The following is a 72,089-nucleotide window of genomic DNA, read 5'->3' as shown; positions in this document are numbered from 1 at the left end:
GATCACCTCTGCAGTTTTTATTTTTTGCGCTATAACCAAAACAGTGACAATTTAAAAAAAAACACAATGGGGGTTATTTACTAAAGGAAAATCCACTTTGCACTGCTGTAAAGTCATTGTAGATCCGAGGGGGACATGTAAGGAAAATAAAAAACAGCATTTTAGGTTGCACATGATTGGATGATAAAATCAGCAGAGCTTGCACTCATTTTAGATCTGTCCCTTAGATTTAGAGCGACTGCACTTCCACTTTTACTTTTTGCTATATATCCCACATAAAAAAAAAAAAAGACAATAATATATATATATATATATATATATATATATATATATATATATATACTGTATATATTACTACATATTTTTGGTAAAAAAAATCTAAATAAGCACCCGGAAGCGACAGGCAGCGTTACTAAGCCGGCCGGCGAATTTGTTTGTTTTACAAAGCAAAGTTTTTTCTACTTGATGTAAGTGCAATCTTTTTTATTATATTAAATTTCGTGATTATATCACACTATGGCGATTCCTTTCGTTATTATATGTGCTGGGCAATGAGCGGTGTGGCCGTAGGATTTTTCTAACCATTGGAATAAGCGGTGTGGCCGTAGGATTCTTCTAACCACTTGAACCAAGCGCTTAAAGAGGATACACCCTCCATGCAGTCCTGACTCAGAGGAAGCGGTTTTGATTTGGCGATATCTGGTCTCTGAGATGGGATCAGTGTAGCTGGTAAGCGGCAGTAGTGTTGGTGGTGGAAGTCCTCTTTTTTCCTGCAAACTCTGATGACACTTTTCCTATATCGGTGTGGTGTGTTTAAAACACGTTGGAGATTACAAGCAAAACATTTTTTGTTGATGGGATGATGGACTAATATTTGAACATTAGTATATGCATTTCCCTGTCTGCACTTTGTTAATATTTTTGATTTCATGCTTTATTTATTCACTCATTTGCTTCACATAGCATTTATCGGATCAGTATAGCGCAGCTTATTTGGGAATAATATATTGATTGGTTTGCGCAAAAGTTATAGCGTCTACAAAATAGGGGATAGTTTTATAGCATTTTTATTATTATTTTTTTTTTTTTACTAGTAATGGTGGTGATCTGCAATTTTTATCGGGACTGAGATATTGACGCGGACAAATTGGACACTTTTGATACATTTTTGGGACCACTGACAATTATACAGCGATCGGTGCTATAAAAATTCACTGATTACTGTATAAATCTCACTGGCAGGGAAGGGTTTAACACTAGGGGGCGATCAAAGGGTTAACTGTGTTCCCTAGGTGTGTTATAACTGTAGGGGGGATGGGAGTGATTAGGGGAAGAGAGAGATCGGTGTTCATACTTAGTATGTACACACAATCTGTCTCCTCTTCCGTAAGAGAACTGGGATCTGTGTGTTTATGTTCACATACAGATCCCAGATCCCAGTTCTTGGTCCCGATTGCTGATGCCCGGCGGTCGTCGTGCTCGCTGGGCACTCTCATCGGCTCTGGGCACACGCTGAGGGCGCACACGCACCTCTAGTGGCCAAAAGCTGAAGCGACGTAAGGTAACGTTGATTTGCCCAGCCGAGCCAACCTGCCAAAACTGCGGGGGCTGGTCCGGAAGTGGTTTAGGACCGTATTGATAAAACACATATACAAAACACCAACTAGGGAATTCAATAAACCTGTAATGACACTTTTCTGGCAGTAGGTCCATTTAAATCTGCCTACACCTAATGTATTTATTTATTTATTACAGGTACCTATATAGAGCTGTCTCTGCCCTAACTCACATTCATACATACACACACACTAGGGCCAATTTAGACAGGAGTCAATTAACCCACCAGTGTGTCGTTGGTAATGCAAGCTTTTTGCACAGTTTTGATACCAGTACCATCACATATCAGTACTAGTACCAACACTGTGACAGATTCAGGTTGTCCAACCTGCCACTATGGCTGCAACAGATTCTTAACCATTTCAGCTCTTTGGATGTACGTAGTGAAGAGTTAAGCACAAACTTATGACTGTGCTTCTTTGCTTCTGCAAAGTAAGTGATTGGGGCGGCTGTATAGCCACCCGATCACTTTTACAGTGCGAGCGGTGTAGTCACCCCCCACCCCATGTGGTTCCATGGTCACCAGGCTCTCCTGCTGTTCCCAGGAGCCCAGGACTACATTGGAGGGCTTCAGGATGGCGAGCAGAAGGAGATTGAGGAATGTCCATTCCTCAATCCCCTCTGAAGTAAATAAAACCATAAGCAACAATGATTTTGTCATTTCTGATTTCACAGCTGTCATTTCCTGGCTGATACAGTATTTCAACTTTAGCTTTAAAGTCCTAAGATATCCCAAAATATGGGCACTTTGATATTGCTGATTCCCATCCAGCACTGGGGCACAAACTCTTTTACGCACCTTACAAACTCCATATTTGTGTCAGCAAATAGAATTAACATAAACATGTGTAGCGGCGGGCTCCTGAAGAGCACGCGCTATATGTTTTTCAAAGTAAAACTTTACCCAAACTACAGTTTGGTTTGGGTCTATTTGCCTAAATTTGATTTCTGTGTCGGTCTGACCGGACTGTGAGATGTTCAGCCTGGCCACAGGGGGGCACTGTCTCTGGTGGCATGCGTGGAATTACGGTCTGGTTAGGCGCTTGAATTATTCCCTCTCTGAGTCAGGTCAGTGGGAGTGGCCTCTCGCTGTGCCCTCTGGGAGAGGGTAATTAAGACATGGACGGCACATGGTTCGGGGTTCCGGTCCAGTATGAAGTGTTGATTACATGGTCCTGGTCCTCCTGACCAGCACCCAGGAAGGCTATGGCCTGGGGTGTGGTTCCATTTGAATTTAATGCCTCGGGGCTGGCTAGCCCAAGGCATGGAAACTAGAGGAGGATTCTGAGGTGCATGGATGCCGTCTCCGGTCCGGGAGAGACCCAGTGTACTTCGAGCATTCCAGGGGAGGACTATTTAGAAGAACACCACGTATGGGTTGGTTTTCTTAACAAGAGCCTGGAAGGGCTGAAGTAACCGAGAGAATCCAGTCTTGTGGATATCGCCAAGTAGGCTGAAAGATCCAGGTATCCTACAAGCGTTCTACAGCTTAGTTTCCTATGTGTTATGCAACAACGTCAGTGATAAAGACTTTGTTCATCAGTAAGCACCTTGTTGGCTGCTAGGCCTTGTGAGAGAAGGACTGTCCAACCTGAGTGTTCATCCAGCTGCAAATGGCTATTCTCTGGATGCCGTCAAAGTAAGCAAGCTCCTTAATGTTTATAGATTTTGACATTGAGAGTACCTGAACTCCTTCCCAACCCTCTGATCCCAAGTTAAAAGACTGTTCAATGGTTGAAGTTCGCAAATAAAATCCATTCAATTGGACCTATTGTCAGTCTCAAGTTACTGGGTCACCTACCATAGGACATCCCCTAGACGTGCAACAAGGTGAAGCGGAAGGTGACGGTAAGCCCAAAAATAACCAGCAGCTCCTTCAGGGGTTAGTGCTACACACGTATAGCAATATGGAATACGATTGCAATGAACAGTTATTCCCTGCCCTATCTGTATATTATAATGTCGCTCTAGTGCCCAGGGACCAGTATGAAAGAGTGAGAGCAATAACACCAAACACACCTGCTCACCATTTACACCTGAGACCTTGTAACACTAATGAGTCACGTGACTCCAGGGAGGGAAAATGGCTAATTGGACCCAATTTGGACATTTTAACTTTCGGTGTCATGTGACTCATTAGTGTTACAAGGTCTCAGCTGTGAATGGGGAGCAGGTGTGATACATTTGGTGTTATCGCTCTCACTCTCTCATACTGGTCACTGGGAGTTCAACATGGCATCTTATGGCAAAGAACTCTCAGAGGATCTGAAAAAAAGAATTGTTTCTCTACATAAAGATGACCTAGGCTATAAAAAGATTGCCAAGACCCTGAAAATGAGCTTAAGCACGATGGCCAAGACCATGCAGTGGTTTAACAGGACAGTTTTCACTCAGAACAGGCCTCGCCATGGTTGACCAAAGAAGTTGAGTGCACTTGCTTAGCATCATATCCAGAGGTTGTTTTTGGGAATTAGACATATGAGTGCTGCTAGCATTTCTGCAGAGGTTGACATTTTGGGGCAGGTCAGCCTGTCCGTGCTCAGACCATATGCCGCACACTGCATCAAATTGGTCTACCCAGAAGGAAGCCTCTTCTAAAGATGATGCACAAGAAAGCCGGCAAACAGTTTGCTGAAGACAAGCAGACTAAGGACATGGATCACTGGAACCATGTCTGATGAGACCAAGATAAACTTATTTGGTTCAGATAGTGTCAAGTGTGTGTGGTGGCAACCAGGTGAGGAGTACAAAGACAAGTGTGTCTTGCCTAGAGTCAAGCATGGTGGTGGGAGTGTCATGGTCTGGGGCTGCATGCATGCTGCTGGCACTGGGGAGCTATAGTTCATTGAAGGAACCATGAATTCCAACATGTACTGTGACATACTGAAGCAGAGCATGATCCCCTCCCTTTGGAGCCTGGGCCGCAAGGCAGTATTCCAACATGATAACGACCCAAAACACACTTCCGAGATGACCACTGCCTTGCTAAAGAAGCTGAGGATAAAGCTGATGGACTGGCCAAGCATGTCTCCAGACCTAAATCCTATTGAGCATCTGGGGGCATCCTCAAATGGAAGGTGGAGGAGCGCAAGGTCTCTAACATCCACCAGCTCTATGATGTTCTCATGGAGGAGAGGAAGAGGACCCCAGTGGCAACCTGTGAAGCTCTGGTGAACTCCACGTCCAAGAGGGTTAAGACAGTGTTGGAAAATAATGGTGGTAGCACAAAATATTGACACTTTGGGCCCAATTTGGACATTTTCACTTAGTGGTGTACTCACTTTTTTTGCCAGCGGTTTATACATTAATGGCTGTGTGTTGAGTTATTTTGAGGGGACAGGAAATTTACACTGTTATACAAGCTGTTCACTCCCTACTTTACATTGTAGCAAAGTGTAATTTCTTCAGTGTTTTCACATGAAAAGATATAATAAAATATTTACGATAATGTGAGGGATGTGCTCACTTTTGTGAGATACTGTATACAGTATCCTGCTTTTGCCAACTATCTTAACTTTTTTACTGGGGGAGTCAATCTATTGAGTTTGTGCTGTTAACCTAGGCTCAGTTGAACCATTAACCTTATTGTACAACTATATCTTATCTGAAACATTCCAATAAATGTTAACAGAATATAAACATATTGAGTGTTTTCTTATTACTGGTGTTGCTAGGATGTCTGAACCCAGAGTGTCAGTTGTGTTGGAATGTTCACAGGGTCATGGCAATGCAGATGAGCAGGTAAAACCAAGCAGTCCTCAAGGGGGCCGTGCTACACATGGACTGTAAAAAAAGAGACATTGGGCGATGTGCTATATACTGCCCGTATATCATAGTGATATACTTTCTCAATAGTACAGAGGTTGCCCACGATCACAAGCACCAGTCTATGAACTCCAGCTCCAATAAATCTAAGGGATGTCTTTTTGAAATATATTATTTGCAGAACTTTAAACAGAAGAAGAGTTAGGGCATTGGATACTCCAAAACGCTGCACAGTAAAGAGGAGGACAATTTTCACCAAGCTCGCACTCCAGGACACTGCTGAGGACAGGGGAATGGCCAGGACTCTGAGACCCTATGAGAGCCGTCCCAGTCCATAGTTACCTCTGGCACGTATATCCCAAAAGCACAGCGTCACCAGGAATAAACTCAGAGTCATTACTCACAAGTCCCCAATTCTGCTGCACACCTTCCAGTTTCCTCTGGACATCGTCCAATGAGGGAGAAAATTCTCCTCTAGACCCAAACCCTGTGGTCAAATTCCAAATCCCCTGGAAGATCATTTCAGGCCCTTAACCGACACTGCTGAGGCCCCAAGAACAGCTACACAGGAGCAGGAGCAGCAGCGTCCCCCTAAGAGCTTGAAACCCTCCTTGGGAGAGATTACAATCTCTCTAGGTCTTCAGACTATTTATCACCACCCAAGGCACCTTCTGGACACTCCTCTCCAGGGATTGACCAGACCATAATAAATATTCAGGCTGCTCATTTGAATCTCCCTTCCTATGTTCAGGAAGCTTATTCCAGAGGCAGGAGGAAGCAATCAAACTCCCTGCCTGTGAAACCCTGAACAGTTAAGAACAATCACTGTTCCCTTGACTACAGAAGGAGCCAAAACAAAATTTGCCTAGCATCCTATGATAAGAGGCAGCTACATTGGAAATTGACAATATATTTATTAGCATGGATAAGTCATAAATATATAATGTACAGATGCAGAAAGAAAATGGCATCCAGCCCATCACTAAAAATAGTGGGAGAAATCAGTGGAACACATTTCAACCACTACTGGAAAAGAACAGATTTCATCACTCCTATTCCTGTGTACTGAGGTCTGTGAAATCATCATAGAGGAACATCTGATATTGTGACTTATTAGAATGAACTAGACCTTGGGAAATAACTGAGCACGCAGAGTCATTGTACAAACAGCCCAGTAACTCATCTGACACCATGAACTGCTTTTAGGGGAAAATGTAGACTTTTTACAGTTGATTTTAGGAATACTTGCATCAATTTAAATGATTTCAATCATCTTATTAATGGTTTATTGTTTTTTGTTTTTTTTTGTTATATACTTTGTTTTGTTATATACTTTGGAGATGCCCGTTTGAAGGGCTTTGCAGGTATCATTCCCTACCAGTGGCAGCTGGTGCTCAAAATTTTTTGGGGGGCCACTGAGCCATCAAATGCAGCCCCTGTGCCATCAAACACTGCCACTGTGCCATCTGATGCAGACACTGTGCCCCCATCAAATGCAGCCACTGTGCCATCAAACGCAGCTACTGTGCTAAGTGCTGCCAGTGTGTGCATCAAATGGTGCCAGTGTGCCCATAATTTGCTGCCAGTTTGACCATCATATGCTGACAGTGTGCCCATTAAATGCTGCCAATATGGCCATCAAATACTGCCAGTGTTCCCAACTGCCCATCACATGCTGCAAGTATGCCCATCAAATGCTGCCAGTGTGCCCAACTGCCCATCATATGCTGCCAGTATGCCCATCAAATGCTGCCAGTGAATTGGCAGAAGTCCCCCCATTGCGGCCAACCTGCGGTCGGCATACGATCATACGGAAGTGGTTTCTGGTAAACTACGGAAGGAAGTAGCATTGGGCAGGATGGCAGGCCCATTTGGGGCACCGCCATTGAGGGACTTAGTGGTTGGGGGTGGTACCCAAGCGTGAACCGAATCAGTTCCTACTCATTCACCACCTCTCCTACCTGAAAGGAGGGTCAGTGAATGATGCAATCGATCCAGAGCTGTGCTCAGTGTCCTATGCCTCCTTTGATGAGGCGGTACGGTTGGTGCAGCGGTTTGGTAGGGGATCGCTGATGGCAAAGACTGACATTGAGTCGGCCTTTCATTTGTTGCCGATTCATCAAGATAGTGTTAGGCTGCTGGGTTGTTGCTGGGAGGGAGAATTTTTTGTGAATAGATGCCTCCCTATGGAGTACTCCATATCCTGTTCTTACTTTGAAGTTTTTAGTTCTTTTCTGGAATCTTTCGGGCCTTCATTAAATTTTACACTATTTGGATGATTTTTTAGTAATTGGCCCTTCGGATAATCGATCTTATTTGACATTGCTGGCCACCATCCAGCATGTTTTTCAGATTTTTGGGGTACTGTTGGTGCAGGACAAGACGGAAGGTCCAGCCCCAGTGTTGAAGTTCCTGGGTATCATGATCAATGCCGAATGTATGGAGTGCCGTCTTCCGGGAGATAAGCTGCAGAACCTGAAGGAGTTGGTGGCAGGGGTAGCGTGCCGCTCAAAGGTACAATTGCGGGAATTGCAGTCCCTACTGGGAAAACATAATTTTGCATGCCGCATTATGCCAATGGGCAGGGTGTTCTGCCGGTGGCTGGCAGCTGCCACGGTAGGGGTAAAAGCACTGCATCATTTTGTTTGTTTGAGTTGAGATCACAGGGTGGATCTGGAGGTTTGGAGAAGTTTTTTGGAGCAGTATAATAGGAGGTCATTTTGGCTTGCACCAACGGTACAGGCGCAAGAATTGGAACTGTTCACAGATGCTGCGGGGTACGTGGGATTTTCAGCATTCTTTAAGGGGAGGTGGTGTGCGGAGCGGTGGCCAGAGGCATTGGTGGGGTCCCCGTTAATACGGAATTTGATGTTGCTGGAATTGTTCCCTATTGTGCTGGCAGTAGAACTTTAGGGGGCAGAGTTTAGGGACCGGAAAGTTTGTTTTCATTGTGATAACCTGGGGGTGATTCAGGCAATCAACTCACCGACGGCATCCTCTTTGCCGGTGGTGCAGTTGTTGTGCCATTTGGTGTTATGATGTCTTTGTTTGAACATTGTTGTAAGTGAAGTGCATATACCGGGGGCTGAGAATGAAGTGGCTGATGCACTCTCTCCTTTGCAGTTGGACATTTTCCGGCAGTTAGCTCCGGAGGCAGAGCAGATCGGGGGGTTCAGAGTCCGGGTTGGTTATGGGACCTTGTGATGGTACCGTGATGGCGTTGATTCGGTGGTCAGTAGTAGAATCCACTTGGAAGTCATACGAGCGGGTGTGGCGTGAGTGGCACGAGTTGGTGAGTAGCATTGGCTGGTTGGTGAGTAGCGTTGTCCTGGCTCTGACAACGTTACTTTATTTTCTAGGATAAAATTGTGAGGAGGGAGTGTCAGTGGTATCTTTGAATAGCAAGATGGCTGGGTTGGCTTTTATGTTCAAATTGGGCGGTGTGGAAGACATTACTAAGAATTTCATTGTGCAGAAGGCACTACGGGGTTATAGGAAGGGTCGGGCAAAACCTGATTCTAGGAGGTCGGTGTAAATTGGGATGTTAGAAGTTTTAACAGCGGTATTACTACAGGTGTGTTTTTTTTCTTTTGAAGTCCACTTATTTAGGACGGCGTTTGTGATGGGCTTTTTTGGGGCATTGAGGGTGGGTGAAATGGTCAGCCCATCTAAGTCGGTGGCTGGAGGGTTAGGCGTCTTGGACATGGAAATGGGGGTTGATTCAGTTACGTTGCTCATCCGCAAGTCAAAGACGGATCCATTGGGAAAAGGGACCAGGGTAATACTGGGGAGGGTTCCTGGCCTGGAGTTATGCGTTGTTAAGATTATCCGGGAGTGGTCGGTTTTATGGCCTCCCAGGTTGGGTCCTTTCTTGGTTCATGAAGAAGGGCTGCCACTGTCCAGTTACCAATTTGTGGCAGTGTTTATAAAATGTTTGGAAGTGGGGGAGTTTGCGGTGATGGATTATTCGTCCCATTCATTTCGCATTGGGGCGGCGACAGAAACATCGTACTAGAGTTTGAACGATCAAATCCTGCAGGGTATAGAGTGCTGGGAGTCTAATCAGTTCAGGTTATATGTTCACCCTCACCTTCTGTAAAAGGGGGAGAGGAGCTTGTCCCTTTGTGCTGTGTTTTATGTTGTTGTGCGTGGGATGTCTTTCCGGGGTATGTGCATGAAAGGTATGTCCCCTGGGTATATGTCTCCTTTCTTTCTTTTACAGACCCGTGGTCCATTCCTATGTGCAGAAGCTATGATTCGGTGGATAGGGATCCCAGGGATGCTGTGGTCCAGGGTATTGCTAAAAATCCAGCATTATGCTCATCTGGATAGACCGCTGCATGTGCTCCTGCTTCATGTTGGAGGTAATTACCTGTGCCTGAGGGCCTCTAGGGAGCTCATCAGAGATATAAAATGGGATGAGAATCTTGTCAATGATCTCAAGGCAGCTGGGACCAGAGTCACCAAGAAAATAATTGTTAACACACTATGCCGTGAAGGACTGAAATACTGCAGCTCCCGAAAGGTCCCCCCTGCTCAAGAAAACACATGTACAGGCCACTCTGAAGTTTGCTAATGATCATCTGAATGATTCAGAGGAGAACTGGGTGAAAGTGTTGTGGTCAGATGAGACCAAAATCAAGCTCCTTGGTATCAACTCAACTCGCCGTGTTTGGAGGAGGAGGAATGCTGCCTATGACCCCAAGAACACCATCTGCACCATCAAACATGGAAGTGGAAACATTATGCTTTGGGGTGTTTTTCTCCGAAGGGGACAGGACAACTTCACCGCATCAAAGGGACGATAGACAGGGCCATCAAAGTACCTGTCACAGTCCATCAAAGTACCTGTCATCACCCATCAAAGTACTTGTCACCAGCCATCAATGTACCCGAGTACCTGTCATAGTCCATCTGAGTGCCTGAGTACCCCAGTACCTAACAGTCTTTCTGATTACTCGAGTACCTGAGTACCTGTCACAATCCATCTGAGTACCGAGTACCTGTCACAGCCCATCTGAGTACCCAAGTACCTGAGTACCTATCACAGCCCATCTGAGTACCCAAGTACCTGTCACAGTTCATTCCAGTACCTGAGTACCTGTCACAGTCCATCTGAGTACCTGAGTACCTGTCACAGTTCATCTGAGTACCTGTCACTGTTCATCTGAGTACCCAAGTACCTGAGTACCTGTCACAGCCCATCTGAGTACCCAAGTACCTGTCATAGTTCATCCCAGTACCTGAGTACCTGTCACAGTCCATCTGAGTACCTGCCACAGTTCATCTGAGTACCTGTCACAGTCCATCTGAGTACCTGTCACAGTTCATCTGAGTACCTGTCACAGTTCATCTGAGTACCTGTCACAGTCCATCTGAGTACCTGTCACAGTTCATCTGAGTACCTGTCACCGTTCATCTGAGTACCCAAGTACCTGAGTACCTGTCACAGTCCATTTGAGCACCTGAGTACCTGTCAAAGTTCACAGTTCACCTGATTACCCAAGTACCTGAGTATCTTTTACAGTTCATCTGAGTACCCGAGTACCTGTCACAGCTTATATGAGTACCTGAGCACCTGTCACAGCCCATCTGAGTATTTGTCACAGTTCATCTGAGTACCTGTCACATTATATCTGAGTACCTGTCACAGCCCATCTGAATACCTGTCACCACAAATCAGAGTACCCGAGTACCTATCTGTAGCCCATCAGAGTACCCGAGTACCTGTCACCAGCCCATCGGAGTACCCGAGTACCTGTCACCAGCCCATCAGAGTCACTGAGTACCTGTCTCCAGCCCATCAGAGTACCCGAGTACCCATTTGTAGCCCATCAGAGTACCCAAGTACCTATCTACAGCCCATGCCTCATAGAATATACGTTGGGGTGTTTGCTTTCCAAAATGGGGTAATTTTGTGGGTAATTCCACTGTCCTGGTGCTCAAGGACCTTGAAAAGTGTGATAGGTAGGAATGAAATGAGATGTGTAATTTATGATCCTAGAACGCCTGAAGGTACTACTTCAGCTGTACTGTATGTGGCCAGGCTGTGTAAAAGTCTCACGCACGTGGTATTGTCAAACTCAGGAGGAGTAGAAGAATGTGTTTTGGGGTGTAATTTTTGCTATATACATGCTATGTGTTAGAAATATCTTAATTAAATAAATTGACAACTTTGTGTAAAAAATAAATAAATAAGGATTTTAATTTTCTTTCCACGTTTTCTGAAGACTTGTGTAAAAAAAAAAATAACCATTCAAAAGACTCATAATGCTTCATAGAATATACTGTACGTTTGGGTGTTTGTTTTACAACATGGGGTCATTTTGTGGGTAATTCCACTGTCCTGGTGCTCCAGGGCCTTCCAAAGTGTAATAGGTCGTTAGGAAATTAGAGGTGTAATTTATGTTCCTAGAATGCCTGACGGTGCTCCCTGCATGTTGGGCCTTTGTATGTGGCCAGGCTGTGCAAAAGTCACACACTTGTGGTATTGCCATACTCGGGAGGAGTTGCAGAATGTGTTTTGGGGTGTAATTTTTGTATGTACATGCTTTCAGTTAGAAAAATCTTATGAACTGACCACTTTGTGTAAAAAAAAAAAATATATAGGATTTAATTTTCTTTCCACGTTTTCCGAAGACTTATGGAAAAATATTAACCATTCAAAAGACTCATTATAACTCACAGAATTGACGTTGGGATGTTTACTTTCCAAAATGGGGTCATTTTGTGGGTAATTCCACTATCCTGGTACTCCAGGGCCTTCATGTAATAGGTGTAGGAAAGTTAGAGGTGTCATTTATGCTCCTAGAACCCCTGACGGTGCTCCCTGCATGTTGAACCTCTCTGTGTGACCAGGCTATGTAAAAGTCACACACATGTGTTATCGCCATACTTGGGAGGAGTAGCAGAATGTATTTTGGGGTGTAATTGGAAGTATGCATATGCTGTGTATGAGAAATAACTTATGACAATTTTGTGAAAAAATAAATCTTAATTTTCCCAAGAATTGTGAGAAAAAATTACAACTTCAAAAAACTCACCATGCCTCTTACTAAATACCTTTGACTGTCTACTTTTCAAAAAGGGGTCATTCTGGGGTATTTGTACTTTCCTGACATTTCAGAACCTCAAGAAATGAGACAGGCCATCAGTACATTAGGTGTGATCAGATGTGATCAATTTTCAATGATTTGCATCATAGCTTTTAGACTCTAACTTTCACAGAGACCAAATAATATCCACTAATTTGGGTTATTTTTACCAAAGAGATGTAGCAGTATAAAGTTTGGCCCAAATTTATGAACATAAATTACTTATTTTCTAAATTTTATCATAGAAACTAAAAAAAAGTGTTTTTTTTTTCCAAATTTTTGCTCTTTTATTACTTAGGTCGCAAAAAACAACAACAACCCAGTGGTGATTAAATACCATCAAAAGAAAGCTCTATTTGTATGAAAAAATGATAAACATTTTTGGGTACAGTGTTGCATGACTCAGTAATTGGTATTTAAAGTGTGAGAGCACTGAAAACTAAAAGTTGGTCTGGGGAGGAAGGGTGTATCTTTTTTTCTAATATTATACAATTTTGGCATTTTTTTAGATACTTCTTAACTATGCATCTGCTCCTGATGAGTGGTAATGTAACCACGAAACGCGTAGAGCTTCTTTTATGATGCAACGTCACAGTTCCTTTATCTACCGGTTGTACTATACTACATTTTTATTATAATGAACCAATCTCTCATTGTTACTATGTCTATATGATACCATTGCAATTTGGTCTACATGCTCAAGATCTATTATTATTTACTATGTTGAGACAATTGTTTTATATTATGAACTATTTTTATACATTGAGACTTAATAATATGTCGAGATATTTTGTATACATTATGAATTGTTCAGACTCTATCTCAACAATGTATTGTATCACTTTGACATTTCCTTTTTTATGTGTATGTATACCACTTGCAATAAATAACCGTTTATTTATTGATTGGTCCATTCTGATTCAGTAATGTGCTTCATATAAAGTCCCACTAATTGCTCCCTCTTGTTCTGTTTCTCTGGTACCAGTAAAGTCCAAAACAAAGGTTTTTTTTTTTTTATTTTTTTTTTTTAGATGTCAGTTAAGATGGATGAGGTACCTTCTAAAAAAGCGGATTGTTCTTAATCTTTATATATCATTTATACCAGATTTAAACACTCTCAGTCCTAACAAGGGTTAAAAGTTTAAGTCAACTTTTATAGTATAAAAACCCAATTTTTTTTTTTTTTTTACAATAGTCTAGTAATGTACTCTTTGTACTTACAAGTTCAGTTCGAAAACCTGGGGAATATTTTCTTGTGACAGTTAAATCACCGACATGCTGTGCTAGAAACAAGATTACAAGAATATATGACCCGGCGCAGAATGACTCACCAACCCGGTGAAGATGGACGCACACTTGTCAATTTTTTATCATCAGAACAAGTACTTATAATTCTTCCTAACTGTACACTTACATTTTGAAAAGCTTTCTTTTTATTATTTTCTGTTCCCTGTATATCTTACATTAATAATTTAGTTGTTTTATGTTGCTGTTTTCCAATATTGCAATTTATATTTTTACAAAATATATTTCAGGTTATTTCAAATATTGTTGAATCATCTAATATATACACAGCTCATGCTAAGCAAAGACAAACTGTATTTCTGGGTTTTTTAAACAAATATTTTGATATCTTTGTCATAATTGTAAATTTACTCCATGTCTGTAACTCTGTAAGGCTCGGTTCACACAGGGGCGACTTCGCCGCCTGACAAGTCGCCCCCGTTCTGTACTACGGAACCGTTCTAATAGGAGCGACCCGAGTCGCTCCGACTTAGAAAAAAGGTTCCTGTACTACTTTGGCGGCGACTTCGGGCGACTTGCATTGACTTCTATACAGAAGTCGTTTTGCAAGTCGCCGCTGAGGTCGCGGCGCTACAAGTCGTGCCGCGTCCTGTGTGAACCGAGCCTAAGACTACAGTGTGACTCTATTGTAGCTTTGTATAACTATAGCTATGAGACTGTATTCATTTAATTCTAGATGCGCCAAGAGACCTCCTGAAGAAGCGACTTTTGTCGCGAAACTAGTAAAGGACACTACCAGCGTGGGCACAAGTTGTTTTCTTCTCCTTGTCTCCTTTTAATGGGGGGCAGGCAATTCTTAAATGTTACATTGTCTATGTTATGATGGTATAAACCTGCATACTGGTTGTTCATCAATAATTCTTTTAACAAACCAATTTCTCTAAATAAAATTTATGTAATTATTTTTAACCAATATTGTTTAATTACTGGGTATCAAGACAGTCCTTAATCACCACTGGTGTTACATGGTAACCTATTTGGAGTAGCCCATGTCAACGCGCCCCTCTTTTTTCGCTTCAATTTAATGAGGATGAGGATACCAACCTATAGATTTTAATTTCAACTTTTATGAGGCATTACACGGTTTACCTAAGTGTACACTTACATTTTGAAAAGCTTTCTTTTTATTATTTTCTGTTCCCTGTATATCTTATATGAATAATTTAGTTGTTTTATGTTGCTGTTTTCCAATATTGCAATTTATATTTTTACAAAATATATTTCAGGTTATTTCAAATATTGTTGAATCATCTAATATATACACAGCTCATGCTAAGCAAAGACAAACTATATTTCATGTTTTTTTAAACAAATATTTTGATATCTTTGGATTTCATTGGTGTAATTATCAAAGTATGACCTTATTCACATGGGCTATGACACCTGTAATGCAGGTGCTGTGTGCAGGCAGCCCATTCAAGTCTATGGAGACACAGTGGCTGCATGGACCCAGCCGTTTGACTCAATCTGGTTGCGGGTGCAGTCCAGAATGCACACTTTTTGCATTTGGGGCACTCATCCACATTTGCATGGCTGTCCAATTTGAGTCCAGCGGCTGTGTCCATGCAGCCACTGCATCCCATCCCATAGACAAGAATGGGCTGCATGCACACAGCATCTGGCGGCTCAAGCCACAAAAACACACAGCCCATCACAGATTATAGGTGTGTGAATAAGACTTATGAGCTATTGTGGCTGACATTGCACATGCACCTTTAGTGCACCCTCTAGAGAGTCACTGGTAGTTTTTGCCTATTTCCTCCCCTCTGCGCACACAGCGCTAGGCATTCAGCATTTTCGTCAGTCTTTCTCTATCTCAACAATCAGTATAGGGGTTTCTTTTTGTGCTTTTTATTGGGGAACAATGAACTCGGATGGGGATAGGGAGCATGGGATACCCCGGAACTGTACAACTTGAGGGCTACTAATTTTCACGCTTTGCTTGTCTGGCTCTTGACAGAAGTCTTGTACACCTTCAGGTGCACCTGTACAACACCCAACAGTATTGCACCCCTGCTTGGCTGCACTGTCACACTCCTGGCTGTACTACTCCCAACAACTGTCCCTGTGATCTGTCTTCTTACCAAAGACTAAAGCACTATGCAGCACTGGGGTCTTATGCCACGTACACACGACTGGACTTTTTCAGTTGAAATGAACTCTGATGGACTTTTCGATGGAACTCCGACGGAGTTCCGCTGAAACGGACTTGCCTACACACGATCACACCAAAGTCTGATCGTTTAGCGATGACGCAATGACGTATGTCGGGACTAGAAAAAGGAAGTTCAATAGCCAGTAGCCAATAGCTGCTCTTGTGTCGTGGGACCGTCGGACCTGCATACAGATGATCGGTTTTCTCGATAGGAACTGGTTCCAGCGGAAAGATTTGAATCGTGTTCTATTTCTAAGGTCCATCAGATTTTTCAACAGAAAAGGTCAGATGAAGCCCACACACGATCAAATTGTCTGACGGATTCGTTCCGTCTGAACTTTGCCGTCAATGTCTGGTCTTGTGTACACGGCATTATACTCACTCCGACACAATCATTATTTGCCTCCTGCCAATATCATAGTTACATAGTAGGTGGGGTTGAAAAAAGACACACGTCCATCAAGTCCAACCCATGTGTGTGATTGTGTGTCAATATTACATTGTATATCCCTGTATGTTGCAATCATTCAGGTGCTAATAGTTTCTTGAAACTATCGATGTTCCCTGCTGAGACCACTGCCTGTGGAAGGGAATTCCATATCCTTTCCGCTCTTACAGTAAAGAGCCCTATAGGTAGTTTAAGGTTAAACCTCTTTTCTTATAATTTTAATGAGTGACCACGAGTCTTGTTAAACTCCCTTCTACGAAAAAGTTGTATCCCTATTGTGGGGCCACCAGTATGGTATTTGTATATTAAAATCATATCCCCTCTCAAGCGTCTCTTCTCCAGAGAGAATAAGTTCAATGCTTGCAACCTTGCCTTATAACTAATATCCTCCAGACCCTTTATCAGCTTTGTTGCCCTTCTTTGTACTCGCTCTATTTCCAGTACATCCTTCCTTACGATCTGTGCCCAGAACTGGACAGCATACTCAAGGTGTGGCTGGACCAGAGTCTTGTAGAGTGGGAGAAATATAGTTTTATCTCTGGAGTTGATCCCCTTTTTAATGCATGCCAATATTATGTTTGCTTTGTTAGCACCAGCTTGGCATTGCATGCCATTGCTGAGCCCATCATCTACTAGGACCCCCAGGTCCTTTTCCATCCTAGATTCCCCCAGAGGTTCTCCCCCCAGTGTATAGATTCCATTCATATTTTTGCCACCCAAATGCATTATTTTACATTTTTCTACATTGAACCTCATTTGTCATGTAGTAGTCCACCCCATTACTTTGTTCAGATCTTTTTGCAAGGTTTCCAAATCCTGCGGATAAGTTTTTGCCCTGCTTAGCTCAGTATCGTCCGCAAATACAAAGATTGAACTGTTTACCCCATACTCCAGGTCATTTATGAATAAATTTAATACGATTGGTCCCAGCACAGAACCCTGGGAGACCCCACTACCCACCCCTGTGAATTCTGAGTACTCCCCATTTATCACCACCCTCTGAACTCGCCCTTGTAGCCAGTTTTCAATCCATGTACTCACCCTATGGTCCATGTCAACGGACCTTATTTTGTACAGTAAACGTTTATGGGGAACTGTGTCAAATGCTTTTGCAAAATCCAGATACACCACGTCCACGGGCCTTCCTTTATCTAGATGACAACTCACCTCCTCATAGAAGATTGGTTTGGCAAGAACAATTCTTCATGCATCCATGCTGATTACTGCTAATGATACCACTCTCATTACTAAAATCTTGTATATAGTCCCTTATACCCTCCAAGAGTTTACATACTATTGATGTTAGGCTAACTGGTCTGTAATTCCTAGGGATATATTTTGGGCCTTTTTTAAATTTTTAAATATTGGTGCTACATTGGTTTTTCTCCAATCAGCTGGTACCATTCCAGTCAGTTGACTGTCAGTAAAAATTAGGAACAATGGTCTGGCAAGTACTTGACTGAGTTCCCTAAGTATCCTTGGGTGCAAGCCATCTGGTCCCGGTGATTTTTTAATGTTAAGTTTCCCAAGTCTAATTTTAATTCTGTCCTCTGTTAACCATGGAGGTGCTTCCTGTGATGTGTCATGAGGATAAACACTGCAGTTTTGGTTACTGAAGCACCCCGATTCCCTCATGAAAACTGAGGAGAAGAATAAATTCAATACCTTCGCCATCTCCCCATCCTTTGTAACCAGATGTCCTTCCTCATTCTTTATGGGGTCAATATGGTCTGTCCTCCCTTTTTTACTGTTTACATACTTAAAGAATTTCCTGGGATTTTTTTTTTGCTCTCCTCCAATATGTGTCTTTCATGCTCTATCTTAGCCGTCCTTATTGCACCCTTACATTTCTTGTTGCATTCTTTATAAAGTCTGAATGCTGATGATGATCCTTCAACCTTGTATTTTTACCAAATGGGATGCATTGGCTAATGCCCTTTTTTTAATATACTCTTAAAGCAAACCCATCTCTCCTTCGTGTTCTTTGTTCCTAAGATTTTATCTCAATGTATGCCTTCTAGCAAGACTAATAGTTTAGGGAAGTTGGTTCTTTTGAAATTCAGTGTCTTTGTATTCCCCTGATGCTTCCCATTTGTGTAAGGCCGCGTACACACGCGCGGACTGTTTGCCCAACCTTGTTCGTCAAACAGTTTCGGCAAACAGTCCGCTCAAAATTTGCATGAGCGGACTTGCCCACACACGAGCGGACTGTTTGACGAACAAGGTTGGGCAAACAGTTCGCTCAACTTTTGAAATGAACGGACTCGCCCACGTAAGGAGGAGGCAAATCCGCCCATTTCGAGCGCGTGTACAGGTAGGCGGGGCCCGCGAAGGAGACGTCGCGGGCTCCGCCGCCTGGAATGGGCTTAAAGGGGAACCCCAACGCCGAAAAAAATCGGCGTGGGGGTTCCCCCAAAGTCCACACTAGACCCTTGTCCGAGCACGCTACCCGGCCGGCCAGGAAAGGGGGGCGAGCGAGCGCGCCCCCCCTCCTGAGCCGTACCAGGCCACGTGCCCTCAACATGGGGGGGTGCCTTGGGGAAGGGGGGGGCCGCGCGGCCCCCCCACCCCAAAGCACCTTGTCCCCATGTTGATGAGGACAAGGGCCTCTTCCCGACAACCCTGGCCGTTGGTTGTCGGGGTCTGCGGGCGGGGGGCTTATCGGAATCCGGGAGCCCCCTTTAAGAAGGGGGCCCCCGGATACCGGCCCCCCACCCTATGTGAATGAGTATGGGGTACAATGTACCCCTACCCATTCACCTGTGAAATAAAGTACAAAAAAAAACACAACACAGGGGAAAAAATATTTTATTGCACAGCTCCGGGGGTCTTCCGTCTTCGGGGGTCTTCTCGCCGGACTCCTCCGCTATGTGTGTGTAGCTCTTTTACTAGCGGAGGAGTCCGGCTTTCTTCCTCCCCGCCGCCGGCCTCTTCTCCCGACTTCGGGGGTCTTGTCCCCCTCTTCGGTTCTTCTGCCGGGCCACCGCGCCTTCTTGTAGCTCTTTTACAGGCGGTGGCCCGGTCTTCTGTCGCCGCTGCCTTCCGTTCTTCTGTCGCCGCCTTCGGTTCTTCTGCCGGGCCACCGCGCCTTCTTGTAGCTCTTTTACAGGCGGTGGCCCGGGCTTCTGTCGCCGCTGTCGTCGTCGCCGCCGCCGCCTTCCGTTCTTGTTCTTCTTCTTGTTCTTCTTCTTCTTCTCCTGGAGATGTTGACTCGACGAGCTCTCCGGCCGGAATGCCAGAGCCGCGCTGTGCGGTCACTTATATAGTGACAATGGGGCGGTGTCACATGGTATATGTCACATGGGTTGGTCACATGGGTTGATGTCACATGGGGACTATGACATCGTAAGGGGGCGGGGTCACCATGTGACCAACCCATGTGACATATACCATGTGACACCGCCCCATTGTCACTATATAAGTGGCAGCGGAGCGTTCCCTGGCATTCCGGCCGGAGAGCTCGTCGAGTCAACATCTCCAGGAGAAGAAGAAGAAGAACAAGAAGAAGAACAAGAACGGAAGGCGGCGGCGGCGACGACGACAGCGGCGACAGAAGACCGGGCCACCGCCTGTAAAAGAGCTACAAGAAGGCGCGGTGGCCCGGCAGAAGAACCGAAGGCGGCGACAGAAGAACGGAAGGCAGCGGCGACAGAAGACCGGGCCACCGCCTGTAAAAGAGCTACAAGAAGGCGCGGTGGCCCGGCAGAAGAACCGAAGAGGGGGACAAGACCCCCGAAGTCGGGAGAAGAGGTCGGCGGCGGGGAGGAAGAAAGCCGGACTCCTCCGCTAGTAAAAGAGCTACACACACATAGCGGAGGAGTCCGGCGAGAAGACCCCCGAAGACGGAAGACCCCCGGAGCTGTGCAATAAAATATTTTTTCCCCTGTGTTGTGTTTTTTTTTGTACTTTATTTCACAGGTGAATGGGTAGGGGTACATTGTACCCCATACTCATTCACATAGGGTGGGGGGCCGGTATCCGGGGGCCCCCTTCTTAAAGGGGGCTCCCGGATTCCGATAAGCCCTCCGCCCGCAGACCCCGACAACCAACGGCCAGGGTTGTCGGGAAGAGGCCCTTGTCCTCATCAACATGGGGACAAGGTGCTTTGGGGTGGGGGGGCCGCGCGGCCCCCCCTTCCCCAAGGCACCCCCCATGTTGAGGGCACGCGGCCTGGTACGGCTCAGGAGGGGGGGCGCGCTCGCTCGCCCCCCTTTCCTGGCCGGCCGGGTAGCGTGCTCGGACAAGGGTCTGGTGTGGACTTTGGGGGAACCCCCACGCCGATTTTTTTCGGCGTTGGGGTTCCCCTTTAAGCCCATTCCAGGCGGCGGAGCCCGCGACGTCTCCTTCGCGGGCCCCGCCTACCTGTACACGCGCTCGAAATGGGCGGACTTTCCGAGCGGGAACAGTCCGCTCATTTCGAAAGTACAGCGGACAGGCCCACACACGGGCGGACTGTTCGCTCAAACACAGTTTCAGCGGACAGTTTTTCGGAATTTCCGAAAGACTTTGTCCGTCCAACTGTCCGCTGAAACTGTCCGCTGAAAGCCCACACACGGGCGGACTGTCCGCCCAAACACTGTTCAGCGGACAAGGTTGGGCGAACAGTCCGCCCGTGTGTACGCGGCCTCATTTATACTGAAGCCAATTGACCTGTGATCACTGTTACCTAAATTGCCCTGTATTTCCACATCTGTGATCAGGTCTTTATTGTTGTTAATCAGTAGATCCAGAAAAGTTTTATTTCTAGTTGGGGCGTCTACCATCTGACCCATAAAATTGTCCTGCAAGACGTTTAGGAACTGGCGAGCCTTAGATGAATGCGTGGTTCCCTCCGCCCAGTCTATGTCTGGATAGTTAAAATCCCCCATTATAATAAGACTTCCCATCCTTGCTGCTAATCCAAATTGTGATAGGAGATCTGTCTCCCCTTCAGGTTAGGGGGCTTATAGCATACTCCCAGTATTATTTACCCCCTTAGATTCATCCCTTTGGAGTTCTACCCATAAGGATTCCCTCTCCTCCCTAGCTCCCTTAGTGATGTCATCTCTCACATTCACTTGTACATTATTCTTGATATATACAGTAGGTGACCGCGATATTGTGTCAATCTTGTCGCTTTTATCGGCGAGATTGACACACTGTGAGCCCCGTTATGGGAGCCAGTGCCAAGTCGGCTCGCATCGGGAAAGGAAAAATGTTTTTTCCTTTCCCAATGAGCGAAAAGGATAGCTGAAATTGAGGCCGGGTTCACACTGGTGCGGGGATCCGACTTGGATTCCCACCAATACCAGGCACTGTGTTTGGTATGAATCTTGAGGGAGAACTCCACACCAAATTTTTAATAAAAAAACGGGATGGGTTCCCCTCCAGGAGCATACCATGCCCTTAGGTCGTGTATGGATTTTAAGGGGAAGCCCCTATGCCGAAAAAACTACGTGGGGATCCCCCCAAAATCCATACTAGACCCTTATCCAAGCCCGCAGCCCGGCCAGCCAGGAAAGGGGGAGGGGACGAGCGAGCGCCCCCCCCCCTCCTGAACCGTACCAGGCCACATGCCCTCAACATGGGGGGTGGGTGCTTTGGGCAAGGGAGACGCCCTACGCCCCCCCCCCCCACTGCAAAGCACCTTGTCCCCACCTTGGCCATTGGTTGACAGGGTCTGCAGGTGGGAGGCTTATTGGAATCCGGAGCCTCCTTTAATAAGCGGGCCCCCAGATCCCGGCCCCCCACCCTATGTGAATAAGTATGGTGTACATCGTATGACGTCACAGTCCCAGCATGCCCCTGGACTTGACGTCATAAGGGGCGGGGGCACCGCGTGACATCATCCAGTGACCGCGCCCCATGCCTATATAAGTGGTCGTGCACCTGGAGAGAGCGTTGTGCCAACATCGGAAGAAGAGAAGAGAGAAGAAGGACGCAGAAGACCGGGCCACCGCTAGAAAAAAAGAGCTGGAAGAAGATAGCAGAGGAGCCGGTGTCATGTCAAATAGTGCCCCCCGTCGGATAGTGTCCGCCGTGTACTGCACTTTGCAAAGTGTAACTGCACTTTGCAAAGTGCACAGTCTATTTGCCTTTAGTATATTAACCCCTGTATCTCTACAAATCAGGGGCATGGATTCATGTCTTCCCCTAGTAAAAGCACCTCCCACACTGTAATAAAACACTGGCTAGGCACACAGTTAACCCTTTATATGCCCCTGGTGTTAACCCCTTCCCTGCCAGTGTCATTAGCACAGTGACAGTGCATATTTTTAGCACCGATCACTGTATTAGTGTCGCTGGTCACCAAAAAATGTCAAAAGTGTCAGTTAAGTGTCCCCCCGCAATATCAAAGTACCACTATAAGTCAATGATCGCTGCCATTAGTAGTAAAAAAATATATATATTCCTTAGTTTGTAGACAGTAAAGGGTTGATTTACGAAAGGCAAAAGCACTTTGCACTACAAGTGCACTTGGAAGTGCAGTCGCTGTAAATCTGAGGGGTAGATCTGAAATGAGGGGAAGCTCTGCTGATTTTGTTATCCAGTCATGTGCAAGCTAAAATGCTGCACTTCCAAGTGTTCTCATAGTGCAAAGTAGATTTGCCTTTCGTAAATAACTCCCTATAACTTTTGCGCAAAACCAATCTTTATAGCAGAAAGAAAGAAATATTGTTTTTTCTATTTATAGTGCAAGAAATAAAAAAACGCAGATGTGATCAAATACCACCAAAAGAAAGCTCTATTTGTGGGAAAAAAGGACAACAATTTTATTTGGATACAGTGTTGCAATTTTCAGGTAAAGTAAGGTGGTGCCGTATCGCAAAAAATGGCCTGGTCATGAGGGGGAGGGGGTAAATCTTTCCAAAGTCAAGTAGCTAAAGTAATCCAGGTAAAGCTTCACTTTGCAAAGAATACCCAATCACATGCAAGGAAAATAACAAAAACAGCTTTTTTGCTTGCACATGATTGGATGATAAAAGTCAGCAGAGCTTCTGCTCATTTACTAAGCTAGCTCTGGTGCAATTGCTCTTACAGAGTGCAAATGCACTTTGCAAAGTGCACAGTCTATTTGCCTTCAGTAAATCAACCCCACAGGATCCATTCCTTCCCTCCTGTCAGACCACCATTCTGCCTCTCTGCTGGATCATTGGCGGGTGCCGGCGGACATCGAGTCCTCTGTACCCACCACTGGGCTCCTGCTGTGTGTGATCACAGTGGGAGCAAGCTGCCGGTGGCGCACATGCGCAGCCCCTACCTGGAAAAGCTAGATCACAGATATATATCCGTGAACCGGTGCACAAGTGCTGCCCTGTAGCAGTAAAACTGCTATGGGGCAGACCTGAAGTAGTTAGAGAAATTGCAACAGAAAAGAAACAGCAACAATATCACCAGTTATTAATGGATCATGCTTATCCAGGAATGGACATCAGGAAGTCAGCTTATAGTAATTGCCTGGGTGTCACCAGAACATGAAGCTAGGGGAAATTTCCCCAAAGGGGACATAGCAATAAAAGCTGTCAGAGGCTCCAATTCTTCACTTCTCTATCTGGAACCAGTTTTGAATATCTCCCAACTTAAGTTTTTTCAACACTTTTTTTTTCTCAGTTATGTACAAAGTTGGGCTTTTCACACTCAGTGGGAAATAGTGTGGAATAAATATAGATTGTGATTTTGCAGTTACTTAAGAATTAATGACATTGTTGAAGGCATGCATCGTTTGGAATGGGAAGTAGTCGTTTTTCAGACTCTGATTCTAAACACGTTTTTCTTATGTTTGGTCTCACAAATGTGCCTTCCTTGTACATCCAGCAAGCCTGAAAACATATTGCGCGGACTTCTGTGTCTTACATTTAACATACTCTTTCATAGTGTAAATTAGTTCAGCTGCAAAAAGTCATCTCTGGACTGTGTATTATTGGCTTTCACTTTTTAATCTATATCTTAAGTGGTTCTAATGGATGTACTAAATGCTGGAAAGGAACTCCACACAAGCACCTTAACCTAAACGGTTTTATGCCGCAAAAATTGTTTCTACCTTACTGGTATAACTGCTAGTGTCCTTCATGTGCACAGGACACCACCTTTCTTAAGCTGGCATAGGCATGCACACAGGGTGTTCTGGGTGTGGCTGGGAACACCCCAATCGCCCCGTGCAGTGCCAACTTCCCCTGTCTCCTACCTGCAGTGCTGCCAGCTTCCCTTCTATCCAACTGGCTGCTGTGGGGGATGTTTCAGGATGGAGAGCGGAGGAAGGGGGCAGTACATTTTTATTTCATTTACAGACCCCTTCCTTTTCTGAATGAACACAGTGTGTGATCTGTACCAGTCGCTCCTGTGTTTATTCTTAACTATGTTTGCTATGCTTCAGTTCGTGAATCAACAGGAAGCTGCCCAGCACAGAGCACTTCTCATTTATTCACTGTGTAGTGCAGATGAGGCTGCAGAGAAAAAGACGGGGGAAGCTCTGTCCTCAGCCCCTTTCTCTGTCTCAAAAGTAATCCCCAGCCACCACAGTCTCCCTCCTTAACCAAGGACTGGAGGAGATGCAGAGGCTTTCTCTCTCAGGAGCTCACACTCCCAGCCATATTCCTCGTCACCAGGCAGCAGCCCAGCATGTCTCTTAGCACCAACACAATTCTCCTCAGCAGGACATTTCCTTCATGTTCTCTAAGTTTGCTGAAATGCTTGACAAAGGATTAGCTCAAACAGCTTCCAAGATTACTAATAATATAAAGGCTGATCTTCAAATACTGGGAGCCTGAATTGATAGTATTGAAAACAAAGTGGATGCCACGATCGATCAAGTAAACCAAAATTCTGATCGCTTCCAGGAACTACACAATCAATTAGAGAGGGCAATGGCTAAAATTGACGATTTGGAAAATAGGTCCAGAAGGCTCAATTTCCAGATCAGGGGCCTGCCTGAGTCCATAACAGATGTTCCAGAAGCAGTAGATTCCCTCATCAAATCTCTCATCCCTGATATCAGAGCTCACAGGTTGGAGCTGGACCGAGCTCATAGAGTCCTTGGGCCCCCAGGACGGCCTTCCCCATGATATAGTAGTTAAACCGCACTACTTCGGTGTTAAGGGGGAAGTCATGAGGAGGGCCCAGACAACACCGCAGATACAACTACAGGGACACCAGATACAAATCTATGTGGACATCTCGCCCTTCACCATCCAGAAGAGAATGTCTCTTAAACCACTGCTGCCGGTTCTGATGCAAAAGAACACCAAATACTGGTGGCTATTTCCTTTCAGCTTGAAATGTGATTATAATGGCAAACCTTTTAGGTTTTCATCACTCCAAGTAGGGGGATTTCTGCTCCGGAAGCTGGGACTAATCCCCAAGGATCCTCCATCCCCCATGCAGGTATCCTCATCTGGATGTCCAAACGCCCGCTACCTTCAAGCCCTCTCACCTCTCTCTGGACTACACCCAGGAACAAGAAAGCTAAAGATGGACTGCCTCCGTGATTGTGAAGGGACTATCTCACCTTCTTCATAATTCCTGACTCATTGTTGAATGTGTCGGGACCTCCACTGACCCCCTAAAAAGATTTTTTTTCTTCCTTTTCAAGTTTCTTCCATTTTCATCACCCAGTGGGTCTCAGTGGGCCTACCTCTCCAGATTGTTTCCGTATGTGGCTACCCCTCCGGTGACTCTGGTTCACTTTTTTGCATACCTGACCTGCTCTAATTTTAGGATAGAGCAAAGGAAAAAAAAAAGAAAAGACGCATCCATACATTGTTTTTTTTTTTTTTATTGTTTTTTTACATTTTTGCTGTCTATCTCCTGCCTATTTGCTCTCTGTATAATAACCCAATATACAACTAGTCCTGGTCTGTACTTCAGCAAGCTCTTTAGGGTCTCTTGACCTCTATTTCTAAGGCGTTCATTGACTATGTTAATTTTAGCTTAGTAGTTTGGGGTGCGGAGGATGGTGCGGGCCTTTGCTGCACTCCCCCACACTCGGACAGGCAATCTGTGCAGTTGTGCCTCTCCTGGTTTGGGTGTTAGCCTCCCCGTGGGGTACTCCATGTTTTTTGCCTTAGGCGGTGCGAACCTGATTTTGCCCCAGCCTCAGGACGACTCTCTCTCTGTTCCTTCTATTTTCCTCTCTGTTTTCCTACTCTTCTTAATCTCTTTTTTATTTTTTGCAGCTTTAGAGGCGGTCTCTCTCATCCGAGGTAATTCTCAGGGTACTGGGCTGCTTCCATGTTCCATCTCTCCTAGACAGTGGACTTCTAGCATGAAGGTAGGTAATCCAATGTTGTATGCCTTTTCTCACACTGCCTCTGCATAGCTTCTCATAACATTCAGGGCCTTAATTCTCCACTGAAACGGAAATTTTTTTTTCAACAATACCATATTCAAAAAATAGACATTTTATTTCTGCAGGAAACTCACTTCCCTAAATCTTATCAACCCTCCTTCATTCATGCAAAATTCCCTAGATTTTTTCTGGCCAACTCCGAAAATAAAACCAAAGGCGTGGGCCTATTCTTCTCATGTAGGACACAATTCACCCTGGTCTCTGAATTTAAGGATTCGCAGGGCAGATTCCTTCTAATTAAAGTACTCATTGCTGAACAAATCTACTCTCTCATTTAGTATTATGCACCTAATAAAGGGCAAGCAAAGTTTTTTCAATCCCTTCTCCAAACATTGGCCCCACTCACAGACGGTATAGTCATTTATGGAGGAGACTCCAACTTAGCGTTTGATGAAGGAATAGATAAATCACGCCCCCCGAATAAAAAACAGATACGCTCGACCAAGCAGAGTCTACGGGTGGCCAGACAATTATTCCATTATGGACTGGTGGATATCTGGCGGGAACTTAACCCTAGGGCTAGAGATTATACGCATTTCTCAAACCCCCACCAAACCTTTGCGAGAATTGACCATTTTTTTATGCTCCAACATACCCTGTTGGCACAATGGTCGGTCATTAGGGACTCTGCATTGTCGGACCACTCTCTTGTCATATTGTCACTAACAGGTGGCCATATGCCTCGCCCGGGATTCCGATGGAGATTGAATTCTTAGCAATCCCACCCAAGCTCGGGAGATTGAAAAACACATTCAGGAGTACTTCAGACTAAACATTGATGAGGTCTCCCCTGCCTTGCTGTGGGCGGCCCACATGGCCACGATTAGAGGTCACCTAATTCAAATCTCTTCTAGATTGCGCAAGGCTTGTAAAGCAGGCATAGAGAGGTTAGAACATGCATTTTCTACACTGAGCAAACTAAATAAATCCAAACCCTCCTCAAACTCTGCGGACAGGCTAGATGCTGCTCGCACTGCGTTGAATTTAGCTCTCACCCCTATGGCTGAGAAGGAACTCAGATGGGAGGGAGGATGCCTCTATCACCAAAAGGATAAACTGGGGACTCTACTAGCAAGACGATTAACTCCTAAAACCAGATCTTATACTCTCCCCAAAATTAAATTACAAAATGGTTCCCAATGGAACCATTTTTATTCAAATCCAAAGTGCACTTGGAAATTGCACTGAAAGTGCACTTGGAAATGCAGTCGCTGTAGATCCGAGGGGGACATGCAAGAAAAATAAAAAACAGCAATTTAACTTGCACATGATTGGATAATAAAATCACAAGAGCTTCCCCTCATTTCAGATCTACTCCTCAGATTTACAGCGACTGCATTTCCATGTGCACTTTCAGTGCAATTTCAAGGGTACTTTGCACCTGTAGTTTTCACTTGTAGTGCAAAGTGGATTTACCTTTCGTAAATAACCCCCACTGTATATTTGCCTTAAGTAACTCAACCCCATAGGCTAACATGCAGGGTAGTTTAGAGGTGTAGCGCCCACCACCATTAAGTGGGTGCTAAATAGGTTTAGATAAGGTAAGTGTTAGATACATTTTACCAGGGCCTTACACTTTTAGGCCTGGATGTTTGTTTTGGGAGAAGGGAGTGACAGAGTAGAGGGGGGTATGGCCACCTACACTCTAACCCAGAAAGATCCCTCTGTACCTTCCATTGGAAAGGTTCTGGAAGGGAGGCGGACTTGGGACTGGAGTGGCAGGCAGCTTGTATGGAGAGCCCTGGACCAATCATTAAATTGCATTGGCAAGGGCAGGACTCGCATATAAGCTGGAGGTCACATGCTTCCGGGTGTTCATGCAAGGAGTTGGAAGCAGAGAAGGAGGAAAGATGTAGCGAACATGGAGCAGGCATGAAGGCATGGGGGTTCAGAGACCTCAGTGCTGGATGGTCCTAGCAAACAAAATGTAATCCAGAGAGGTGGACTGGGCACCCTAGCCTGGGATGTACCCGACCATGCGTAGGAAGAAGTAACTGAAAAGAGGACGGAGTAAACTGGGATCGACCTTCTGTGGCAATCATGGACTGTCAATGGGAGAGAGCAAAGGGAGTGCAACCCAGCAGTGTTTATCTGTCAAGGACACTTTCCTGAACTGACTCCGGGAGGATTGCAGGAGTCAAGATGAGGCCTGGGGCTTCTAACATTCACATACCACAATTGCTTTTAGAGGGGCATTGGTCAGTTCACTTCAGGAAAGGACATGGGGACAAAAATAGGAACCAGAGTGTTAGAGGCAACTCATATTCTCTAACCACTATGTAACATCCTTCAAGCAAGCAAATAAAAGTTTTCTAAAGTTATCATGGACTGTCTGCTGTTTATGAAATTCATGCAGGAGCGGAACAGCAGAGCAAGTTAACAGAAAGGTATGAACACACCCAGCAGATCCCAAGGGAGTAGTGCGCTACAGAGGCATAAAAAAAAACAGCTCTCCTCTGAGCATCTGTCCCCCTCTCTTCTCCGTGTCCCCCTCCATGCTGCTCCGTGTCTCCCGCTCTCCTCCGTGCATCTGTCCCCCTCTCTTCTCCGTGTCCCCCTCCATGCTGCTCCATGTCTCCCTCTCTTCTTCTCTTCTCCGTAGCTGTCCCCCTCTCTCTTCTCCGTGTCCCCCTCCGTACATCTGTCCCCCTCTCTTCTCCCCCTCTGTGCTGCCGTCCCTCTTGGTATCTCAGGATGGAGAGCGGACGTAGGAGCCACAAAAAAAAAAAGTTCCAATAAATGATAAAAAAAATGTTTTAAAAAATAATAAAAAAACACACCGACACTGTCCCCCCCCCCCTTAAAAAAAAAAAAAAGAAAGCATTGTAAAAAATAAAAATAAATTATAAACATTCATGGACTTCTGAACAGAAAATAAAAACAGAACATAAAAAGCTAAAATAACAGAATATAACTACTACTGGCCGCTGATTGGCTGGAGTGGATGGATGGAAAGCAACGCAGCCATTGGCTCGCGCTGCTGTCAATCACATCCACTGACGCGGAGCGCCGGGGACGCGGAGCGCCGGGGGCGCGGCCGTGTGATACAGCGAGCGGCTATATCACGGGAGCGCGCCCGCAAGTGATTCTCACCATGCGAGGGAGCTCGCATGAACGTGAGAAGTACCTGCGGGAGGAAGCAGAGACAGCCGCCGAGGGACCCCAGAAGAGCAGGTTCGGGGCCACTCTGTGCAAAACGAGCTGCACAGTGGAGGTACTGTAAGTATAACATGTTTGTTATTAAAAAAAAAAAATTTTACTTTACAATCCCTTTAAAAAATAAGTACATAAAAAAAGGTAAGATAAAAGAATATAACTACATACATATATATATATATATATATATATATATATATATATATATATATAATATATATATGTATGTAGTTATATTCTTTTATCTTACCTTTTTTTATGTACTTATTTTTTGTAAAGTTATCCAAAGGATTAATTAGCTAATCACAAAAAAAACACTAGATTAAGTAAAAAAATAAAATGAAAATAATCGTTATAGTCGATGACTAATCGAAAAAATAAATCGCTAGATTAGTCGACAGACAAAATAATCGTTAGTTGCAGCTCTACTCCGCTGAATCCAATTCTCTGCTGAGTGTCTTTGGACATTCTCAATCCGGCTACCGTCCTTCAGGCTCCATTAGGTCACCTCACAAACAAACAGGCTGGTGCTCTGCGATGGCTGTCAGCCGCTGTCTCCAAGAAACCTCTCCACAGATCCGCACAGGCATGTAACATGGTCCCAAGAGACCTAAAATGTCCGCTCGGGTCCCTTTTATCCCCTATCCAGCATTCACTGCGTAAAAGAATGTTCGTGGGTAGGTCACACGGACTCCTGGGTAGCAAGGTCAACCTTCAGAACCCAAACAGTCACTTCCTGTACAAGTCTTTAGGTTGTTCTGAGGTGATAATAAACAGGTACGTTACCCATATTTGGTCACTAGATGGCTCTGGTACGAAACCACAGTAATGTCCATAAACCTTACATTAACCGCTTCGCGCTCACCCTATAGCCGAAAGACGGCTTCAGAGCGGACACCATCTGCCGGGAGGCCATCCCTGGATGTCCTCCTGTTTACTTCCGCAATGCCACGTATAAGTGTTATCATTGCCGCGTATCAGTGCCATCTGTCATCAGTGTCACGTGTCATTGTCCTGGTGCTCCAGGGCCTTCAAAAGTGTAATAGGTAGTCAACAAGTTAGATGTGTAATTTATGCTCCTAGAACACGTGATGGCGCTCCCTGCATGTTGGGCCTCTCTATGTGGCCAGGTTGTGAAAAAGTCCCACACATGTGGTATTGTAATACTCAGGAGGAGTAGCAGAATTTTTTGGGGGGTATCATTTGTGGTATACACATGCCATGTGAGAAAAATAACCTATTACAATGACAACTTTGTGGAAAAAAATTAAAAAATCTTAATTTTGCAAAGAATTGTGGGAAAAAAATGACAACATCAAAAAGCTCACCATGCATCTTACTAAATACCTTGGAATGTCTACTTTCCAAAAAGGGGTCATTTGGGGGGTATTTGTACTTTTCTGACTTGTTCAGGTCACAAGAAATGAGATCGGCCACCAGTACATCAGATGTGATCAATTTTGTATGATTCGCACCACAGTTTGTAGACTCTCTAACTTTCACAAAGACCAAATAATATCCACTAATTTGGGTTATTTTTACCAAAGATATGTAGTAGTATAAATTATGGCCAAAATGTATGACTAAAAATTAATAATTTGCATAATTTTGTCACAGAAACAAAGAAAAAAAAAAAAAAATTCAACATTTTCGGTCTTTTTTCATTTATAGCGCAAAAAATAAAAACCCCAGAGGTGTTCAAATACCACCAAAAGAAAGCTCTATTTGTGGGAAAAAAAGGACAAAAAATTCATTTGGGTACAGTGTTGCATGACTGAGTAATTGTCATTCAAAGTGTGAGAGCACTGAAAGCTGAAAATTGGTCTGGGCAGGAAGGGTGTTTAAGTGCCCAGTAAGCAAGTGATTAAGCACACATAACCAGATTGTCCTGCTCCAAATTGATGTAATGTTTTCTGTGTTATATTGAACTGTATTGTTCTTGTTGTTCTGTAGTATGCGGACATCAAGTGGTGGTTTTGGCCCACTAAAACTTGGTTACTTATGTGAACTGGTGTTTCCCTCTGTCCTCCCCTCCCTGGCTCTCCTCCTAGTTTCACTCAGCTCCAGGCCATGTACTGTTTTTTTTTACTGGCAGCCAGTAAAAAATGGGTACTTTTCTCCTGCCAGTAAATGCCAGTGACAGAAAAAGGTAAAGGTTGCCAGTAAAAAATATGGCTGTGACGCTCAACTCAAAACTGCCTGATACAGGGGGCGTGGCTTGCACGCTGAAGAAGATGGCTGCTTAAGCCTAGAGCTCTCCATAGCCGGCCGTTTAACTGCAAAAAACAGGCAGGTATTCTCCTTTAAAAACATACCTAAGTACTCTGCAGTACTCCTGGGACAGTAGGGGCAATAATGTCTCACAAAAGAGGACAAAAAAGGGGACCAAAAAAGCTGTCATCATTTACATTTAAACAGAGTGGTGAGCTGACAAAAATCCAAGATGGCGCCGCTGTGAGGAAAAATAATAAAACTCACACAAACCTTTCTGATAGCCATCCACCTGAAATGGATGAGGAATTATCATTCTCATATTCTAATGGCTCCTCTCATCTATCCCCAACATCCCAGGGACCCGCAAAATCGCGGATGAAGCTGGATTCATCTTGTCAGGCAGCTGATAATGTGAACACAGCTCTGCATAGTGACAATGCTATGTCCTCATTACAGACATCTATAGCTGCTTTCCCAACATCAGGTCAGCCAGTACTAGATACCACAATGAAAGAAGTGCTTGTGTCATTACAATCATCTATTATATCTAATCTATCCTCCATGATTCATAAATTCTCTCTTGATATGAAACATATGGATGGTAGACTGCAATACGTTGAAAACAAAATGGAGGAATTCACTGAAACAGTGAATGAGCTAGTGGATGTATGTACAGAACAAAAAGATGATTCCATGTGTGTCAAGATGAAATTGGCAGATCTCAAAGACCGCTCACGTCGAAACAACATTAAAATGAGAAAAATACCAGAGTCAGTTCTACCTATGGACATATGTATTGTATGCAAATACACTATTTTCTACATTATTGCCAGAATTATCGCCGATTGAACTTACAATCGATCGTATTCATAGAATTCCCAAACCAAAACATCTAGAAGAATCAATTCCCAGAGATGTTATTCTGTGAATCCATTTCTATCAAGCTAAAGAGCAAATTCTCTCCAAAGCGAGGGAGCTAACTACTCCCACCACCATACTCAGATATACAATTATTCGCCGATCTCTCGCAATTTACACTACAAATGAGAAGACAGCTGAAAACTGTAACAAAGGCATTATCTAATCATAAGATCACATACAAATGGAGACATCCGTCCACTATCTTGACCACTTACAATGGGAAACATTTTGCTATATCTACCATTGAAGATGGCATGCAATTACTCCAAACATGGGGTATTATAGTTGATCTTCCACATAACAACCCTGCCTTGAAGGAAAAACCAAATGTGTTCCACTTTGGACAAAAACGTGAACAAAATAGAATTAAATACAAATTAACTACTCCTGCCTGTTAACTCATATGCATTACTGACATATACGGTCTGGTTTGATGCTCAATCTACATTGTTGTGTGCATGATTTAATAGGTACTGTGAACTGATCATATAACAAATACTTAGATCTTTAGTTTAAGCGTTACAGAAACTAGAGAATATTATTTTTAATATATATTAATATGTCTTTCAAAATATTGTCCCTAAATGCAAGGGGACTGAATCACCCAGCAAAACTAACCTCTATGTGGAGGTCTGCCTTATCCTTTAATTGTGACATATTATGTGTTCAGGAGACACATTTTGCTAAAGATGCATCTCCCAAATGTCAACATAAACATTTTCCTCATATTTTTCAAACAAAATTCTCCAAAAAACAAAGAGGGGTGTTAATAGCTATTAGAGATACGATTACATTTCAATTAGATAATTGTATCACTGACCCTGAAGGTCGCTATATTTTTTTGATTTGTACCATTAACAATATTCAATACACCCTTGTATCTATTTATGCTCTGAATATGAGGCAAATGCATTTCATTAAAAAAAAAAAACTATAGAGGAGGCGAAGAAAGTTCAATAAGGACACCTCCTGATATGTGGAGATTTCAATTTGATTCCAAACAATGATATGGATTCTTCTGCTAAGGCCGCGTACACACGGGCGGACTGTTCGCCCAACTTTGTCCGCTGAACAGTGTTTGGGCGGACAGTCCGCTCGTGTGTGGGCTTTCAGCGGACAGTTTCAGCGGACAGTTTGACGGACAAGGTTTTTCGGAATTTCCGAAAAACTGTCCGCTGAAACCTTGTTTCAGCGAACAGTCCGCTCGTGTGTAGGCTTGTTCGTCAAACAAAGTTGCGCGCATGCTCAGAAAGGATTTTCACGCCGAAAGCTATAATGCAGTGTATAGGACGTTGTATTTTTCGTCCCGTCGTACGTGCCGTTCACGTCATCACGCACGGTTTCAGCAAACTGTTCGTCCGTCGTGTGTGGCCATGTCCGTCCATGCTAAGTTTGAGCGGACTGTTTGCCGAAACTGTTTGACGGACAAAGTTGGGCGAACAGTCCGCGCGTGTGTACGCGGCCTAAGTCCAAACGCTATGCTTCTCCCCTTGATAAGTTCATAACTTCGAACGACTTATTTGATGTGTGGAGATGTGGACATGCTAATGAAAAGGATTACACATATTTGTCACCACGACACAATACCTACTCCAGAATTGACTTATTCTTGACAGATAAATGGCTGCTTGACAAGATTTCATCCTCCCATATACATACGTCCACATGGTCGGATCACGCTCCCATTAGCATGTCTATAACAACCACATCATCCCAACCAAATTCATATACATGGAGAGCTAATAACTATATTCTCCAAAATGAAAATTACTCCACAACACTCCAACACCTTACTGAATTCTTTTCAATTAATTCAACATCTATATCTGACCCAATGATATTATGGAATGCTCATAAAGCTGTTATGAGAGGGGTGTTTATGCAATTAGGTTCTAAAGCTAAAAGAAAGAGAACTCAGAGAATGAATGAACTTACTAAGGACATAGCAAAAGCTGAGGAACACAATAAAAATGATCCTTCTCCTTTCATTAAAACACAAATTTTCCAGTTATGTAATGAATTAAGAACCCTACTTCTAGAGACACATGAGAAATCCTATAAAAAAAAATCAGAGCTACCACTTATGCAACAGGGAACATTATAATGATTTATATAACATTAAGAACGATGGTGATACCCTTCAACCTTCTCAGGAGGAGAGTGACACCTTTTTGGAGAGTGTCAATCTTCCAACTATTTCCCCACAACAATTAGAATTTCTCAATTCTCCCTTTACTATCCCTGAAATTCTACAAACTATCCGTATTCTTCCTAACTTGAAATCACCTGGTCCAGATGGCTTTACGGGGGAATATTTAAAAAAATGTCAAAGTACTCTAGCACCTATACTATGTGACATTTATAATTTAGCAGCCAATTCTTCATTATCTCCCAATGAAATGCTGAAGGCTCTTGTTGTAACTCTTCCAAAACCAGATAAGGAACCATCTTCACCTAAAAATTTTAGACCAATTTCCTTACTCAATTTAGATTTAAAATTTATGCGAAACTTATAGCCAAAAGACTAGATAGTTTGTTACCCTCTCTTATCCATAGAGATCAATCGGGTTTCACAAAAGGAAGACAAGCATCGGATGCTACTAGAAGAATGATAAATATAATACACCATGTAGAACTCACCAAATCACCATCCCTGTTTCTGTCGCTTGACGCTGAAAAAGCGTTTGATAGAGTTTATTGGGGATACCTGTCATCAGTTGTGACTTAATTTGGCTTAACAGGTCAAATCAACAAAGCAATATTAGCCCTGTACTCTGTCCCCTCTGCTCGAGTGTATACTATGGATTCTTTATCACCTCCATTCCCAATAACCAATGGTACACGACAAGGATGCCCCTTATCCCCTCTAATTTTTAACCTTGTTATCGAACCCCTAGCTGAAAGTATTAGGTCCAACAAAAAAATGTTAGGAGTTACCATTGCTGAACAAGAACATAAAATCAACTTTTTTGCAGATGATGTTGTTCTTATGATTACTGATCCTGTGAAATCCTTTACTGGAAATTCAGGAAACACTAAATATGTTCAGCAAAGTTTCTTATTACAGGCTTAATGCGAATAAATCTTGTATATTGAACGTGGGGATAGATGAAAATACTACTAAACATCTTAAATTAAAATTCCCTTATACATGGATGAAAGTACAATTAAATATTTGGGTATTCAATTATCAAATTCATGTAAAACACTGTTCCAATATAATTATATTCCACTTCGTAATGCATTACAAGAAAATCTCACTAAACTAGCATCCCATGAATTTTCATGGATGGGACATTTGGCAGAATTTAAAATGCTTCACCTTATACAAATTTTATACTTTTTTAGAACTCTCCCGATTCCAATTCCGTTAAAATTTTTCCAATCCCTTCAGACTCTGTTTTCTAGATTCATCTGGCAGGGTAAAAAATATAGATGTGCTTATTCAAACTTAGTGAAGAAACATCAAGCTGGAGGAACAGGGTATGTGGGTTTTCAAGATTATTTAGCCTCGGTTCTCACACAGTCTAAGGAATGGTTTCTATCTCCTCCATCTACAATTTGGAGGAAGATGGAAACTGCTAAGATCCCAGGAAATAATCTATCAATATGGATTCCTTCCATGGCCCTTGGAGCCAAGATTCCTTCTCGCATCTCCCCAACAATATTAGCAACACTTAAATCCTGGGTTCGATTTATTCATCTAACTTCCTCACACCCTCTTCCTACCAAAGTCCAAATTCTGCTAAATACTCTACATAATTTCATGAAGACAACCTCATTTACACCATGGATAGAGAAGGGAATTAAATATCTATCTGATCTACTTGATAATGGGGTGATCAAACAATTTCCTACACTTCAAAAGAAATTTCAATTGCCAATTTCAGATTTATTCCTCTACATCCGAACTAAGAATTGCATTTCCAACCTCCCTTCATGGAGCTATAATGTTCCCCAATCGGCTTGGTCCTTCCTTAAGATCCCCATACATCAACAAAAAGGGATCTCTCTTTTCTATAATCTTCTTCAACAAAAAAGTGTGTTTATAAAGACTATCCCTTTAATTAGATGGGAAGAAGACTTAGGATACACCTATACAGTTGACCAATGGCTTGTAACACCACATATAAAGCCACATGCTGCTCTACATTATGGGAAGTATCCATTAAATTGACTCAACGCTGGTATCTTACTCTTGAGAAAATATCTAAATTCAACGGCACATTTGACGACAAATGTTGGAGATTGTGCGGAAAAAAAGGTGATATGTTACATACATTTTGGACATGCCCTAAACTTGGGAAGTATTGGGAACAAATCTTTCAAGTTATGTCTGAAATTAACAAAACAGTCATTCCTCCAAATCCCTCATGCCGCGTACACACGATCAAACAATCGGGTTGAAAAGTCCGGCAAACTCAAGTCCGCCGGACAATCGCCCCGTGTGTAGCCTCCGGCATACTTTTTTGACCCGAAAGTACGGCGGACTTAGAAAGTAGTTTTGCACTCCAATCTTCCCGCCGGACTCGCATTTCGGCGGACAATCCGGCCGTGTGTGTGCCAGTCCGCCGTACTTTTGAAATGAACGGACTTTTCCCACCCGGAGAAAAGTCCGCTCATTTCGAGCGGGTCTCCAGGTAGGCGGGGCCCGCAAAGGAGACGTCGCTGGCCCCGCCACCTGGTATGGACTTAAAGGGGAACCCCAACGCCGAAAAAAATCAGCGTGGGGATCCCCCCAGGTCCACATCAGACCCTTGTCCGAGCACGCTACCCGGCCGGCAAGGAAAGGGGGGGACAAGCGAGCGGCCCCCCTCCTGAGCCGTACCAGGTCGCGTGCCCTCAACATGGGGGGTGCCTTGTTGATGAGGACAAGGGCCTCTTCCCGACAACCCTGGCCGTTGGTTGTCGGGGTCTGCGGGCGAGGGGCTTATCGGAATCCAGGAGCCCCCTTTAATAAGGGGGCCCCCGGATACCGGCCCCCCACCCTATGTGAATGAGTATGGGGTACAATGTACCCCTACCCATTCACCTGTGAAGAAAGTACAAAAAAAAACACAACACAGGGTAAAAATAGTTTATTGCACAGCTCCAGGGGTCTTCCGTCTTCGGGGGGGTCTTCTCGCCGGACTCCTCCGCTATCTTCTTCTAGCTCTTTTGCTAGCGGAGGAGCCCGGCTTTCTTCCTCGCCGCCACCCTTCTTCTGACTTCGGGGATCTTGTCCCCCTCTTCGGTTCTTCTGCTGGGCCACCGTGCCTTCTTATAGCTCTTTTACAGGCGGTGGCCCGGTCTTCTGTTGCCGCCGCCGCCGCCTTCTGTTCTCTTCTGTTCTCTTCTTCTCTTCAGATCTTGACTCGTCGCTCCCTCTGCTCACAATGGCTCCGACGTGATGCGCGGCGACTTATATAGGGACATCACCGGATGATGTCCCCGCCCATTATGGTGTCACAGTCCCAGAGGATGCTGGGACTGTGACACCATAATGGGCGGGGACATCATCCGGTGATATCCCTATATAAGTCGCCGCGCATCGCGTCGTTGTACGTCATGTTGAGGGCACACGGCCTGGTACGGCTCTGGAGGGGGGCGCTCGCTCGTCTCCCCCTTTCCTGGCCGGCCGGGTAGCGTGCTGGGACAAGGGTCTGATGTGGACTTGGGGGGACCCCCACGCCGATTTATTTCGACGTTGGGGGTTCCCCTTTAAGTCCATACCAGGTGGCGGGGCCAGCAACGTCTCCTTCGCGGGCCCGCCTACCTGGAGACGCGCTCGAAATGAGCGGACTTTCCTCCGCGTGTGTGGGCGAGTCCGTTCATTTCAAAAGTACGGCGGATAGTACGGCGGACTTAGTACGCCGTATTAGTCTGCTGAAAAAGTGCTGTGTGTGGGCAAGTAGCCCGTTCGGAAAGTCCGACGGACAGTCTGGTGGGAAGTCCGCCAGACTAAGTCCGCCGGATAGTCGGCTACGTGTGTACGCGGCATCACGGGCTCTATTATCCATTGATCATGATCGATATCCTATCCAGTTTAGAAATGTGTTTACACATATTTTGCTGTCAGCCAGGATCAGTATAACGAGGAACGGGAAAAATCCTGATCCTTCCATAAAAGAAGTGATAGAATCGACTCAAACTCATTACATTTATGAATCAATTCTAGCTCTTCGACCTCACAAAAAAGAACATACTCATAAAATATGGCAGCCATGGTTAAAATTGGCTAGTCCCCAAAACATTGCACGCGTTCTTTGTTCCTAGATAAATTGAATTAAAAAATTACTTACCCCACTCTAATATTTTAATATTTGTTTTGTATCTATTAAATGGCAGGTTACTATTACTGTTCCGAACACAGTTTAGCACCCATAGGGGTGTTCGGGAATATATTTAGGTTCATTATCTTTGAATTACTTGAATTGGCAGTATATAAATATATGAAGATAATATTTATATTACTTATGTGTATGGTCTCCACAATGGATGTATTAATAACCTCCCGATCGTTACCTTTATTATCCCTATTATAATTGAGATAATTAATATGGTTTTCTTTATATTATATTTTTTATTATTTTTGGATACTATTATCTATGTATCTAAATACTGTAACTGATATGTTATTTAGTCATAATTTCTGTAATTTGTCTTGATAAAAATTTAAAATTTAGAGTGCGCATGCGCGAGGGATCCAAGATGGCCGCCAGTGCCTGATCCTCCGCACCATACCGGACCAACGGAGCTCACAGAGCGGCAAGTAGCGATCCGGGGAGGTGACACCCCATAGCCCCCGTCTCCTGACCACCCAGGGAATCCCCCTGAATATCCGCCACTGCTACTAGACGCGATCTGGGGCCACAATTCGAAGCAGCTTCACAAGCGGGGTGTACCAAGATGGCCACCGCGGCCGAAGCACACAGGCAGCCTCATGCTCACAGCGTGGATCACAACCCGGAACACAGGCAAGTTCTATCCCCGGCCATCCTGAATTACACTCCTATCCTCCATGGGAACTTTCCCCAACTGGGAACCCCATCACCGGCCTCCACAGAGTCCCTGATAGGACTGACCATGGCTGACCAGGCCCTGTCTCCCACAAAGGCTTTCAGGCCTTCACTCCAGGGACCTCCCACATCAGAACAGTTCCCCCAGGAGCAAGAATTATCCACAGCGGATCTTTTTGTGAAACTTTCTATGTTGTTAGAAAGGGGTCTGGCCTCTACAGCAGCAAAAATTACCTGCGAGATCAAATCAGACCTACAAAACATTGGCCATAGAATAGAGGCAATAGAATCTAAACTGGACATTACTGCCGCAGTTGCTAATCAGAACTCTGATATGATCCATTCAATGCAGGACCAGCTGGACACTGCTCTATCGCGTATTGACGACCTTGAGAACAGGTCAAGACGATATACTTCAGGATCAGAGGGTTGCCTGAATCAATCACGGACGTGACTGCTGCAACTCAAGACCTGATCAAATCGCTATTGCCCAATATTGACCCTCAACGTCTGGAATTGGACAGAGCGCATAGGGCCCTGGGACCCCCCAGGAAGGATGGCCTCCCCAGAGACATAATTGTCAAACCGCATCACTATGCAGTTAAGGAGGAAGTGATGAAGCAGGCCCGGTCCGCTCCCCAGGTGACATGCCAAGGCCATGCGATTCAAATATTTGCAGATCTGGCCCCTTCAACCATTCAACGCAGACGTGCCTTGAAACCACTATTGAATGCTTTAATACAGAAAGACATTAAATACAAATAGGCATTCCCCTTTGCGGTGAAGTTCACACACAAGGGCCTAAACTACTCCTTTGCAAATTTTCCCTCTGGGGAACAACTCCTTCTTCGCTTGAAAATTATTTCCCAAGACACCGGAATGGATACGTCGGCTGCTCCACCGAGCTCTGCGAAAAGACCTCCCCCAGTCAGCCCTTCAGATCCACTTTGGTCCAAATCCAAATCGAGATGCTCTGGAGACACTGGTCACACCTGAAGTTCCTTTGACAAGACCTTCTACTGCAACATACCTGTTCGGGGACGGTCGCATAACCCGAACCACCCCCGGTTGACTTCCGTTGGGTAGCCTCATCTTTTAGGGTTCCCATTTTTGGAGGGGGCCGGTGTCCCCTACTCTGCCACTGGGATTTTTTTTTCTTTTTTGGATGTTTTTTTTTGGGTTCAAGGTAGCTTTCTCCGCTGATTACGTCTGTTAGCTGAAGAAGTTAGTTCACGTACGAGACTTGAAACGGTCCTCGAGCTAGCAGATTGTGAACTTTTTATTTTTTATAATTTTTCTTGTTTTATGTGGCTTTGTCTGTTTTTGCCACCAATTCTTGTTGCGGGGTTATTTGCTTGAGCCACACTACAGTGGTTTTCCAATTACATTGCGTTTTACCCTGGTAGACTTTATAAGTATAAGTTTCTTCTTTGCCGTTTTAGTAATATGGTAATTCAATTTTCAGGAGCCCCTTGGTCCGGGGCGGTACACATGTGCCTTTGCCTATCCCCTGTAATCCTTCAGGCTTTCAGGGGCTAGGACCTCCGAGAGTCCTCCCTCTGTGATTATTCTATCCTTGTTGGAGATATCCGTCCCCGGAGTTTCTCTCTCCCCTCCGGAGGTTGGCGCTTTTCTTGGGAGTCCTTTCTCTACTCCTCCCCCTCCTCCCCCCCAGTTAGAATGCTATCCGCTATCTGTACTGCCTTTAATAATTTTTGCATACTTTACAGATGTTCATCCACTAGAGACGCTTTACAGCCCGATTCCCACAGAGTCAGGGAGGTTCATCATCGGTCCCAAAAGAATTCTACCAATGGTAAGTGAAGGTGAATGTTTACGCGATCTGACCATCTGCTCCCATGGCTAACACCACTCCTAAGTTACTGAAGTTGGCCTCTCATAATGCGCAAGGGCTAAATTCTCCCCTTAAACGTAAGAAACTGTTCAACCTGTATAAATCCCTTAGATTAGATATTGTATTCCTACAGGAGACGCACTTCCCAATCAGGTACAGCCCGTCCTATCTGCACACTCACTATCCTAATTTTTTCCTCGCAAATGCCGAGAACAAGACGAGAGGGGTCGCGGTTCTTCTCGCTAGGGACTGCGGCTTCTCTTTGATCTCGGTTTTCAGGGACATTGAAGGCAGGTTTATTTTGGTAAAAGGTCTGGTGGAAGGGCAAATGTACTCTTTAGTGTCATACTATGCCCCGAACAAGGGGCAAGATAAGTTTTTTGCGAAACTTTTCCAAACCCTCAACCCCATGCTTGAAGGTAAAGTAATTTTTGGAGGGGATTCTAATGTCGCATTTGAACAGGAACTAAACAGAACTAAACATTGGGACAACAGCTCATTCGTCCGCGCAAAGTCAGCCATAGAATAGCAAAACTGTTGCATTCTCAGGGCTTGACGGATGCATGGAGGGAACTGAATCCGACCGCCAGGGACTACACACATTACTCGGCCCCTCATAACACATTTGCCAGAATAGACCACCTTCTCATTCAGAGTCACTCACTTCCCTCTGCTGAGTGTTCACGGATTAGAGATACTGTTCTCTCTGACCACGCGATAGTGATGTTGTACTTACGCCTCACAAACCTGTCCCCGGGCTTCAAACCCTGGAGACTAAATGAATCCCTCCACACGGACCCTAGCAGACTCCCCAGTATAGAAACAGCCCTACAGGAATACTTCAAACTGAACACTACTAAAGACACGTCTATGGAGACAGTTTGGGCGGCGCATAAGGCCTTTATTAGGGGTGAATTCATAAGGTTGGCCACACAATTGAAAAAAGAAAGAACCGCCGACATAGATAGACTAGAAAAGGATTATGCAGTTCTGAGAGCAAAACATAAGAAAAACCCTCTAAGAGAAAACATCCCTCAAATAGATAAAATAAAGCTGGAACTCAACCTGGCCCTCACGACCCGGGCAGAAAAAAGTATCAGATGGAGCGGGAATAAATTCTACACCCAGCAGGATAAAATAGGTACTATGCTCGCTTCCAAACTGTCCCCTAAACCAAGATCGCACAATATGCCCCGTATAAGACTCCCAGGTTCAGGTCTATCATCCAATCCAGTGAAAATTCTGGAAGCCTTCCAAAACTTTTATTCGAACCTCTATTCTGCTCCCCCATCTAACCATAAGGAGGACATTAATTCTTTTTTAGACACACTACCAATCCCACGTATTTCTAAAGAACACAGGGACATCCTTGAGGCCCCCTTTATGGAAGAGGAAGTACTTGACACTATTAAGGGATTAAAAGGCAACTCAGCCCCTGGGCCAGATGGGTTATCCAACCCCTACTACAAAACATTTGCAAACACTTTAGCCCCGCACTTGGCCAAATTTTGTAATTATAAGACCCACTCCTTAACTCAGCTTTTATCTCCGTGATCCCCAAACCAGACAAGAATCCGGAAATAGTGGACAATTATCGCCCGATCTCTCTTATTAATTGTGATCTTAAGATCCTAACTAAAATGCTAGCAAACAGACTGGCTTCCTTCATATCCCTATATGTCAATAAAAATCAAGTGGGATTCATACCTGGGAGGCAAGGGCCAGACCAAATCAGAAGGGCCATTGATATTATTTCAATCTTACAAACTAATTGGGACGGTGGGCCTAAACAAGAGGGTATGCTCCTTTCGTTGGACTTAAAAAAAGCCTTCGATTCGGTATCTTGGAGCTACCTCCTGTTGCTCATGGAAAGGTGGGGATTCGGAGATAGATTTCAGGGGCTGATCAAATCCCTCTATTCCACCCCCCAAGCCAGGATTAGGCTTCAGGGCCATTATTCCGAGCCTATACAGATTGCGAGAGGGACCAGACAGGGTTGCCCTCTCTCCCCGCTGATATTTGCCCTAGCAATTGAAACTCTTGCCATCGCTCGAAGGGAAAACCGAAATATAAAAGGGGTAAACTGTGGGTCGCAAATACATAAATGTGGGCTATACGCGGATGATATCCTTTTATTCCTCACCTCCCCTATCACCTCCCTTCCGAATCTTCTACAAACCCTTGGACACTTCTCTAAGATCTCTGGGCTGCACGTGAATTATAACAAATCCCTAGCTATGAACATTTCTCTACCACCGCAAACGGTTTCCCAGCTGCGCCAGTCCTTTCCCTTCGAATGGAATGACACAGCCATCAAATATCTAGGGGTATACTTAACACCTAAAATCGAATCCTTGTACAACACCAATTATCCCCCTATGCTCTCAAAGCTATCCTCGGATCTTAACACTTGGGCCGGTCACAATCTCTCATTGTTAGGAAAGATTAACTCCATCAAAATGACCCCTCTGCCCAGACTTCTGTACTTATTTCGTTCCCTGCCCATCCCAATCATCAGAAGGCATGTTAAGTCGTTCCAGAGTAAGCTGCTTCAGTTCGTATGGGGCAAGAAGGGGTACAGGATCCTCCAAAGCATTTTATATCATCATAGGAAGAGGGGAGGACTCGGTCTTCCCAACCTCCAACACTATTTTGTAGCGGCCAGGCTATCACAGATCTCGATAATTTACTCAAAGTTTGAAAAACCGGACTGGGTAGGGATAGAGAGACAAGCTACCCCACGCCACACTCTAGACTATCTAATGTGGTCTTCCCCAAAAGAGAGACCCCCGATATTAACACCCATTCTATCACACTCTCTAGCCCTCTGGGACAGGACACGCACTTTGAGCTCCATCTCGTCTCCTATTACACCGCTAGCACACCTGTTCAATAACCCGGCTTTCCCCCCGGGTCAAAATATTTCAGCTTTTAAATGGTGGCTGGACAAAGGGCTGTACCGGATTGGGCATTTCTTCTCTAGGACGGGCCCCTTCCCTCTCAAACACTTCATTAAGAAACTGAATCTACCAATGACGGAGAGATTCAGATTCCATCAAATTTCTCACTTTCTACACTCCATTTGGACTGAAAAACCTCTCCCTCCTAGCTTCACAGAGCATGAGATTTGGTATGGACAGGGTCCGGAGCAGAGGGAGGTATCTCCAGCATTTACTCTTCACTGACACAGCCCAAATCTAAGTCTTCGATTATGCACAAATGGGAGGAGGAGTTGCAGTTTAATTGGGACCTGGAGTCCTGGCACACAGCGATCTTTTCGTCCTTCAAAGGGATCCTAAACACGTCTCTAGCAGAGGCCAATCTAAAAGTCATTCTGCGATGGTACTACACTCCAGTCAGGTTGGCCAGCATGTACCCCTCGGCAGACCCGCTGTGCTTCAGAGGCTGTCACCTCACGGGCACTCTGATCCACATCTGGTGGGAGTGCCCCAGGTTACGCCCCTTTTGGAGAAAAATCTTTAAAATTATTGATGGGGTCGCCGGGTGCCGGGTCCCCAGGTCCCCTACCATCGCTCTCCTTAACGAACCAATTCCCAAGGCCTCCAGACATACTAAGAAACTGATACAATTTATCCTGATAGGTGCCAAACTCACCATTGCAAAAGCTTGGAAACAACCCTCCGTCTCTGTCAAGGCGGCTCAGAGAAAAATCTCTTGGATAATGGCACAAGAAAAACTGTCCAGTATACTCTCTGATTCCCGCTCCAAATTTGACATTGTTTGGGAACCGTGGGCTCTTCATATGGGCATCTCCTTGACTCACACCCCATTGGGGCGGTGAACACTTGCTACATGGTTTAGAACTTTGGCTTTCGGGCAGATAGCAAGGTCCTTTTTTTTTTTTTTTTTTTTTCTTCTTTCCTCTGGTTTTATTCTACTGGGTCCCCCTTCCTTCCCTCTTTATCCCTCTTTACCACTTCTTCTTCTTTCTTAACTCCTCTTTCCTTTCATGCATGGCCCGGATGGCCGACAGTTGACCTCAAATTTAACATAAGTTCAAGTAGTTGTAACAGAAGGGATCCGATGGGCGATAATAGGGGCGGGAGGGGTGGTCTCCCATGAGCGGAGGCTCCCTGGTTAGGTCCCTCACTCGGCACAGCATGAACCCGCGAGGGGTGTCGAGTGACCTAGGGGCCGCTGGGGCTCTTCTTTGGCCCCGTGGGCGGGGATTTTCAGTTGGCACCACTGGATTTCGCCCCTACCTTAGTCAGTGCTCTTTCAGTATCAAGGTAATCCCCTTGTGGGGTTAGATCTGCTATCTAATCTTTTGTCTAAAGTCGTGTCTCCCTTTTTTATTTTTATTTTTTATTTTTTATTTTGTTATCAAGGAGCAGCCTTGACCTGGTATCTCGGCTGAAGCTCCCTTGACAGAGTACTGACTATTGTAGTATTTCTGGTCCTCATGTAACCTTTGGTGGGTGGATCCGACACAATTTTGCATAAGGTTGTTTTGATTAATCGTTTTAATATGCATTGTACAAGTACTGTATTAAGTCGTCTGTTGGCCGTGTGGGCCTTTGTATTGTTTCTTATGCTGTATTCGAAAATAAAATATTTTGAAAGTAAAAAAATGTAAACTTTAATAAAAACTATTGATTAAAAAGAAAAAACTGCCTGCTACAGTAGGGTGACCAGATGTTTCAGGGGACAGTCCCCAGATTGAGGACACTGTCCCCGGACCAAGTCTGTCCCCGGTTTCATCCCCGGATTTGACTTTAACAGGAGCTGGGGCAATTTTCAAAGACAGTCAGTGCAGAATAAAAAAAAAAACGCAATTACACCCCCCCCCCCCACTCCTACTAGCTTAGGGGGTGTATCTTTTCCATTATCCGTGTCCCTTTCTGATGATGATGTGCTGGTCAGAGCGGATGGACTATTTCTTCAGTTTCCGGCATATGTCCATTCAGCTCCGCTCACATGTTCTTCTGCCTTGGCTCAAATCCCGGCCAGTCGCCTGCCTGATTATCTCCTTGCCTTCCCCGGCAGACTCATTTTCCTCCACTCCCCACCCAGTAGTAGCCGGGGCCCGGATAGTGAGACCTGAGAGGCTGTGAGGCAGGTGGAGGCGACGACGGGTAGAGAGAGGCAGCTGAGCTCAGCTGACGATGTCCAGCAGCAGGAATAGAGGGGAAGCAGATCCAATCGTGGGGCTGCCAGTGCCTTCAAGGCTTCATCACAGGTGTGCTTTGAGGGTGTCTGTGAATAGACTACATTGCACTGTGTCTGTCTCTCTGGCATAATGGATGGTATCAGAACTCCCAGGCAGCAGACACTTATTGGTCAGAAGTTAACAAAATCAGCACCCAGCAGCCATGTTATGTGACACACTGTGACAGAGCCAGCCAGAGCCATCATAGTGTGCCTGCTGCCTGTGATTTATCATAATGCTGATGATCTTAACCAGTTGCAGATCACACGATAGCAGATTTACTGCTACAGAGGGGTCGCGCTGTGCAGGATCACTTATATACGTTATCCTGCATTTCTGGGTATCAGAGCCAATCAGCGGACCTGGTGGACTCGCCTAGTGGTCTGCCTATGTAAATAAGGCAGTTTGTCATTCTGTCAGTGTGGAAGAAATTGATCCTGTATTCCTGCAAATCAGGTACAGGAATCTATGTCTTCCCTTAGTAAAAGCACCAGCCCCACAGTGAGAAAACACTTGTTAGGCACACATTTAACCCATTGATTGTCCTAGATGTTATCCCCTTCCCAGCCTGTGTCATTAGTACAGTGACCATGCATATTTTTAGCACTGATCACTGTATTAGTGTCACTGTTTCCCACAAAGTCTCAAAAGTGTCAGTAATGCCACGTGCACACAAAGAATTACCGCTCAAAGGTAATGACTTCTCCCAAAACATCTGTCTCCACAATCCCACAGGGTGCTGGCTCTGTTTGCAACAGGAACTGAAGTGGAAAAGATGTAGCTGGATAGCCGCACTCCAAATTATTAAACTTTATTTCAAAAATGTAATTAAAATCATAGCATCTAGGCTGGTAAACAGACTAACTGCACAGCCGCTGACATGTTTCACACCGAACACGGTGCTTAGTCATAGCCTAGTAATGCCACGTACACACGAGCGCATTGTCTGACAGAAAAAGTATTCCGATCATGTGGGGGCCTCATCTGCCTTTTTTTTCGAAAAATCTGACGGACCTAGAAATAGAATATGTTTTAAATATTTCCAACAGGACCATTTCCTATCGGGAAAACCGCTCGTCTGTATGCTGTTCCGATGGACCAAAAATGACACATGCGCCGAAGAAAGTACGAGACGGCAGATATTGGCTACTGGCTATTGAACTTCCATTTTCTAGTCCTGTCATACGTGTTGTACATCACCGCGTTTTAGACGGTCGAACTTTGGTGTGATTGTGTGTAGGCAAGACAGTTTCAGTGGAACTCTATCGGAAAAACCTTCTGAGTTTATTCAGACGGGAAAACCGGTCGTGTGTACGCGGCGTTAGTGTCCGATTTGTCCACCGCAATATCCCAGTCTTGCTATGAGTCACTGATTGCTGCCATTATTAGTAAAAAAATAAAAATATGTCCCCGGATTTCATTTTAAAAATCTGGTCACCTTATGTTACAATGTATTTGGGCGGGTCTGGCAGAGACAGTGCCTGAGTGAGTCGTGTGATGTCATGGTGCAAGAGAGCCAAGCGGAATGGCATGAGCCTCATGTGTGGGTTTGTGAGACGGGCACAAGGGAAGCCGCGAGTGGGACTATCAGTGCTATTTGGACTGGAGTGGACTGAAGGGACTAACTGGCATGGAGAGAGGCTGTTGCTGTGACTCAGGAGAGGACGTGTGTCGGTCAGGTGTTATCATCCGTGTTGCTGTACACTGCTGTCAGTGTCCCTGTGAGAGTCAATTTAATGTGTGTGTGCCCGCCCATTCCAATTTCCTGCCCTGCTAAATCCTGTCCCTGAGATACTTACTTACTATATCAAAAAATAAAATAATAAATATGTTTTTTGCCTTAATATCAACCTTAAATCACATTGTAAATTGCATAATGTACTTGTTTGCGGCCTAAATACTGAAATTTGCACATAATCACTTCAATACAGGGCACTTATACACCTTCCTGGCCAAGCCAATTTTCAGCTTTCAGCACTGTCGCACTTTGAATGACAATTGTGTGGTCATGCTACATTGTACCCAAACTAAATTTTTGTTCCCACAAATAGAGATTTCTTTTGGTGGTATTTGATCACCTCTGGGATTTTTATTTTCTGCTGTTTTTCTGTTACAATACTTTGTAAATAAGTATGTTTTCTCCTTCACTGATGGGCACTGATGGGGCTGCACTGACAGGCACTGATAAGGCGGCACTGATGGGCACAGATGAGGTGGCACCAATGATGTGGCACTGATGAGATGACACTGACGGGCACTGATGATGGCCACTAATATGCAGCACTGATGGGGCACTGATAGGCGGCACTGATGGGCACTGATATGTGACACTGATATGCAGTACTGATGGGTACACATAGGTGGCATTGATGGGCACTGAAAGGCAGCACAGATGGGCGCTGATAGGCGGCATGGATGGGCACTGATAGGCGGCATAGATGGGCACAGATAGGTGGCACAGATAGGCATGGATGGGCACTGATAAGTGGCGCTGTTGTACACTAACGGATGGTACTAATGGATGCCAATCAGTGCCAAACAATGGGCATTACTGCCAATCAGTGATGTCCATTGTGGGCACTAATTGGCATCCCTGGTGGTCTAGGGTGGCATACCTGGTGGTGACTAGTGGTGGCGTCCCTGGTTGTCCAGTGTGGGTTTCTTTCGGGGGGGGGGGGGGGGGGGCTGCACTGCTAATCAGTACAGATCCCCCTGTCAGAGGAGCAGCCGATCGGCTCTCCTCTACTCGTGTGTGACAGACAATGGTACGTAAATATATCCTGGCAAAGTCATATGACTTCCGGTCAGGATATTGCAACCACTTTGCTGACATCATAGGGGGCAATCGGTTAAAACTGTAATTGTGTAACTTTTGGAAATGCCAGTAAAATCTTGGCTGCACCAGCAAATTTTGGGCGTTGTGTCAGAAAATTTCAATCTGGTAGCTTGGCATCACTGCTCATGTGTAATGATAATTAGTTCAGTTCTACCCAAACCCTCCCTATTTATTTCCTGTACCCTCAGTCAGCATTAGTTATTTGCAGGGACTTAGGAAAATTATTGTTTTCCTACACTTCCAAAAACTTGAAAAACATCCTCTCTACTGCAATTATCTGAAGAAAAATTGCATAGATTCAACTTCAGTGTGTTATTGAAGAAATAAGCTGGCTGTGGATGGTGCCAAGTCAGCAGGTGACCAAACTGTCTGGACAGACTGAGTCTAAGGTGGTATGTCAATGCCGAAATCGGCCTTTGAAACAGAACGCTGATTTTAAGCTTACTGGAAATTTCCTGAAAAACAGAAATGGAAGGGAAATGCTTATTTCATTACTCTTTCACCCAGCTCATATCTCATTACTGTTCATTTGTAAACATACTTAATGGCTTTCAGTAATACTAGGGAGCATCACAGCTATGTGCATGCAATAATCAAATGCTGGCTTTTAAAGCTAATAATCTTGCTCTTCCATTAAACTTCTGTGACCTGATTCTTTCAACTAGTCAGATCTTACAGTGACTTCAACAGCATAAGGAAGCAGAAGACGCTTTGTGTGCAGAGGCTGACATGAAGGAGGAATAGTGTTTGCCTTCAGAGCTGGTGATAGCGAATCCTGGAAAAAATCTCACAGATGGAATTATTGTAGAAAGGCAATGCAGTGCTGAGTCTAGTTATGTGCATTCCTCACGGATCATTTATTAAAGGCAATTACATGCGGATGTTGATTACACTGAATACCCTAACTTTAGGATCACTAGAAATGAGGCCTGAAAATAAAAAAGTTTGGAACAACATGTTCAGGTTGATGCTAAATATATATATATATATATATATATATATATATATATATATATACACACACACACACACACACACACACACACACACACACACTGTAATGCCAAAAGTATAGAGAAGCCTGCCTTTACACACACATGAACTTTAACTGCATCCCAGTCTTAGTCCGCCTAGGGTTCAATATTGAGTTGGCCCACCCTTTGCAGCTATAACAGCTTCAACTCTTCTGGGAAGACTGTGCACAAGGTTTAGGAGTGTCTATGGAAATGTTTGACCATTCTTCCAGAAGAGCATTTGTGAGATCAGGTACTAATATTGGACGCAATAGTCTGGCTCACAGTCTCCGCTCTAATTCATCCCATAGGTGTTCAGATTGAGGTCAGAACTCTGTGCAGGCCAGTCAAGTTCCTCCACCCCCAAACTCCCTCATCCATGTCTTTATAGACCTTGATTTGTGCACTGGTGCACAGAAATGTTGGAACAGGAAGGGGCCATCCCCAAACTGTTCCCACAGTTGGGAGCATGAAATTGACCAAAATGTTGTGGTATGCTGATGCCTTAAGAGTTCCCTTCACTGGAACTAAGAGGCCAAGCCCAACCCTTAAAAATTAAACCCACACTATAATCCCTCTCAACCAAATGATTTGGACCAGTGCACAAAGCAAAGTAAATATCACAAAAAAATCATGCCGTAAGCTGGCAAGCCCAATTCACAAGCTGAACCAAAAGTAAAAAAAGATGCTGGTGGTATCAAATGTGGTATTTTTCAGATGCACCGTGGGGTTCCCTACCCAAAAGCTGGTTGTTAAGGAGCGGGTCATCAACTGATGTCAATTAATTTTTTTTTTTTTAAACTGTGTGGGGTCTCCCTCCCTCCAATCCATACCAGGCCCTTCGGGTCTGGTATGGGTATTGTGGGGAACCCCCACGCCAATATTACAAAAAAAAAGAAGGTCCTCCCAAAATCCATACCAGACAAGTATGCAGCATGGCAGGTCAGAAAAGGAAGGGGAATCAATAGCTCTGCCCCCGAACCATACCAGGCCCTCAACATGGGGGGGGGGGTGTCCTGAGGCAAGGGGGGTTCTGGTTCCCCCAAAGCACCTTGTGCCCATGTGGCTGGGGACAAGGGCCTCTTTCCCACAACCCTGGCTGGTGGTTGTGGGGGCCTGCGAGCGGGGGGCTTATCGGAATCTGGAAGCCCCCTTTAACAAGGGGATCTACAAATCCAACCCCCTCTAGGCAAATGAGTATGAGGTACATAGTACCCCTATTCATTCTAAAAAAAAGTGTAGTGTAAAAAATTACAGTAGGCAGTTTTTGATAAGTCCTTTGATTAAAAAACAAAAATTTAAAAGATGTTCCTTGGTGTAGATCCATTGTCAATCAAGATGCCTACCAGCATTGCCGACCTGAAAAAAGAAAAAAAAAGGACTGCTCCAGCCATCTAACAGTTCTTAAATAACAAAGGGGCAGGGCGACCCAGTTAGATCACTTGGTGAACCCACACCCTTGTGATGTTGTCAGCCAAGGGCATGCTGGGTCTTTGAAGTCACAAGGGGGCTGGGCACCCACAGATCCCCACAACCACCAGCCAGGGTTGTGGGGAAGAGGCCCCTTTCCCCATCAACATGTTGAGGGCATGTGGCCTGGTATGGTTCAGGAGGGGGTTGATGCTTGCTTGTCCCCTCTCTTTCCTGACCCACCAGGCTGCATGCTCGGATAAGGGTCTGGTATGGATTTTGACCTACGCCATTAAAAAAAAAAAAATGGCGTGAGGGTTCAAAATCAATACTAGTCCCGAAAGGGCCTGGTATGAATTGGTGGGGGAGCCCACACAGTTTTTTTTTCAGAATCTTTAATTGCAAGAATGTTTTATTTTCTGCTGACAGCTGATGAGTCATCGGTTGTTAAGGTGGAAGTGAACCCTCCTATCGTTTTCAGCCAAGGAAGCTGCCACCTTGGTCACTGTTTGATCTTCAACTGCCATGATGCTGCACATGTGATCAATTATGACACCAGACATTGGATGGTTTTACAGTTTGGTTGAGAGCATGTCCTGGAAATGTAACTGTTTTTTCAAACTGTTAAGTCAATGGGTTTACTTCTGCTTTAAGGACGCAGTGGCCGGCTTCCCATCCTACTCCTTAACCTCCTTATTCATTCTAAAAAAAAGTGTAGTGTAAAAAATTACAGTAGGCAGTTTTTGATAAGTCCTTTGATTAAAAAACAAAAATTTAAAAGATGTTCCTTGGTGTAGATCCATTGTCAATCAAGATGCCTACCAGCATTGCCGACCTGAAAAAAGAAAAAAAAAGGACTGCTCCAGCCATCTAACAGTTCTTAAATAACAAAGGGGCAGGGCGACCCAGTTAGATCACTTGGTGAACCCACACCCTTGTGATGTTGTCAGCCAAGGGCATGCTGGGTCTTTGAAGTCACAAGGGGCTGGGCACCCACAGATCCCCACAACCACCAGCCAGGGTTGTGGGGAAGAGGCCCCTTTCCCCATCAACATGTTGAGGGCATGTGGCCTGGTATGGTTCAGGAGGGGGTTGATGCTTGCTTGTCCCCTCTCTTTCCTGACCCACCAGGCTGCATGCTCGGATAAGGGTCTGGTATGGATTTTGACCTACGCCATTAAAAAAAAAAAATGGCGTGAGGGTTCAAAATCAATACTAGTCCCGAAAGGGCCTGGTATGAATTGGTGGGGGAGCCCACACAGTTTTTTTTTCAGAATCTTTAATTGCAAGAATGTTTTATTTTCTGCTGACAGCTGATGAGTCATCGGTTGTTAAGGTGGAAGTGAACCCTCCTATCGTTTTCAGCCAAGGAAGCTGCCACCTTGGTCACTGTTTGATCTTCAACTGCCATGATGCTGCACATGTGATCAATTATGACACCAGACATTGGATGGTTTTACAGTTTGGTTGAGAGCATGTCCTGGAAATGTAACTGTTTTTTCAAACTGTTAAGTCAATGGGTTTACTTCTGCTTTAAGGACGCAGTGGCCGGCTTCCCATCCTACTCCTTAACAACCAGCTACAGTGTAATAATTATCGCATGAAATTATGAGGTAATTACCTCATTACGGAATCTTTACGGAATTTGTTATTTAGCGCAAAATTCTTTTTTGACTTGTACATTTGAAAACGATATAACGCATTTATTATTTTACCACATTTTTTTCAGTTGTTATTTAGCTCTTAGTGAATTGACCCCAAAATGTCCTTAAAGTACTATTTAGGTAAGAAAATTGGTTAATTGGTTAACGAGTGATTAAAGCAGAACTAAAGGCAAAACTTTATTTTGCATAGAATAAGGAAAACCAAGGTGAACAGAACTAGTGTCCCCCCTGGAAGATATCCCTCTATTCCTGTTCTGGTGTCAAGCCAAAATTTAGGATTTTCTTTAACTTTTAAAAAGTGCAGTAGATTTTTTTTTTCTTTTGAGAGCTGGGTACATTACTAAATGTACAAAGTATAACTGGGCACTACAATTTAGAGGTAATAACACCAGGGGTAGTTGATGCAAAGAATAATCAATTGCGTCTTTGGGAATCAGGAAGGAATTTCTTCCCCACACTCGAGTAAACTGGATCATGCTTTATTGGGGTTTTTTGCCTTCCTCTGGATCAATTATGCACTGTGAAAAATAATGTGCTGGGTCTACTCAAAAGAATTGAGGAAACTATTTGCATCAGCTATTTAATTACTGTCAACTAAACTTGGAACAACATGTTTGTCTGACTCATTAGACTTTGCATGTTTTCAACTTTGTTGTTTTAACTAAAGCCAACTTAAATTTTTTTCAGTTTATAGACCATAGTGATTTAAGTTAGGAATACATACCTTAACTTGTCTGGAACTATAGTTTTAAGTAAAGCCAACTAATTTTTTCAGTTTATAGACCATAGGTTTAAGTAAATCCAGCTAATTTCTTTCAGTTTATAGACCATAGGTTTAAGCAACTCATTTTTTCCAGTTTCTAGAAAAGTTTGAGTTAGGAACACATTTGTTAACCTATTTATTTCAAGTACTTACTGTATATAGCACCGTCAATTTACATATACATTGTACATTCAGATCAGTCCCTGCCCTCAAGGAGCTTTTCTTATCTAAGATCCCTAACTCACATGCATAAATACACATACTAGAGTCAATTTCCCTACCAGCATGTCTTTGGAGTGTGGGAGGGAACCTACATAGGCACAGGGTAGAACATGCAAATGCCAGGCAGGTATGTTGTGGTTCGAAACAGTGATGCTTTTGCTGCTAGGTGAAGGTGCTAACCACTAGGGATGAGCTTCGAGTTCCATTACATCAGAGGGGGACGGGGTCACCCACACATCTTTGGGGAAGCCAGGCTTTCCCACTTGCTTCAAAGGGGGCGGCATCAGGTTACGGGTGGCCCCGCCCCCTCAGGCTGCCGGGATCCCTGCAGTGTCTCCGCCAGTGGAGACAGAGGATGGATGGATGCGCTGCGCTGGAGGGAGAGGTCCCCCGTCGCTGGTTTAGATCAGCCATCACTGGACCCCGGAGAGATGAACATCTGTCGCTGGATAGGAAGAGTTGATTACCACCGCTGGAATATTTTTTTAATTCTTTTTATTTTTAATAAAGGACTTTTTAAACAGTGTGTGTGTCTTTTTTAACATTCTTTTACACTTTCTTTGTGAAATGGTAGGGGTACTTTTGTACCCCCTTACCATTTCAAATGGGGGGGCCAGGATCTGGGGCTCCCTTTGTTAAAGGGGGCTTCCAGATTCTGATAAGCCGCCACCCACAGACCCCCACAACCACCGGCCAGGGTTGTGGGGATGAGGCCCTTGTCCACATCAACATGGGGACAAGGTGCTTTGAGGGGTCACAGACCCCCAAAGCATCCTCCCAATGTTGAGGGCATGTGGCCTGGTACGGTTCAGGAAGGGGGGCGCTCTCTCATCCCCTCCTCTATTCCTGCGGCCTGCCAGGTTGCGTGCTCGGATAAAGGGTCTGGTATGGATTTTTAGGGGGGACTCCATGCCATTTTTTTTTTTTGGCGTGAAATTCCCCTTAAAATCCATACCAGACCTGAAGGGTCTGGTATGGATATTTAGGGTGAACCCCACGTAATTTTTTTTTATTTGACGCGGGGTTCCCCTTAATATCCATACCAGACCTGAAGGGCATGGTAATTGAATTTGGGGGACTTTCAATGACTGTTCTCTGTATTACGGGGAGCCGACAATTCATTATAGCCGCGAGTGATTTTAAATGACTTTTTTTCCTGCAGAAATGACACTTTGTGCAGGGACAGTTCTAAGCATGGGAAACATGCGCCCCTTTATAGGCATACTATAGACACCCCCCAGGTACGAAATTTAAAGGACTTTAACCAGTTGCCGACCGCCGCACGCCGATGTACGTCGGTACAATGGCACGGGCAGGCATAAGGACATACATGTACGTCCCTTGCCTCCCGCGGGTCGGGGGCCCGATCGGGCCCCCGCCCGGTGCCTGCGGCGGTCGGTATTCGTACGGGAGCGATCCCGGACGAGGGGACGGCCATTCATTCATGGCTACCCCCTCGCGATCGCTCCCGACGAATAGAAATCCCCGGTGACATCACTTCCTCTCCTGTAATGTAAACACAGGAGAGGAAGTGATGTATTCTCTCCTCCGTGTCGGTATTTTTCGTTCCGACACGGAGGAGAGCGGATCAGTAAGTTGCACCAACACTCACACACACAGTAGAACATGCCAGGCACACTCACACCCCCCCTTTACCCCCCGATCACCCCCCCAATTACCCCTGCCCCCCAGTCAGTCACAGTGACACCAATGTCATTTTTTTTTTTTTTTTTTTTTTTTTTTGCATTGGTGTCATTTGTGACTGTAATAACTGTTAGGGCAGTTAGAGTTAGCCCCCTTTAGTTCTAATGTACCCCCTAACCCCCCCAATAAAGGTTTAACCCCGTGATCACCCCCCGTCGCCAGTGTCACTAAGGCTGGGTTCACATTGCAGCGGTTTATGAGAACGAATGTGATTCGCACCGCACTGCAGTGCAAATCACATCCGATCTCTGTGCGATTCGAGTTCAGCCATTCGCCGCACCCGCCGCACCCGCCACACCCGCCGCACCCGCCGCAAATTCGCACGGGACCCTTTTTTTGGCCCGCAGCAGAATCGGATCGCATGGGTGTTCACACCATGCGATCCGAGTTTGCAGATCGCACTGCGATATGCGAACTGATCTGGGGGTGTCAGTAACATTTCACTGACACTCCCAGCAGTTCGCATAGGGCAGTGTGAACTGCCGCCGGGAGGCATGCGATGCGGGAACCCGCCGCGGATTCGCGGCGTTTCCGCATCGCTCCAGTGTGAACCCAGCCTAATAAGCGATCATTTTTCTGATCGCCGTATTAGTGTCACAGGTGACGCTAGTTAGGCAGGTAGGTATTTAGGTTCGCCGCAGCTTTTTATAGCGCCAGGGACCCCCATATACTACCGCATAAAGCCCCCTGATTGCCCCCTAGTTAACCCTTTCACCAGTGATCACCATATAACTGTTACAGGTGACGCTGGTTGGTTAGTTATTTTTTTATAGTTTCAGGGCACCCGCCATTTATTACCTAATAAAGGTTTAACCCCCTGATCACCCGGCGGGTGTCATTTGTGACTAATAACTGTTAGGGCAGTTAGGGTTAGCCCCCTTTAGTTCTAAGGTACCCCCCTAACCCCCCCAATAAAGGTTTAACCCCGTGATCACCCCCCGTCGCCAGTGTCACTAAGGCTGGGTTCACATTGCAGCGGTTTATGAGAACGGATGTGATTCGCACCGCACTGCAGTGCAAATCACATCCGATCTCTGTGCGATTCGAGTTCAGCCATTCGCCGCACCCGCCGCAAATTCGCACGGGACCCTTTTTTTGGCCCGCAGCAGAATCGGATCGCATGGGTGTTCACACCATGCGATCCGAGTTTGCAGATCGCACTGCGATATGCGAACTGATCTGGGGGTGTCAGTAACATTTCACTGACACTCCCAGCAGTTCGCATAGGGCAGTGTGAACTGCCGCCGGGAGGCATGCGATGCGGGAACCCGCCGCGCATTCGTGGCGTTCCCACATCGCTCCAGTGTGAACCCAGCCTAATAAGCGATCGTTTTTCTGATCGCTGTATTAGTGTCACAGGTGACGCTAGTTAGGCAGGTAGGTATTTAGGTTCGCTGCAGCTTTTTATAGCGCCAGGGACCCCCATATACTACCGCATAAAGCCCCCTGATTGCCCCCTAGTTAACCCTTTCACCAGTGATCACCATATAACTGTTACAGGTGACGCTGGTTGGTTAGTTATTTTTTTATAGTTTCAGGGCACCCGCCATTTATTACCTAGTCTCACTAGTGTACCCCTAAATTTAGGGGTGTCTACTTTCCAAAATGGGGTCATTTGGGGGGGGTTTGTGCCATCTTGGCATTTTATGGCCTTCAAAACTGTAACGCCCTTAGAAAGCCTGAAGGCGGTGCTTGGTTTTCGGGGCCCCGTACGCGGCTAGGCTCCCAAAAAGTCCCACATATGTGGTATCCCCATACTCAGGAGAAGCAGCAGAATTTATTTTGGGGTGTCATTTCACATATGCCCATGGCATGCGTGAGCAATATATCATTTAGTGACAACTTTGTGAAAAAAAAAAAAAAAAAAAAAAAGTTTGTAATTTTCCCGCAACTTGTGGCAAAATATAAAATATTCCATGGACTCAACATGCCTCTCAGCAAATAGCTTGGGGTGTCTACTTTCTAAAATGGGGTCATTTGTGGGGGTTTTGTGCCATCTTGGCATTTTATGGCCTTCAAAACTGTAATAGGTAGTGAGGAGTGAAATCAAAAAATTACGCCCTTAGAAAGCCTGAAGGCGGTGCTTGGTTTTCGGGGCCCCGTACGCGGCTAGGCTCCCAAAAAGTCCCACATATGTGGTATCCCCGTACTCAGGAGAAGCAGCAGAATTTATTTTGGGGTGTCATTTCACATATGCCCATGGCATGCATGAGCAATATATCATTTAGTGACAACTTTGTTAAAAAAAAAAAAAAAAAAAAAAAGTTTGTAATTTTCCCGCAACTTGTGGCAAAATATAAAATATTCCATGAACTCAACATGCCTCTCAGCAAATAGCTTGGGGTGTCTACTTTCTAAAATGGGGTCATTTGTGGGGGTTTTGTGCCATCTTGGCATTTTATGGCCTTCAAAACTGTAATAGGTAGTGAGAAGTGAACTCAAAAATTTACGCCCTTAGAAAGCCTGAAGGCGGTGCTTGGTTTTCGGGGCCCCGTACGCGGCTAGGCTCCCAAAAAGTCCCACATATGTGGTATCCCCATACTCAGGAGAAGCAGCAGAATTTATTTTGGGGTGTCATTTCACATACGCCCATAGCATGTGTGAGCAATATATCATTTAGTGACAACTTTGTGTAAAAAAAAAAAAAAAAATTTTTTTTTGTCATTATTCAATCGCTTGAGGCAAAAAAATAAAATATTCAATGGGCTCAACATGCCTCTTATCAATTTCCTTAGGGGGTCTACTTTCCAAAATGGGGTCATTTGGGGGGGTTTTGTACTGCCCTGCCATTTTAGCACCTCAAGAAATGAGATAGGCAGTCGTAAACTAAAAGCTGCGTAAATTCCAGAAAACGTACCTTAGTTTGTAGATGTGACAACTTTTGCGCAAACCAATAAATATACAATTATTGACTTTTTTTTTACCAAAGACATGTGGCTGAATACATTTTGGCCTAAATGTATGACTAAAATTGAGTTTATTGGATTTTTCTAATAACAAAAAGTAGAAAATATCATTTTTTTTCAAAATTTGCGGTCTTTTTACGTTTATATCGCAAAAAATAAAAATCGCAGAGGCAATCAAATACCATCAAAAGAAAGCTCTATTTGTGGGAAGAAAAGGACGCAAATTTTGTTTGGGTACAACATTGCATGACCGCGCAATTACCAGTTAAAGCAGCGCAGTGCCAAAGTGTAAAAAGACCTCTGGTCATTTACCAGCAAAATGGTCCGGTCTGAAAGTGGTTAAGCATTATTAAAATCACTGCTCCTGAAAAAAGGCAGTTTAAAAAATAAAATTTTGCATTGTTACATGTCCCCTGGGGCAGGACTCAGGTCCCCAAACACGTTTTAGGACAATAACTTGCATATTAGCCTTTAAAATTAGCACTTCGAGTCCCATAGACTTTAATAGGGTTCTAAAGTTCACACAAAGTTTAGGTCTGTTCGCAGGTTCTGGTGCGAACCGAACTGGGGGGGGGGGTGTTTGGCTCATGCCTACTAACCACTACACCACTGTGCTGCCCTTTTACTTAGTTACTTACTTAATTACCCAGTTTTAAGTGATATTAACTTGTAACTTACTCAGTTTTTTTTAAGTTGGTAAAACTTATTTTCCAAATGTATTTGATATATGTTTGAAGGTTTTTATATAAAAATAATACAATAATATGTAATATTTCTGAGGGTCCGTTCACACAGGAGCAACACGACTTTCAACACGACTTTTGGAGGCAACTTGGACACGACCTAAACACGACTTGGGGCGACTTACAACACGACTTTAAGTCGCCCCAGGCCAGGCGACTTTTGCCGCGGCCAATCAGAAAATGAGCTCTCAAGAGGGAACTCCACGCCAAATTTATGAAAAAAATTTGGCGTGGGTTTCCCCTCCGAGAGCATACCAGGCCCTTAGGTCTGGTATGGATATTAAGGGGAACCCCCTACACCAAAAAAATGGCGTGGGGGTCCCCCCCAGATCCATACCAGACCCTTATCCAACGTACCCCTACCCGTTCACCTGTGAAAAAAATGTAAAAAAAAAAAAAAAAAAACACAAACACAGGGTTAAAATAGTTTATTGCACAGCTCCGTCTTCGGGGGTCTTCTCGCCGGACTCCTCCGCTATCTTCTGCTAGCTCTTTTTTTCGTTGGACGCGGTGCGCGGCGACTTATATGGACAAGGAGCGGGGTCGCCGGTTGATGTCACATGGTGACCCCCGCCCCCTTACGATGTCACAGTCCCAGCATCCTCCGGGACTGTGACATCGTGACACCATGTGACATCAACCGGCGACCCCGCCCCTTGTCCCTATATAAGTCGCCGCGCACCGCATCCCTGGCATTGCGGCCGGAGAGAGCGTCGAGTCAACATCTCCAGGAGAAGAAGAACAGAAGGCGGCGGCTGCGACAGAAGACCGAGCCACCGCTAGTAAATGAGCTGAAAGAAGAAGCGGTGGCCTGGCAAGAAGAACCGAAGAGGGGGACAAGACCCTCGAAGTCGGAAGAAGAGGGCGGCGACGAAGAAGAAAGCCGGGCTCCTCCGCTAGCAAAAGAGCTAGCAGAAGATAGCGGAGGAGTCCGGCGAGAAGACCCCCGAAGACGGAAGACCCCCAGAGCTGTGCAATAAACTATTTTAACCCTGTGTTGTGTTTTTTTTTTTACATTTTTTTCACAGGTGAATGGGTAGGGGTAAGTTGTACCCCATACTCATTCACATAGGGTGGGGGGCCGGGATCCGGGGGCCCCCTTATTAAAAGGGGCTCCCGGATTCCGCTAAGCCCCCCCGCCCACAGACCCCAACAACCAACGGCCAGGGTTGTCGGGAAGAGGCCCTTGTCCTCATCAACATGGGGACAAGGTGCTTTGGGGTGGGGAGGCCGCGCGCCCCCCTTCCCCAAGGCACTCCCCCATGTTGAGGGCACGCGGCCTGGTACGGCTCAGGAGGGGGGGCGCACGCTCATCCCCACCCCCTTTCCTGGCCGACCGGGTAGCGTGCTCGGATAAGGGTCTGGTATGGATCTGGGGGGACCCCCACGACGTTTTTTCGGCGTAGGGGGTTCCCCTTAATATCCATACCAGACCTAAGGGCCTGGTATGCTCTCGGAGGGGGAACCCACGCCAAATTTTTTTCATAAATTTGGCGTGGAGTTCCCTCTTGAGAGCTTATAATTCTGTCAGAGTCGCCTCCGTATAGACGGAGATCCGACTTGGAGGCGACCTCCATTGAAATCAATGGGTACCGGTCGCCTACAAGTCGGATTCAAGTAGTACAGGAACCTTTTCTGAAGTCGGAGCGACTTCAGTAGTGTGCATTAAGACGGCTCTCATTCACTTACATTGATTTTTAAATGTTGTCCGACTAGGGGCGACCTGAAGTCGGATCTGAGTTGCCCCTGTGTGAACGGACCCTAAAGCAGCATCAAATGTAAATGTAAACATTTAAAAAAAAAACAACAAATCAAACTGAAACACACACATGTATATACATTATATCTGTAAAGAACATAGAATACAGAATGTATAAACTTTTTTTTTTAAGCTTTTTGGGAAAGAAATTTGCACTTTAACCACTACAGCCCCGGAAGGATTTGCCCCCTTAATGACCAGGCCACTCTTTTGCGATACGGCACTGCGCTGCTTTAACCGACAATTGCTCATGCAACGTTGTACCCAAACAAAATTGATGTCCTTTTTTCCCACAAATAGAGCTTTCTTTTGGTGGTATTTGATCACCTCTGTGATTTTTTTATTTTTTGCGCTATAAACAAAAAAAGACCAACAATTTTGAAAAACATATTGTTTTACTTTATGCTATATTACATATCAAAAAATAAATATATAAAAATAAAAAGAAATTCATCAGTTTAGGCCGATATGTATTCTTCTACATATTTTTTTAAAATCGCAATAGGCGTATATTGATTGGTTTGTGCAAAAGTTATTGCGTCTACAAACTATGGGATAGATGTAGGGACTTTTATTTTATTTTTTTATTGCTTTTACTGGTAATGGTGGCGATCTGCAATTTTTATCAGGACTGCGACATTGCGGCACACAAATCTCACCCCGTTTGACACTTTTTGGGAACCAGTGACATTATTACATTGATCAGTGCTATAAAATCAGCGCCTAGAGGCGATTCAGTTCGCATTGTGCGCTATACAAGTATTTCATTCATTCATTCAAAAATGCACTGATCAATGTATAAATTACACTGGCAGGGAGTGTGTTCCCTGGGTGTGTTCTAACTGTAGGAGGGATGGGCTACCAGGAACATGAGAGAGATAGCTGTTCCCGATCACTGGGAACAGAAGATCTCTGACATGTCATTAGGCAGAAACAGGGAATTGCCTTGTTTACATAAGCAGTTCCCCATTCTGCCTCTGTACAATGCGATCACAGGTCGCCGGTGGACATCGAGCCCGCCGGACTCCTGTGCAAAGACCGATGTACACCTATGGCGGTTTGCGCAGGAGAGCCGACCTCCCACAGTATAATGACAGTGGCTCATCGGCAAGCGGTTAAAGTGTGAACTTTTGAAAATAGATTTGCCACATTTAGCTCTAAAAAGATCTTCTGAAAAACTTCAATGGTATATTTTAGGTTTTCAGGGTAGCTCAGGCTAAAAGCATAAATGAGTCCCATAATCATTCTTTCTGATAGAAAATGAGAGTGCTATATGAAAAAAAAATACACCATAGTAATATGCTTGCTTTTCCTGCCAATGCAGCATAAATATGGTATATTTATTTTTGAAATGTAGTGTCATAGTCATAGTCATAATCTAACTTTGAATGTTCAATGCTTGATGTTACATAATCTGAATTTGCATTCCAATATCTCAAAAACCGAACCCGCTAAAACAATCATTTTTGTGGCACAAAATAATTTTTAAAATTAACAGCTGGTGGTCCCTCACCCTGTATCTTTGTTGCGTTCAGCTGCATTGCAGTAAGCGCAAACTTTGCGTGCTCACAAGTGAGTTGTCTCAGTAGGTGTATGCAACGGTTCCCCCAAGGAGTTTTTATGAGTTTTTAAGCAGCAATATTAAATGGATCAAAAAGGCAGTAACTGATATAAAAGGTCTTTATTTTAACAAAATGAAATTCAGTGTCATGTCCCAATTAAAATATGAGCTCTGGTTGTACGATACAATACATATTCCACAAATTAGAGATGTTCACATAGTGGAGCAGAACATTAAATTACAGAATGTCAGCCATATTAGTACCCCAACGTACAGTCATGGTCTTCCTCAGGGGGATTATAAGCTCACTAGATGGTGGAATCTGGAAAGAAGATCACACAAACAGATATTTAAAAGCCATTAAAGGAGTTCTAAAGGCAGACGTTTTTTTTTTATTGGAATGCATTCTATGTATGTGTAGCAGCCCCCCAGCACCTTCCAATTACCTACCTGAGCCCCTTCTCGCTCCAGCGATGTCCATGATCCCCTCAGCCATCCAGGACACTCCTCCTGATTGTATTAAAAAAGTCCCAAAGGCAAAATGAGCCAAAGCCACAAATAAATGGCAGAGAGAGACGATCTTCTCAATATGGGTGGAATCTTCTATATAAAAGGTAGACATTCCTCCACCGAGTGATAAATACACCATAGAGCGATAGGTGAATAATCTGCTTACCAAATACCCATGACTCCTTTAATTAAAAAGAAAGTCATACAAGCTGATGCATGAATGTGCCTGCTCACATGTAGAAGCTGGATGTCAATAGGCAAAAAAGGTTCTTCCCCAGATGGTTATACATAGGACATGGAAAGAACAATGGAGACTTCCATAGTGTAATACAGTTTAATAAAAGTTAAAACAGTAGAATAAAAACAAATGGTCGCTTCCATTGGTCTGTTCCTACGTCTTCAGGGGCGCTTCCCTGAAGACGTTCAATACAAAACGTATGTCGGTAGCGTTACCTGGTCACGCAATCCCCTCCTACTTCCGGTCTATTGGTTGTTGTTTTCGCATGATGGAACGCACGCCAACCACGGAGGTGGCGGATGGCTTACATGCTGAGAATTACACCAGACGAGCGAGCAGCCCCACTGCCAGGTAGGCACAGATCAATGTAAGCGGCCATTTGTTTTTATTCTACTGTTTTAACAGACAGACGGCACCTTAATCAAGGATGTGACTAGTATGAGCTTTCAGTTAAATGATGTCCAACTGCAGAGTGCAAAAATGATAATAGACTATTGCACCATAGATATGCTGTGACCGTGTTGATAGCATGCGTCAGCTTTAATTTAACTTTTATAAAGTGCAGTTAATTTTTATTTTATTTTTTAAGAGCTGGGTACATTACTATATGCACAAAATATAATTGGGTACTAAAGTTAAGAGGTAATAACACAAGGGGTAGTTGATGCAAGGAATATCCGATTGCCTCTTTGGGAATCAGGAAGGAATCCCCCCCCACTGGAGTAAACTGGATCATGCTTTACTGGTTTTTTTTGCCATCCTCTGGATCAACTATGGGTATAGGATTGTGTATATGGAGGTTTTGCATTTCCGTGTTTTTGAGTATTTGTATGTTTTTTTCAACCACTTCAGCCCAGGGAGATTTGGCTGCTCAATGACCAGGCCATTTTTTGAGATATGGCATTGCGTTGCTTTAACCGGAGAACAGAAACGAGCTAGCGGACTATTGCGGTACAGGTAACGACATTAATGAAAAATATTTAAACCAAAGTTAAAAAACAGACAAGGTTTATTCAAGTAATAAAATCATTTAACAATATACAAACGGGTACAGGTGGTGACGTATTTCTACTAGTTTTGCTCTAGATGAGCTTCTTCAGGAAATACATACGTCTGGAAAAAAGTGTAAATGTGCATAAATAAGATAACAAAAGAAAACATTTGAATACAAAATGGAAGGTAGTGGAAAAAATAAACACCACGAAATACATTTATGGCTCTTACCCCACTAGATGTACCGGTGCGGCACCAAAGTGCCCGAAGCACACACACCCTGATTTATACTCCTCATAATTATGGATGATGGTACATTTAATAATCTGTTTAATTAACGGAATTAACGAGGCTTTTTTCAAAAAATTTCTGTACGCATTGCTTTAACCGACAATTGCGCAGTTGTTCGAAGCTGTACCCAAACAAAATTCTTTCTTTAATGTCATTTTTCCCCCCACAAAAAGAGCTTTGTTTTGGTGGTATTTGATCACCTCTGTGGTTTTTATTTTTTGCGTTATAAACAAAAGAAGCTTACCGGTATTTACTAAAGGCAACTTCACTTTGCACTACAAGTGCACTGCAAATGCACTTGGAAGTGCAGTCACTGTAGATCTGAGGGGGACATGCAAGGAAAACAAAAAACAGCATTTTTGCTTGTAGATGATTGGATGGTAAAATCAGCAGAGCTTCCCCTCATTTCACATCTTCCCCTCAGATCTACAGTGACTGCACTTCCAAGTGCACTTGTAGTGCAAAGTGGAATTCCCTTTAGTAAATCAACACCAATATATTTTACTTCTACTTCTTCTTATATGTATTTTTCTACATATTTTTGGTAAAAAAAAATAAGCGTATATTGATTGGTTTGCACAAAAGTTATCATGTCTACAAAATAGGGGATAGATTTATGGCATTTTTATTATTATTATTTTTTTTTTACTAGTAATGGTGGTGATCAGCGATTTTTATCGGTACTGCGATATTGCGGCCTACAAATCAGGCACTTTTGACGCATTTTGTAGGACCATTATACAGCGATCAGTGCTATAAAAATGCACTGATTACTGTATAAATGTCACTGGCAGGGAAGGGGTTAACAGTAGGGAGCGATCAAGAGGTTAACTGTGTTCCCTAGGTGTGTTCTAACTGGGGGTGGGGGTGGGGGTTGGACTGACTAGTCCCCTGAGTTAACCGGGATCTAGCGGGGTGGTTTTAACACCCCTGCTAGCAGCCGAAAAGGGGTTAAATCTCAGGCTTTCACACTAGAGTGCATGGAGCAGCTGTTTTAGGGAGTTTTGCAGGTGCTATTTTTAACATTATAGCACCTGCAAAAAGCCCTCTGTGTGAAAGGGGTCTACATTTTTTCTGAAGGAGCCTGGAGCTCCTCTTTAAGAACAAACCTACAGAATCTATCTTGTTTGTAACCCGGGGACTGCCTGTATGTGTACAATACAGCAGAAATGTTTTAAAAAGTCATTGAAAGCGTAGTTTATACCTGCAATTGGAGGTGGTAAAAACATGTGGCTGAGTCATGTTTTTACCACCCCTAACTCTTTACCACTACCCCGACCCCCCCCCCGTGGTCCCTCTTAAAAGGTAGAAAACGGGGTATAAATATTTGCATTTTGCCGTGGCAAAATCCGAATGCGGATCACTTATTAGAGGTACAACAATCTTGCTGCGCATATAAAAGTAGACAAATTTTTGCTTTCAGAAAAGTTTCAGCATCTAATGTGCTTCTGTGCATTCTGTATTCTTAGTATGTTGTGCATTATTCCTCCCGCTGGTCTTTATGTCATCATTGCGCTTTATGTCATCATTGCAGATGCAAAAGGGGACCATTTCTGAATCCAGCACTCCTAGAAATGTTGGATGCTGACGTTTCTACCAGAGACTGCAGCTTTAAAAGAGGGCAAGGTTAGGACTTACCAACCACTGGAAAGATGTGCATAATTTTTTTTAAAGCCCCTTTCACACTTGGGGGACTTGTCCTGTGACTTGGGACTGCAAAGTAGCATGACAAGTCATACCCCATGATTTCCAATGAGTACCGTTCATATCTGTGCAACTTCAAGTCGCAGCGACTTCAAAGTGGTTCCTTCACTACTTTGGTCCGACTTTGATGCGACTTGAGGTCCATGGACCTCAAGATTACATAGGCATTGTTTAAAGTCATGTTAAAGTCGCGTGACTTTCAGGTCATACAAATGTGAAAGGGGCCTAATGCCGTGTACACACGCCTGGACTTTTCGGCAGGCTAGGTCCGACGGTGTTCCCGACAGACTTTCGGCAGAGTTCCGACTGACTTTACAAACGGATTTGGCCACACATAAACGAACCAAGTCTGTTCGTTTTGAACGTTAAGATGTAAACAGGACTAAACAAGGAAGTTCAGTAGCCAGTAGCCAATAGCTTCCCTTGTATCATATTTGGTCCATCGGACCAGCATACAGATTAACAGTTTTCCCGATTTTAGTCCGTCGGAATTGAGTCCTTCAGATAGATTTGAAACCTGTTCTATTTCTAGGTCCGGCGTTTTTTTTTTTTTCAAAAAATGATCGGACTATCCCTCACACGATCGGATTGTTCGACAGACTAATCCCTTCGGACATAGTTTGCCAGAAAGTCCGGTCGTGTGTAGGCGGCATAACTCTTTGTTTTGAACAACAGAATAGCTTGAAGCCAGTTACAGCAGTGATTGGTGGCGGCAGACATTTCTCTGCTGTTCATAATAGGATAGGATAGGAGAGCTAGGATTACTTTGTAATTTCAGGCTTCAATGAACAAGTCTTACCAATCATTTGAGGCTTGTATTATGTTTTTTGACGTATTGAGGATTGCTATTCTGCATTTTCTGACACCAAGACTGGTATTATGCTTTCCACAGACTCCAAAGGCTTATCTTATTTACGGTTAGGTTTTCACTAGCCCATTCTCTGAAAGGCGATCCGCAATCGATTACTTTATAGTGTGCGGCTAAGCATTCACTGTCAGGCATTTAGGAGGCGATACTGCTGCCTTGTGAATATTCTTTATTTTTCCAATCTGCAATGGGACTAATGTTCTGCAACCACAAGCCAAACGTTTAGCTCACTTTTGCGCCATGTCCATATTAACCTGAAAATATATAGTTTGACAAGCAAAGCCGCCTGCCTACTTGATGTGCTACGTTAAAGCGGTGTTCTACCGCAATTTTTTTTTCAAAGTTAGCAGCTACAAACACTGTAGCTGCTGACTTTTAATAAGGACACTTACCTGTCCAGGGAGCGCACAATGTCGGCCCCCTCGTGGCCGATCCATCCATTGAATTGGGTGCAGGAGTCAACATTCTAACTAAGGGAAACCAGTAATGGAGCCTTACAGCTTCACTGCCCTTTTCCTACTGCGCATGCGCAAGTTGTCCGGCACTTTGTGAATGGCCAGCTGTCTTCTGGGATACACAGGTCCCAGAAGACAGTGGGGGGGGGGGGGAGTTGCCACACAAAAGGATATGACTTCCTGAGCCGCGGCATGGATGGATCAGAAGCTATGTACTTCATAAAAAGGCACTATAGAAGGAAAATTTTGTTTTGAATATTGAAAAACGAGGGGTTTTTAGTTTAAGACCACCTCTCAAAAGTGGGTGGAACTCCGCTTTAAGGGCCGGTTCACACCACATGCAGTCCAGCGCACCAAACTGTATGGAGAGTAGCTTGCATAGTTCTCACCATTTCAGTGCGTTTCAGTACAGTCAACAAAAGTAGAACATTGTAGCTGTATTTTTTATGCAAGGAACTGTCCTAGAACACTGCAAAATGCACCAGATCACATCAAAAACGCACTAGTGCACATTACACCAGAAAACAAAACAAAAAAAACAAGTAAAAATGTGTGATGAGTGAAAGTAAAATACAGGTCCTTCTCAAAAAATTTGCATATTGTGATAAAGTTCATTATTTTCTGTAATGTACTGATAAACATTAGACTTTCATATATTTTAGATTCATTACACACAACTGAAGTAGTTCAAGCCTTTTCTTGTTTTAATATTGATGATTTTGGCATACAGCTCCTGAAAACCCAAAAATCCTATCTCAAAAAATTAGCATATTTCATCCGACCGATAAAAGAAAAGTGTTTTTAATACAAAAAAAGTCAACCTTCAAATAATTATGTTCAGTTATGCACTCAATACTTGGTCGGGAATCCTTTTGCAGAAATGACTGCTTCAATGCGGCGTGGCATGGAGGCAACCAGCCTGTGGCACTGCTGAGGTGTTATGGAGGCCCAGGATGCTTCGATAGCGGCCTTAAGCTCATCCAGAGTGTTGGGTCTTGCGTCTCTCAACTTTCTCTTCCCAATATCCCACAGATTCTCTATGGGGTTCAGGTCAGGAGAGTTGGCAGGTCAATTGAGCACAGTAATACCATGGTCAGTAAACCATTTACCAGTGGTTTTGGCACTGTGAGCAGGTGCCAGGTCGTGCTGAAAAATGAAATCTTCATCTCCAAAAAGCTTTTCAGCAGATGGAAGCATGAAGTGCTCCAAAATCTCCTGATAGCTAGCTGCATTGACCCTGCCCTTGATAAAACACAGAGGACCAACACCAGCAGCTGACATGGCACCCCAGACCATCACTGACTGTGGGTACTTGACACTGGACCTCAGGCATTTTGGCATTTCCCTCTCCCCAGTCTTTCTCCAGACTCTGGCACCTTGATTTCCGAATGACATGCAAAATTTGCTTTCATCCGAAAAAAGTACTTTGGACCACTGAGCAACAGTCCAGTGCTGCTTCTCTGTAGCCCAGGTCAGGCGCTTCTGCCGCTGTTTCTGGTTCAAAAGTGGCTTGACCTGGGGAATACGGCACCTGTAGCCCATTTCCTGCACATGCCTGTTCACGGTGGCTCTGGATGTTTCTACTCCAGACTCAGTCCACTGCTTCCGCAGGTCCTCCAAGGTCTGGAATCGGTCCTTCTCCACAATCTTCTTCAGGGTCCGATCACCTCTTCTCGTTGTGCAGCGTTTTCTGCCACACTTTTTCCTTCCCACAGACTTCCCACTGAGGTGCCTTGATACAGCACTCTGGGAACAGCCTATTCGCTCAGAAATTTCTTTCTGTGTCTTACCCTCTTGCTTGAGGGTGTCAATGATGGCCTTCTGGACAGCAGTCAGGTCGGCAGTCTTACCCATGATTGCGGTTTTGAGTAATGAACCAGGCTGGGAGTTTTTAAAAGCCTCAGGAATCTTTTGCAGGTGTTTAGAGTTAATTAGTTGATTCAGATGATTAGGTTAATAGCTTGTTTAGAGAACCTTTTCATGATATGCTAATTTTTTGAGATAGGAATTTTGGGTTTTCATGAGCTGTATGCTAAAATCATCAATATTAAAACAAGAAAAGGCTTGAACTACTTCAGTTGTGTGTAATGAATCTAAAATATATGAAAGTCTAATGTTTATCAGTACATTACAGAAAATAATGAACTTTATCACAATATGCTAATTTTTTGAGAAGGACCTGTAAATAAATAAATAAAATTTAAAAAAAAACAGAAAAAATGGAACTAGAATGCATCAAAAATGCAACGGAACGCATCCGGACTGCATTTCTGTGGTGAGAACAAGCCTTAAAGTGGTTGTAAACCCTTACAAACCACTTTGACCTACAGGTAAGCCTAGATTAAGGTCCAAGAAATATCTCCCAAACCTATATTTGCCCGAAGACGGGCACCGCTGTCTATGGCGCATGCGCCGTAGACAGCGTCGCGCAGGTGCACTGAGCGTGGCATCCTCGATTACGACCCCACAGAGAAGATGGATGCGCCGAACTACAGGGGACAGCGGTGACTTCGCTGGCTCCTGTGTCAGGTAAGTGACACATAATGGACTACTATGCGATGCATAGTAGTCCATTATGCTTTGCCTTTGCAGGAAATGAAAGAGGAAGTAAACCCATCAGGGTTTACTTCCTCTTTAAATTAGGCATGTGTGCAATACAAAGTATTGTGGTATGTGAACAGCCCCCTATCACATAGCTTCCAACTGTCCCTGATTTGGAGGGATTGTTCCTGATTTGGAGCAATGTCCCTCTGTCCCTCTTTCCTCCTCATTTGTCCCTCATTCTGACCGGATCTATATAGTTGAATATAAAATGCACTATTTATCGTTAAAAAAGTGTTTCCCAGTGCTAAACTTTTCATCCAATTTCTAAAATTGCTGCATTTGTAAATTTTAAAAGCCAATGTAAAGGAATAGTAGTGGTAAAAAAATACTCTTGTGTATTTAATTAACCTTTTTTTGGGGGGTTAATTCTCCTTTAAGGGGGGTCTGCCAAAGGGGCGTGTCCTATGCCTACATACGTTTGCTAGTAGGTGTCCCTCATTCCCATCTTAAAATCTTGGGAGGTGTGCTATTTCTGTATTGTGGACTTTAGATGGGTGGGCAGTAAAACGGCAACTTAACTGCCTGTTTTTACTACCCCAATGGACTCCTATGTGAAAGACACAATACTGATGCTGGGAAAAAATATATCCACGTTATCCAATAACAGTCTTGGATTGGCAATTTGATAAAAAGAAAAAGCAGGTGCACAGTCCAATCTGGCTGTCCGCATAAACATATAATATATTATAATTGAGTCCATAAAAGTCTCTAGCAGTAGTCCATAACATAAAAACATGAGTATGCCCATGGTAAACATGGGTCACAGTTTATTGATAAATGAATAATTTGCGAGATGATTCTCGGTGCGGGCTGTGGAAATAAA

This window comes from Lithobates pipiens, unplaced genomic scaffold, assembly GCF_037356315.1.
Source record: "Lithobates pipiens isolate NorthernLeopardFrog02 unplaced genomic scaffold, aLitPip1_a1.2 Scaffold_16, whole genome shotgun sequence".
NCBI lineage: Eukaryota > Metazoa > Chordata > Amphibia > Anura > Ranidae > Lithobates > Lithobates pipiens.
This window is presented reverse-complemented; position numbering follows the sequence as displayed.